The sequence below is a fragment of the Hydractinia symbiolongicarpus genome, chromosome 4 (genome assembly GCF_029227915.1).
Source record: "Hydractinia symbiolongicarpus strain clone_291-10 chromosome 4, HSymV2.1, whole genome shotgun sequence".
Classification (NCBI taxonomy): domain Eukaryota; kingdom Metazoa; phylum Cnidaria; class Hydrozoa; order Anthoathecata; family Hydractiniidae; genus Hydractinia; species Hydractinia symbiolongicarpus.
Window position 1 is genome coordinate 24,664,251 of NC_079878.1, and position 72,089 is coordinate 24,736,339.

The 72,089-nt window shown below is 35.4% G+C and overlaps 1 protein-coding gene and 1 long non-coding RNA gene across 2 annotated transcripts; both read left to right on the forward strand.

Annotated features, from left to right (window-relative positions):
* Nucleotides 1-30,345: 30,345 nt before the first annotated feature.
* On the forward strand, nucleotides 30,346-31,077 carry LOC130642370 (uncharacterized). Its single transcript, XM_057449456.1, has one exon. The coding sequence runs from the start codon at nucleotides 30,346-30,348 to the stop codon at nucleotides 31,075-31,077; it is 732 nt and encodes a 243-aa protein (XP_057305439.1).
* Nucleotides 31,078-50,072: 18,995 nt separating this feature from the next.
* LOC130641984 (uncharacterized) lies at nucleotides 50,073-52,656 on the forward strand. The gene is made up of 2 exons (XR_008982529.1): nucleotides 50,073-51,172; nucleotides 51,247-52,656. It is a non-coding gene; the product is annotated as an uncharacterized LOC130641984 (long non-coding RNA).
* The last annotated feature ends 19,433 nt before the right edge of the window (nucleotides 52,657-72,089 follow it).

The window sequence follows — 72,089 nt, forward strand, 5'->3', positions numbered from 1 at the left end:
TTCTGTCAACAACCGTTTAATTGAACAAATTGATGGTTGTCCTATGGGTGGCCCTATATCTGTTGTATTTTCTAATGCATACATGAATAAGATGGAAAAGGATTGTGTTGATCTTGTAAAACCAGCTCTCTACAAACGCTATGTAGACGACACTTGTGCGAAACGTAAAAAAGATGTACCCGATACTCTCTTTAAGTCTCTTAATAATTATCACCAAACATAAAGCTGACAATGGAGATAGACCCCCCTCGTTTCTTGGACACTGAAATTATTCACTTTGGCAACGGTTTCAAAACGAAAGTTCATATCAAAGAAAACAAACTACCTATACATTGGAAATCAGCTGTACTGAAAAACTACAAACGTAATTCGATTCTAGGTGACTTACACAGACCCTATAAAATTTCTGATTATTTTCAAGAAGTAATTGAATACATTAAATTTAAGTATAAGAAAGCTGGGTATCCTCATGATTTTGTCTATAGTGTGATAAGAGATTTCAACAAAGGAAAGGAAGAGTTTTTAATCGAAATGGTTATTTGAAGAAAGAAAAAAGAATTATTTCACCTTACCTTACTGCCAACGAAATGAAGAAGACGTGAAAAGTTTTATTAATAACTTAAATCGTTGGACAAATGAGAATTTCATTTTCTGCTCTGGAGCACTAAGAAAATCCAGTCTCTCTTTACGTTGAAAGACAAAATACAGCACTTAGCATGCGTTATCTACGAAGGTACATGCGGTGTGAACTACATCGGTGAAACAGTACGAAATGCGCAAACACGATGGTCTGAACATAACAAAATGTCTTCAAAGTCCGAATCAGCTAATCATGTTGTCGCGAATGATGGACACTCTTTTTGTGAAAATTTTGGAGGCATTCTATATAAAGTCATTAAGGCCTGTTCTTGAATCTAAAAGATTATTACTTTTCCATAACGGCGTGACGTAAAAATATAATTTCTTATTGCGACGTTAATGTATTTTATTTTCTATTCTACTGATCTCATTATTCACAGTCCTTTGAGAGTTTCAGCAAAAAATTTTATTAAATAGTGGCTTTATATTAGCAGTATTACTTACGAAAAGCTTTGTGTAAATCAATGGACAATATTTTTAAGAATACCATTAGAACAGACATCAAATCATTTATGGATTCAGAAAATACAAATAATGAAAGAAAAGAAAACACCAAAATTCGAGCAAAGTCATCTGAAAGTGGAAGTTCACAATATTCTAGTCGACCCTCCAAAAAGTACAAAAAGTTAAACTTAAGTATGAGAGATATGATAACCTAATTAACGAGTTCAAAGTGGTGAGGCTAAAAGATGGAGGAGGAAAACTTTTACTTTGATGATAACAACTGTAACAATTTTTCAGAAAACGTTGTTGGATGCGCAATTGATCTTGTAGCAATCACAGGTCAAAATACTGGTGAAGATGAAGACATGTGGGAATACCTTAAGAGAAAAGGCCTTGTTATTTCTAAAACATTCTTTGTCAAGGTCAACAACATATGTAGATTTAAGTGAGGACAATTTTCCTGCAGTTTTCAACAATTTTAATGAATTTAATGAATATCAATGAATGTTGAAAGTACACCCAAACGAAAATTGTGCCATACCTGCCACTGTACCTACACTGGAAATGAATGCTTCATCTGGTAACGAAATCAAGAGTACTTGAAAAGGACAAGGAAAAGACTGCATTAGAACTGAACTTGACAACAGCTACAGAACTAAACGATTGTTTTGACAATGAAATGCCAAGTAGTTCATTTGAAGGAAATCCTATTCCTGAGTTGCCATCAGTTGCCGAATTAAGGCAGATCAGATTAAATCTATTTACCACAGATGTACCTGAATGTTTAACTGCAGAAAAAGAAGTAAAAGTTAACAGGCACAATATAAGAAAATACTTGATTAAAGCTTTCCAAGATGAGGTAATTTTGCTGTTTGTATTGTGTATTATATTGTCTGTAAACAAAGAAATTTTGGTGGAAAAAAAATTGACAGATGATTAAAAATTTAAATTATGACAGGAATTGAAGTGACAGATTTTGGTCCAAACCGGCAAATGTTCTTGTCACCAAAAGTTTTGTATACTTCCAATGATATTAAGTAAAATTTATATTATTTACTAGATCAAGGTGAATGAGAAAATCACTTACACTGTTATTCGCATGGGCTCTCAGAAAATGGTGTAGGATCAGGTGTATCAAGAGATGTATATTCAATGTTTTGGAAAGACGTTGCAGATAGCTATTTAGTTGGTGCTGATGACACAGTCATTCAATGCAACTACGAAAGCGTACATTCAGACTGCGCATGCGTCAAAAATTGTAAACAAAATCCGTGATCTTTCTTCCCAAGCGATAAGAGTAGTTTATGCACAGACTGCAATAACTTAAAAGCTAGTGTGACTTAATAAAAAGCTTAGAACGTGTGTCCAGGACGTATGTCTTGGCCGCCCAGTTAAGTTGCTTCAACAAACAGAGCGATTTTGCGGGAATTTTTAAACTTTCAAAAAACATTTTAAACGCTGGTTTTTTTACGGTTGGGGTGAAAATTCAAGAGTTTTCCCACCAAAATCAGAACTTAAGTAATAAAGAGGAACCTTTTAGCATTTCTGTTATCAAAAATGGCTGACATACATGCTACCAGTTTGTCAAAACTATGCCGAATTTGTGGTTCAATACTGACTAAATACACATACAAAGTAGCAGGTCTTAGTGAAAGCATAAAGAGTTCCCATTTTATTGATGACACAGGACAATCCAGCGTTACACCCGGATAAAATATGCCAAAAATGTCACTCAACACTGAAAAATATACGAGATAGAGGCCCCACTCACTTCCATGGAAATGTTGTTTGGGAACCGCACAGCGACACATCGACCAGCCAGGAAAAAAAATCTGGGAGGCCTTCAAGCAACAACGTTATTTGGACCAGGGCGGTTATTTTAAATTTATTAGCAGATACTCCAAATCTTTGTGTATGTAAACTGTGCAATAAAATCTTACACAGGCCAGTGTTATTACCGTGCCTGCACAGTTTCTGCTTAATTTGCGTGGTAAGACGTTATGAGGGCAAAAAAGTGTCCGACACAACTTGTCCCCGCTGCCTCCGCCCAGTTAAAGTGGAATAGCTGCTTACAGCTAAGCTGTGAAAAGGAATGTGGCAGGTTATTCCCCATCAAAAACAGAAAGGAGAAAAGTGACATCGAAAGACAATGTTACGGTAAATTAGAACTAAACCAAACGTTTCCACTCAACGAAAGGGAAGAGATTTCAAGGGAGTTAGAAGACACTGGCCTTACTATCATAAAACACAAAATGGCACAATCAAACCTCCCAAATCAAAGTATTGAGTTCAAAACTGCTGAATCCAGGGTAATTTTATTATTTTTCGTTACAAATATTGTTCTAACATGATTTGAAAATTGGAGTACACGTTTTTTTTTAAGGAAACCTAAGCATTTGGTTGAGCCTGAAATGTTTCTTAATCTTTCTTATTCGCTAAAAGTTTTTATGAGAAAACGAATTAAAAAGGGAAGCCAAAAAGTTATTTCTTATAAAAACGTATACACGTGTTCTTATAATTGGATCAAATTATTTTTTATGGTCGAAAATTTTTTATTCCACAGCATAAAATTTTGAGGTATGTTTTTTCTTAAAAAAAATAAAGTAAAGTCAGGATATTCTTCTCTAGTCCTTGATATTAACATCCACGCCTAAAGCTGTGAAGATTGGACCAATCAGCACCAGACACCTAAGGAGAAGAACGCAATAATTGGTTGCACTTAAAGTCGATATGTGTATTCCCTGGGAAAAAATGAAAACAATGGCAAGGTATATCAAGACTTTTTTAATTGTACATACTTTATGGGAAGTTTACACCCTGTTAAAAGATTAAATTCCCAGGGTATTCCAAGGCATTTTATTTTATGATTTTAATAAGCTATTAAAATGTAAAGTTTTCTGTTACAGGGTTAAAACATTTGACATTGACACGGCGTCTCATAAATCCCAAATAATCCATGCAAAATTTTGTAAAAATTTACTTTTTAAAATATTTCTTTGCAGTCAACAGAAAAGAATTCAAAAATGAAATCCATGTGAAAATTGGCGGTGACCATGGTGGCTCATCCTTTAAAATGTCGTATCAAGTTTCTAACACCGATCGGCCTAATAGTAAAAACAACACTGTTGTTTTCAGCATTTTTGAAGCGAAAGACTATGGAGTTAACATGAAGATTGGTTTATGTCGTTTTAGTGCGCAAATAGATCACCTTCAAAATGCATCATGGAAGTAAGTAAAGAAATAACCCAAAAATTCTCCATTTGTTGATTTAATTATAATAATTGCCAGCCGCGGTTGTGTGTCTAAACGCACATTAGAATCCATAGCTAATGATTTGAAAGGGTTTCGCGAGGCAGGAGGAAACATAAAGAATGCTAAAAACTTCAATAATGTTATTGATGATGTGATCTTAAATGTGCCAATGGACCAGGTGAAAATGTGCTTACATAATCGATTATATCTAAGGAATCTTTGTAATAATGCCTATTTTTATGCAAATCATCGTAAGTGACAAATGTTGTAAAATTTCTTCCTACCTTATGGTTGCAGTTCCAGTGTTGCACATTTCACTAGGGACATATCTGAAATTTTTCAGAATGCTGGAAGATGACTGTCATCTTATAGTTATTAGAATTGCTGGATTCTTGGCCATCGAAAAGTGATTTTGACCCGTATGTTTCTGATCAACTAAAAATAAGAGAATTGGAATATCAATGTCTCGATTGTGAAAACAAGATCAGCCTTATACATGATGCAATTCATGATGCCATCTTGAAAGATCCAGATAACGAAACATACGTAAAATCCGTTTATAAACCAAGACTGGATAACTTTACGAACAGACTTACAGAAAAGGAAGTTTAAATAACTCAAATTGAGACCAGTTAATTTAAACTTTGAAAACTTCATCATGTTTATATTTTTAAACAACATGTATATCTGAATTGAAGCAAAAACGAAGTTTTGGCAAAAACGATGGCCCACTAGTCCTAAAGTTAGACGAAACATTACAGCAGTTAAACATGGAAAGGCAAGCATATCATGGAAAATCCTTCGTTGGAAATCATGTCCATAAAATGCTTAAGGTAAATATCATAACAAAAATTAACTTAACAAATTGTCTCTAAAAATGATGTTTTTGTGTATCATTTTAAAATTATAGAGAACAAATAATAATAGTGAAAATTTACCTGTTAATAGGTTGAGAATATAATCCAACTTTGCAATTCTATACCAAAACTTGTATTCGAGATTCCTAATATTAAGGAGATAGACATTAATGCATTTTTATGAAGAGAGAGTTTAAATCCTGGGTTTTCGGTAGCAAAGCATACAAAAAACAGAGAAAATAGAGGAGGTAATACTGATACGTATACGTAAATATTTGCTTAGGTCGACAATAAATCTCTTAAAAAGCCTCGCATTTTCTCACGAAACTTCTAGTAATGTTAAGGAAGTGTTGATTGAGTTTGCAAGACAAGAACTATACCAAAAACCTCATATAATGGCAACATGCTGGAGAACTAATTACGCCCCTCTACTAACACACCTATCAACACCGGAATCTCTTGTTGCCTTGTCACTCTCCAAAGACAAGACTACAAAAAAAATTAAAAAAATTAAAAAAAAAATTAAAAAATAAGAATAGTCAAACCCCCTTGCTGACGTAAGCCGGAAGTTGTGGTGCTGACTGCAATTTACCTGACCATGGTGACATTTTTTTGTAATTAGGGAAATACCAATCAGTTTATTTACATGCTGTTGTTTTATTTTTAACTTCTTTTGTGGTCTGTAGACATCCTTTTTTCTTTATATATTACTCGCAAAGCTTTACTACGGTTTACATTTGTTATATCCTAATATCAGTAAAAAAATGGGTACGAGAGTATAGTTATGTTGTAAAAAAAGGATTTCTTATTTTGTTAAGATCTATTTGTTTTTACGATTGCAGTGTTTGTTGTATATATATGACTCACATTTATTTTGGTTTACTAGAGATGTAAAAATTACTTATTGTATAAACTTTTTATGGAAAAAAAGCAATAAGAAAACAACAAATGTTCATATTTTGTGTACTATGAGAATTCATCAATCTTTTCAATAAGATAAAAATACAATTGTAGTGCCTCCTCTGGATTTTGTGGTTGAGCGATACCATCTCGATTCATAAAATGCTCTGCAAATTCATGAAACTCATACGAGAAATCACAATGCTCATTTTCAGTGACCGATTGGAATTCATTAACATCCTGGGGATGCACGTTTTGTAAACAATCCTCTGCGTCAAACAAATGAGGAAGGAAAAACATAGAATCGGAACGACCACTTGGTCCACCATTATTGCTTTTTGAGATGAAATGTCAGTTCCATTCCTCAAAAATTGAATTTAAATCACTTTGAATCAATGGCATAAAACAATATCGAAAACAGTCCAATATAACTGGATTGGAAGTAAAAAGCGTGTCTTAGTCAGCTAAATCCCAGAAAAAATGCCGCCACCACCCAATACGATCCCGTTGTAACATGGCCCAAAATGACTCAATTCTCTGGTTCTGTGGCGATGTTGTTATACTGAAAGATTCCCAAGTAAACGTGAACGGGCTCGATGAGTGCATGTTCAGTTCCATCATCTGCTTTAATTGTCAAAGGAAGTCCTTTCAAATTTAAAACGGCATCTAAATAGTATCCAGCGATAACTTCAGGCAGTTTATTAGTGGTCCCTACTTTAAGCCAAATTATTTTGCGTGAAAAGCCGTCAATACATCCATGAATGCTAAAACCATACGGCTTAAGCTTATCGTGGCCATCAATGTGCCAGAACTAATTTGGGCCTCGAGCTCGGTATGCTCTTCGACGAAGGCGCCGTCTCTTTCTCCTATTTACTCCATCTGGATCAAAATACCTTATTGCTAGCCTAACATCACCTCGTCTGCAGATTATGCCTTTTGACGTTAAACACCTATGAATGCGACGATAGCCCAGCTCAGCTCCACTACCATCCAGTTGCTCCTTCACAGCCTGCATCACATCTGTGTGTTGATTTCTAATACTTGCCAAGGGCCTTTTTCTCATACCATAAAGACGAAACCTTCTTTTTAATGTCGATAAACTAGTTTTATAGTTATGATGTATACGAAGGAATTCTAGTATCTCCAGGTATGTCAGTACTTGATTGAAATAAACCTTAATAGCATCCTTCACGCTTTCCATGACGGTGTAGTGAATTAGGAGATACTAGACAACTGATTAATAACGCTAAAAGTGAGTTAGAAAATTAAAAAAAAAATTGCAGAAGTGAAAAAAAATTGCAGAAGTGAAATACAAGTTAACAGAAGTAAAAAAATACTTTACAGAAGTGTGACCCCTCAGAGCCATCGTACCTTAAGCTTTTTTAAATTTTATATATTTATTTCATTGACATTTAACTTCAGGGAGTTTATTGACAGTACCGAGAAAGAAAGGCAATCACCTATAAAACGCACGACGTAACCACATCGACCACTAACCTTGACGTAGTTAAAATATTTTGAAATTATTCAATAAAGAGAATGTCTTACAGTAGACTCTCAATATAAGTCAAACCAGCAAATGTAGTTTAACGCCAATTTTAAACCTTTCATTGTTGATTTTTCTGCTGATGGAGCATCAGAATCACAGGAACAATCCATGAAAATTGGCACACTTACACTATGGCATTACGGAAGTAAAATTTGAAGTCGTGAATTTCATTACCCGCTTCATCTGGGCAGCTAGTGTTTTACCGTCATCTGCTTCATATCCATATGCCAATGTTTATAAAAGTGAAATGCAAAAGATTTACGGAACTATTGGCGAATTCTATTTGGCAAGTTCCAAATATGGATCAGAGAAGTTCCAAATATGGATCAGAGGAAAGAAAAAATCAGTGCCATTGATACATTTCGAAAGTCTTTAAATGTTAATGAAATGCTGCTACGATTCATCACAAGCTATTTTCATGGCAAATAATGGTTCCCATCAGTTGGGATATCCACGATTTGATCATTTCGGAGATCGAAACAGGCCGGAGCCGCTGCATCTCGAAATCAATAATTTGCGGCATGTGTTATTTGCCTTACAATGAATCAATTTGCGGAGGGTGGTTTAGCATGTTTATTGAAGTTTTGAAAAATTTTGAAAAGCATGTTGAAGAAGATAAAAAAGCTGAATGTGATCTAAAGTTTATTTCACCAAGAATTGAAGAACATTTTGCGAATGAAAGCGGGCGGATGAAAAAACTGGAAATCAGATTGATTGGTGCACAAGCAATGTAGCTACGGAATTGTAGATGTATTGAAGAAAAATCATGAGAGTGCCAATCAGATTGTAAAATGTTTTGCTATGGGAAAATTTTGTGAAACCTTGCGACACAGGATGCCTCATAAAAAGAGTAGAAGTAAAAAACAATGACTACTCAGAGGATGTTCAAATATACGATGTATATCGGGTTGGATATGGAATTGTGTCAATGCAAGGAAAACAATTAAAGCATTCAGCATTGTAGTAATCGCTCGAATGCTCAAGATGGTAATGAGAAATGGCATCAAATTATGCCATCTAGTTTCGTCAGAAATTTCTATTGCTATATCCTTTTCCAATCTCATCTGGGTATCACTCGCATTACCGTTCTTGGAAAACGTCTTGTGATAGCAACGAAGTAAATTACTACAGTTGTTAACGTATTTTGGAATCTCAATTATATGAAATTTGTAGCAATTGTATCAACATTATGGACTGCGCTAATGAAGGAAAGTTATTTTCTCACATAGAAGTCGAACCTAGACACGAAGTTGAATAGAATTTTCATGTGTTATTTTTGCAAGCTATAAAATGTTTTTTCATCAAATAATTCAACATGTTGTATAAAAACATGATATTGTTGTCACTTTTTACATGTCGTACATACTTTTTGTTTTTATCTGCTGTGCATTTGCCAAGCACTCAACTGTTAAAGTAAACGATTCTGTACTATGTTCTTAAGCCCTGCTGGTCAATGGCTATGACACATGAAAATGAGAAATCATTGACAGGGACGAAACTAAAGATACATGGCATGCAATCAATCACAGTTGAATTGCACAATTTAATTGCACCTATTCTATCAAATTTGGTATTTTCTATCAGAATTGATACATGATACAATTATAAGTAAAACGTTTTAATCTTTGTTGTCAACCTCTAGCTTTGTGTTTCGAGTAAAAGTTATATATATTAAAAATTTTAAGGAAATCAACCTGCAAACCATCTACCTTAAAAGAAATTAACATTTCACTTAACACAGGTTTTGCATTAAATTACACAGTGTTAACTTAATCATGTTTGGGCAAATTTTTTGAGAATGACCAAGTATAAACGAGCGAAGTAGCCCATTCACTAACAATAAATTGCCCACGATGCAAGACTTTTTTTCTCATCGCTTTAAAAGTTAAATCTAAGAAATAAATACTAATAAGTTGTTCTTTCAAATTAAGTATGTTTCTTTCTATTTGTCAATACATCAAGGGTTTCTTTTAATCTTGCGTAGTGAAGTTCTACTTTTTATTGAAAATTAGCTTATTTTGTGGCATGACATGCCATGGAATTATTATAGATGACTACGGGGAGATTAATATCAAATAATAAGTGTGGAAACTTAGGTAAAAAAATCTCTATTAAATATGTTTCGGCTAAACTAACATATTGCAGACTAATTATCTGTATGTGGATTTAGTAGATTGCAGTGGAACTCTTGTTTTACTTAGTGGAAGTGTACGCGGGTGAATGTTTAGTCTCTAATCGCGAACAAGCTAGTAAATTATATTTTATTTGATTATTTATTTTTTTTCTAGTTTGTGTCCCTGCGTCTGTTTCTTCATCCTTTGCACCCACTAGTGAGGCACACTAGAGGGTCGGAGGATCGCAGTAGGATTTAAACGATTTTTTATGTCCATTTTAGTTTGTTTGGATACTATATTTTTTCTATCTTGTTTAGCAAAAAATCCTCAACGTGTGTCGAAGTAAGCGTATCTTGATTGATTGCGCCCGCCCCAACACACCCTGACTGACAGATATATAGCTAGCTATGTCTACACTACGAGAAGAAAATAATTTACAAAGAGGTGGCAAGCCACCGCAATGATGAACTCAACCTGTTAGGTCTTTGGAAACAAGCTAGAGGTTGTACTCCTCTAGAGAAAATGTCTCTAAAAGCACAATTCTCCTTTTTTACAAGGAATTAAAATAAAAAGGACACAACACATTTGAAAAGATGAACAGAACTTTACCCAAGGGCAGGTAGGTTTCGACCCATATTTTTGAACCTAAGTTCCCTGGATGTCTAGCTGGGTCACCTCGAAGAGGTCCGCGGACGGTCATCAGCAGAAACTAGACATCCCTATCTTCCTAAAATTAACTTTGACCACTTTCTGTTCAACTGTGCTATTCTTTGTTTTTAACTCAGGTAATAAGTGAAGTCGTTACTCTCCAAAGACAAGATCATGTGTGATCAACCCCCCCTGCTAATATTTTTATTTATTTATTTGTTTTTTTATTTATTTATTTTTTTTGACTGGGGTAATAAGTGGAGTCGTCACTCTCCAAAGACAAGACCTAGTATGATCAAACCCCCTTGCTAACTTAATTTTTATTTGATTTTGTTTTATTTTTGACTGGTGTAATAAGTGGAGTCGTCACTCTCCAAAGACAAGACTGAGTGTAGTCAAGCCCCCTTGCTGACTCATTCCGGTTAAAATATTCTTATCTCAGCTCTTGTAAAACGAAAACATATGACTCGTGACTGTTAATGACTGTTAATAAGGCGGTCATCACAGAAAATTACTGCTCTATCGTTGCAATATATCCACCTGTGTACCATTTGGTCGAAGGCTATGGTTGTGTAGTGACCATTATTTAAGTTGCCGCAATGGTTGATAATAGCCCTTAATTGAAAATTTTTACGAAATTTCACTTCTCCATCTACGGTTAAAGGTATGGAAAGGGTACCAGAGTAAGCAGTAATACGAGAGGCAATTTTTGACACAAGGCCGTTGGCACTGGCAAAACGTTTTAGCTGTAAAATGAGATGGGAACCGCACGACACTACTTCTTTTTCAACTAGAGCAGTTTGATGAGCGTTGCAAACATGGCAGAAGTAGGCATTGGTGTCTGACAACTCCTCGCTTTCGAAGAAATTATATAAGGAAGATTGTAACGTAGGGTGCAGAGAAAGTTGGATGCATGGTGCTATAACTTCTGAGGAGCTGGTAATATGACATGAATTGCAAGTGGTTGATGTCTTGATGCCAATACTAAAAAGACTTCCAAGAAATGGAAAGTCTAATGACAGAGTAGGTAGGAGATACTCAAGAACCTCGGGGACGTCGTGCTGAGCAAAGATATTAAATGCACTTCCCTTCGCAGCTGAGATATGATGTTTCATAGCACGCAAAAAATGGGAGGGATCAACTGGACTTCTAGAAACAGCCAAACTTTGAAGAACACCTACAAATGCTTCGCCTAACTTTGAGGTTGTTTTGCTGACAGAAATGGCTTCTTTAACTTTTGGAATGTTATAAAAACATTGTAAGATGGAGTTTGCATAACATGTGTTTCCTAAGTTTTTTAGACCGCTATTCCTAAAATCAGGGTTAGATGCAATGCGACTGTTGTTTTGGAAGACCTTGTAGCAAGTTTTTCGGGTTTTTTGATTTTGAGGAAGATTTCTCAGGGGTTTTTGATTTCTTACATTCCATATTTGTAACAGAAGAAACTTCAGGAATGATTGGGGCCTTTTCAGGCTCAACCCAAGTGGTAGAATTTCGAGACATCCAGATGTAAAAAGAAGCACTCATGGAGGTAAAAGTTAGGGATTTTAATAGGGAACGTAAAGGCTTGTTAGGGAAACCAAGGCGACGAAAACAGGTCGTTACTGATTCTGAACAGAAACCCCTTGCACCTACCTCAATGGCAAAGAAATGCACGATCCATCCATTGTTTTTCATAGCATAACAAAGTGAAGAATATTTGTTAAGCTTTCATTTGTGCCAATATTCCGTGTTCTCTTCACATGGACAAGTCAGTTCTAACATAATTACAGTTTTGGAAGAACTGGATATTAATAACACGTCTGGGCGTAGTTGTGTTATTGCAATGTATGGTGGAACAACTAAAACGGAATCTAAATCTGACAGTATTTTCCAATCGGAAGCAAGGTGAAGAAGGCCTGGACACTTTGTATGCCTCTTCTTAGATGGTGATTGAGCGGCCGGAACGAAATTAATTTTGTTGCACTTGGAAAGCTTAAGAGGTTCATATGATACCAAAAACTCTTTTAATGCCTCAACCAAAACTATTAAAACCGAGTCATGACGGTATGTGTATCTACCCTGCGCAAGGGAGGTCCTACAGGCACCCAATATGTGAGAGACATTTGAGGATGGTTTCTTGCACAGAATGCAACTTTTGTCTTTCTCAATTCCCCATCTCACAAGATTGGTTGGAGAGGGAAGGGTGTCGTAGGTTGCCCCTATACAAAAGGAAGTTAGACATTGTGGCAGTGAAAGAATTGTTCTCCAAGATAAATCATTTTTCACATAAGAGCACCATTTCGTCCAATTGCCTTGCAATTGCAACTGTACAGCTCTGGCATGGTAAATATCTTCTTCATTTTCTTCAATGATATTGGAAACAAGCTTTCGGTAAGCATAAGTGCCTTTTGGTGGTATATTTTTGTGGTCTAAGAGCCCTAGCCAGCTCGACCAGTCTGATGCAAACCTAAAATCCTTTTGAAATTGAGCTGACTATCCGCCAAAAGAACTAACTTTCCAATTTCCAGCTTTCAAAACTGGTACGCACTTAGACACACAAGGGTCGACAGAATCTCTTAGTAACAGATGTCCACTGATTTTGGCAGATTTGAAAACAGATGCAAGACTTTTCAGGGGAAGAGGACAAGGCGATGTCGAGGAATATAAGGAAATGTTGGAAATTGAATGATGTAGTTCTAACCATTTCCTAATGAAGACAGAAAATCTTTGCTCTAGTTTTTTGATAGTAGATAGAGAAACTTCATAATGGTATGGGAAAAGAATTGGAAAATTAGAAATATACCTCATACAACAGAAAAGCTAGAAATAATACTACCAAAAGATTTGTCGGAAAAAATTGGTGAAGGAGCTTCTGCCAACATATTTAAACTCATGCTGAATGGTAGATATACTGCTGCTAAAGTTTTCAAGCAACATGTTTCCAGGGGGGAACTTGAAAAAAGTTATGGAGAAGTTGAGCAACATATCTCATAATAACATTGTATGCTTTTATTCATTTAGTTGCACACTAGCAGCTTTGATGTTTGAATACTGCCATATAATGTTGGATGGAGAAGAGGTATACAATGTGTCTGAAATAGTAACTATTCTTAATGAGAGATTAAAGAAAAAGGTTTACAAAACTCAGGCAAGTCATGGTCTGAAGGCCTGGCATGACTTGAATATTACCCATCGCGATTTTAAGCCGTCAAATCTTTTGTTGTGCGGAACTGTGACAGATTTTGTTATCAAGGTTGCAGATTTTGATGACATGCAAGGGATCAAAAAATACAATATTCTCCACAACCACAAATTTAAACCGCAATTTTGTTGATATGACCTTAGTTTACACTTCACCAAAAACTTGTCTACAAAACGTCCAAAATGCATCATCCCAAACTGATGTTAATTCATGGGCAATCTCAACTCATTCATGGGCAACTCAAGATAACAAGGATATTTTGATGATCAAAGCACTAAAAAGTGGCAAAAGATCACCATTTAATAATTTGAAAAATCTGTATTCAGCAAAAGAGTTACAGTGCACAACAGGATTAATATAATCTGCATGGGAGGCAGTTGTAAGCAACAGACCAACAATGGCACAGGTACGACAATGCTTCATTGCTTGATTGAGGGTATATTAAATTTTGCAATTTTGTGTTTTTTTCAAAAAAATCGGGAAGTTACATACCCCTGCAGTACAATAATTGAAAAAAGGCATATTTATAATTTACAATTTATCATTACCATATCTTTCCGAAAAACCAACTGCTTTGTTTGTTTTGGTCTTCAGTAAAAATGAAAGAGATGAAAATTAGAAAAAAAGAAAATGTTTCAGAATTTGTTTTAAAACAAAATGCTGTTGTTTAACCTATTGTTCTAAGAAAAGAACTGCGGTTAAGTATGCTTGTAAGTATATATGCTTATAAAAAGGAACGTATCTTTTTCCCCAGATTGTTCAAAAGATGGATAACAAAGAAATATAGTATCAGTTTTGTATGCTAATAGCTCATTTTTAATTTAACAAGGTGCTGTTGCGAGCAAGTTCGGAACCACTTGAAATTTTCTACCTGCAAATTTTTTTTATTTCAACACAAAAAATTGATTTCTGTTTTTGTCACCTGTAATCCTCTTCTGTGATTGTAGGATATGGCAGGTGTTGACTATCTGAGTTCATCACTAACATATTGCCGCACGTAGTGTAGTGGGTTCGTCTGCGGCTCCCAGTTCTGGGGACCGCGGATCGAATCCCGCTCGCTGCTTGGCAGTATGTTAGTAATGAACAAAGTAGTTCTTCTTCAATATATGGCAGGTGTTGACATTGACTTCACTTACGTTAGTAGCGGGTAATGTTACTTCTGTATTACAACTTTAAAGTTGCAGTACTCTGAAATTAAATTTTTTACACCATTTTTCACAAAAAAATCTTTTAATGAAAGTCATGTCAAAAATGTAAATACCGTATTTTATGTTAATTGAATTAATCCTTTCCTTTTGCTCTGTGAGGATACACATTTCGACTTGATTTTACATTTTAAATTGTCGATCGAAGTTGTTAGGAGAATCCACGCAACTTCTTTAGCTGTAAGATGAAGTACTCATTGAACTTTCAGGCAATTTGCGACGAGGCTTATTCATCAACGTGTAAACTCGTTGGCCTTGTAGTGGTCATGATGCAAGGGCATATGCAAATAGTAATGTAAATAGGATGTTGGTACCCCATGATGTGCCCCAACAACAGATCCGTTGTTTGGTTACAGAGTTCGCTACTAGCCTCATTTACCCGTGTGTGATGCTGGCGAGATTAATGTTGCCGACACAAATTCTAAAGCTATTCAAACACAACTACTAATCGAAAATCGTATCCAGCGTTGTGATCATGAAAATCATGTTGTCATCATGAAATGTGATCATGTTGTCATCATGAAAAGACCGATAAATTGCATTCTTCATTTTCCCCACGTGGTAAACGAATAAAAGATCTCGTGGCTCAGTGTTTATGTGGCAGACTGTAAATGAAAAATTACTAAAAATAAAAGAAGTGGCTCCAATATAATAACTGTATACAAAAATATTGTTTTCAATTATTTTTAGGCGTCAGTGGCAGAGATAACAAGTCACTGCACGTTGGTCTTATCCAAAGGGACACGATAAGAATGTGTCACGAGATTCATTTCTTCTGTCCATCATTGAAACTAGAAATGCCATACTTTTGATTTGTGTTGCACCTACAAATGAAACGGTAGGTTGCCATCAGCTAAGATAATTCTTAAAATATTTCATTTTTTTATAAAAACAACAAAGCTAGGATTGGTAGAAAAATGCAACGCAATGTTTAGAACAATCGAGTCCATACTTTTGTAGGTTAAAATACAGGGCCCATAAAAAGTAAAATATGACTGTTATTGATAAAACTTTCGTACCATTACTAAAATATCTATGTATAACGGAAGTAATTGAAAATCTGTAGTTACGTTTTATTAAATAATCTGTATGCACCCTCATCCCCAGTGTTTTTTGCCTTCTTGAAATGGGAGATGACGTTGAAAAATACCCTGGTATCGTTGATCGGGTTTTGTGATATGATTGACTTTCATATTTTTGCTTAATTATTACGAATTTTTCCTTAGTCAGCACTTTTTCAGGTCAAGATTAAAATGGCGCATTGAGCATTGGTTTTGTAAACAACAAAACTTTGTTATAAAGCTAGTTTTAGATCTATTGAAATATCACTGATAAATTCATGATGTCGCTTTGAACACTAGAAAAGAAGATAGCGGCATAATAAAGTAGGCTATTGACATAAAGAAAACAAGTGTTATTTAGCTAGTTGGTAAGCAAAAACCTAATGTAGACGTATTGATGACAACTAGCTTTATATAATTTAGCTTGGTATTTTGTTTACATTTAGCTATTAACTAGCCAGCTTAACTTTTCATGGTAAAATTTGCAGAGAGGATTATAAACTTGGTATTTTTGTTCCTTAATAAAATCAGATTTACAAAATAAATCCTAAAAATACGTATATTTCTTGGGACCCTATTTGCAAAAAATTATCAAATATTAACTTAAAATTGATGAATTTATTTAAGAAAAGGGAATGTAATTATTAAACGTATGGAAGTAAAGGGGGATCTAGTGTCTCTGAAAAATCCCTGATACCATGTATATAATCTAATATATTCTTTGTTTGTTGCCGCATTCTCAGTCTTTTGCGTTCATATCCTTTTTGCTGATATTGTGTTTTTTTTCTTCCAAATCCTCTTCTTTCAAATTACAAATAATAGCTTTTAAAACATAATTTTTACCACTTACATACATGAGATTTATGCCAAATTTGAATGAACTTTCTTGCGTTTTTACTTTTACCAGGATGACGCATATTTTTGCTACATTTTTTACTTTTCCCACACAACCTTAAAATTAAAATTGAAACTGTCAAGGTGAGTTTCACTTCGGCCTGATTTTCACTTCGCTTCATAATTCATCGTGTAAACAGTTGGTAGTAAAAAAAAGCCAATGCGCATGTTTAAATAAACCTTGAGCATGCGCAATTAAATGACAACAAATCTTCCGGCAAAACTTATTGTCTTTCACTCTCCTGCATTTATCTCATTCCAGAGAAAAAAAAGTAGTGAAAAAAACCATCAAAAAGCATGTCATCTGATTCGACTGACACTTTAAACGCTGTTAAAGATTTCAGCGTATGGCATTGGAATCTTGACCGCCTCGTTGTCTTTGCAGTGGCCATAGTGCTTGTCTCGCGATTCAATTGTGGGGAAAGCTTGCAAACAGTTCAGACAGAAGTGCATTTTTGACGTGTTCTTCAAGGTCTCACTTACCAAGAGCCTCGAGAGACTTTTGATGGCTGTATAGTGGAACTTTTTGTCATCCGTAAGGAGGAGCAGATTAGCCTGCTTGTTGCGTCCATTGTGTCGATCGACGTAGGATGTTGATTGTCTTCCCCGTCACGTACAGGACATTCACCGCGATGTCAGGGTTGTTCTTCTCAAACTTGGAGATGTCCTTGATACTCGTGGGAAACTCGATGCCATCCCAGTTGTAGGCCTCCGCTTAGGATCTCAGCTAACTGATCCTCCGTGGGTTGATCCCTATCTCCTCATGATGCAGGCTAGCGATGATACTCCATTTGACTCCAAAGAGTAAGACAGAAAGAAAATGAAACTTTAATAAAAGAAGCGATATAAATTAAAAAAAAACTTTGAAATGGCTTTAAATGTTCATCATTAGAAGTCGTTATTTAACTAAAATTGTTTTAAAAAATCTTCTTGGATGCTTAATAATGAAATGGCTATCGAATGTGTGTTTCCGACATCTTGCTGCAAAATGGGTTACCTTGTTTCCATTTATTGTTGTTATTTTTAAACGACAGGCGTTTTTGAATTTGAAAGACAAAACCAGATATACCCCACCAGTTTCACAGAACAATCAGAGAGCTGACAGTAAACGAAGAGAACTACCGGGGAACCGGCAGCAAATGAAATGGGAATTCTGTGCAGAATAGCGTAAACGCTCTGTGTTCTAAAAACTGATTTGAATGAAGAAAAAAACATATTTTTCCTTCTTTCCATTCATTTCAAACATTCCGAATGTGGCGCGACAGAAAGTCGATTTCCTTGATGCAGCGAACTGTGTCATCGCAAGGCGTTCACATAAAATGGTAAAATTCAATAAGATAAAAAAGAGAAAATAATTTACAAAGAGGTGGCTAGCCACCGCAATGATGAACTTAACCTGTTAGGTCTTTAGAAACAAGCTAGAGGTTTACTCCTCTAGAGAAAATGCTTCTAAAAGCATAATTCTCCCTTTTTCAAGGAATTAATTACAAAAAAAAAAAAAAACACGACAAAACACATTTTAAGAGATGAACAGAACTTCAACCATGGGCAGGTAGGTTTCGACCCATATTTCTGAATAGCTATTGTTCTAGCTAAATGCTGATATTTGACTTTAGGGGTAAAAATACCAGGAATGCTGTTACTGCTGTTATTGTACTAGACTAAAGGAGTCCCCCATGCCTTGGCGAGCGGGAAACATGGCGAAAATATTCTTGTTAGAAACCCGTATTTATTTACAGAATCGATACAGAGATTGTTTTTAGATTGTTCTAGCTTTTTCTCAGGTTGTTCTAGGCTGTTCTAGATCGTTCCAGGTTGGTCTAGCTTGTTCTAGGGTGTTACCCTTTTTAGTATATACGTCAAACTTCCGAAAATGTTAATTTTAACCTGCTTCAAACTAAATAAGAGCACTCAATTTGTCACCCGATCGAGCCGCTTTAAAATGCACATTTTTGCTTATTCCCTGATCGAGGACATCTAAAATTTCAATTTTGCAACTGTACCTCATTGCATTTTTATCATTGGTGGTTCGGGATTGTTGGGGATTGTTGTAGGGTTTAGAACAACCCCTCATATTTCATTCTATATAAGCTACGTCCATCTTGCCACCCTTCGCCTATGACTCGTAAGCCAATGGATATTTTTCTTTGTATCCTCAGCTGTAACAACTATTTTGTAAGTATGTATTCTAATTTTTAGTCAATCTACTGTATATATCCTACTTATTTAGCTGGAACTATATTCCATACATTTATTAAGCCACCCTCAAAAATAAAATTGGTTAGCGTCACCTGGCCGACTCACTTTGAAAAGGCGAAAGTCGAGTCGGGGAGTCGGTAAATTTGTAAAAAAATAAAGCAAACAATCCACGAACAATCTTCGACACCCAACAAAATCCACCATTTACCTTTTGCATTGGCATTTTTGCACGTTATTGAGCAAAGTGGTTTCGCACTTTGTTTATACAGCGTAAAATGAATAATTATTTGATGATGATCATACGGAAACCAGGTTTGTACCGAAGTTGGTTTCTTGAAATTGACCATGCCTCAAAAAAAGATTCTATTTTAAAAGATGTGCGGTCAAAAGACATATAAGAAAAGAACAACTATTTTTGTTTTTGTGTTTCATGGTTTAAAATAATGATTGAAAAAACAAAATTGGTCAAAGATGAATTTTTATAAGAAACCTAAGCATTTGGTTGAGCCCGGATTTCCTATTTTAGCCAGAAACCATCTTTATATGATCCTAAGTTTTCTTATGTCTAAAGGTTTGGTTTCTTATAAAAAATGTGTATATTAAAAGATTTTGTTTAGAACAACTCCCTTGCCAGAACCTTCGTTGAGTGCTCGTTAAGCGGTACGTTAAAGACTGGTGGGTAGTGACTGAAAAGGAGCTTTAAGTTGAAAACCAGTACAAGCTAATTAAATTATTTATTAAAGACACAAACAATAAAGAACCTGTATTAGCGCCAGTACGAATGCCAATCCAAGTGGTTAATGGTGGGGCAATCCACTTTGTTGTAGAAAAAAAACGTGACTATAAAACAAGTCAGAAACGAGAGTAATGCATTTGGTGTCTTGATGAATAGCGCCTATAAGCAAAAACTTGTAGAAAGTTTCTAAGAACAAAAAGAAAGAGCTTTGGAATGACGTTGCTGGCTTATTGCATGGTTAATCATTTCGAAAAGCGAGCTTTAATAATGTCCAGCATTTAATCAACAGTGTAACTAATGCTGTCTGGGCCATAGATTGCAATCAAAATTTGTGGAGAAGCAATGGAAAGGATTACCCAGCTACTAACTTTAACTTTAATGTCAGGCTAAATTTTGTTTAGCTGACATTGTTTTAATAATTTTCTTTGTATATATATATAGGTGACAAGTCAAATGACAAAAGCAATCCTAATTATGTACCATCTGTTTTTGTATACAAAAAACAGAAGAAAAGTCAGAACAGCTAATGGGGCGATATGAACAGTTCAAAAGAAGAAGGGAGAGCAGCACAACAACTGAAGATGAGCAAGGACCCTCAAAATGTGCTAATTGAGATAGTGAACATTTTGATTTTTTAAACAATCAGGTAGTTGATGAGACAACCCAAACAGAGCCAGATACCAGAGATTGTTTAATTTTGCAAATTAAAATAAAGTGACACAGATTACTGCAGAATTAAATTCAAAAGGTATCAACAAATTAAAAAAAAACTAAAAAAATGTTCTCATACTTTGATGTTAAGGATGATCCAAATCTTTTAAACTTTTATACTGGTTTGTCATCCAAGGAATTATTTCAATGGATTTTGTCGCTCATAAAAAATAAAAATATTACGCTATCACCAAAACTTGTTCCTGAGGAGCAATTGTTTCTAGTTCTGGTTAAATTACGACTTGGTCTCCTACATACCAATATAGCATACCGTGTCGGTTTAAAGATTTGCAATATTAGCACTATTTAGCGTCAATTGGTTGTGCTAAAGTGTTGGAGCCTTTAATTATATGACCAGAGAGAGAGGTTGTGCAAGAAAATATACCAACTGTTTTTAGAAAATTCAAAAATTGCAATTGCATAATTGACTGCACAGAGATATTTATTAAAATGTCGTTTAATCTGAATGCTACAGCTTAGACTTGGTCAAATTACAAGAATACAAACACCATAAAGTACTTAGTTGGAATATCACCTGCTGAAGCTATAACTTTTTTTATCCCAAGGCTGGGGTGGAAAAGTTTCAGATTAGGAAATAACAATAAAATCAGGATTTTTAGATAAATTGGAATATGGTGACTGCATACTTGCTGATAGAGGGTTTACAGTTGCAAAAGAAATTGCAAATAAAGGTGCCATTTTGAAAATTCCAAATTTCACCAGAGGAAAGTCTCAGATGACTGGAAAAGAAATCGATGAGTTACGTGAAATTGGTAATGTACGAATTCATGTTGAACGTGTAATTGGTCGTATGAGAATATTATACCGATAAATCAAGTAGATTTAACAAACAATGTCATGGTCTGTATTTATGGTCTTGTCAATCTAAACAGAAGTGCTGTTCCTAATAAATAATATTAGTTATAGTATTATATATACATTATATACGTTTTGCAACATTATGTTCATTAGTTTTTATATTTACATTCTGAACAATACCCTTTATGTTTTGGAGCTTTAACAACTTTCACACATGAATAGTGAAACCATTCTATCTTGCAATTTTTTCCATCACATGCAATCGTGGGTGGAAACGATGGTCTGCGACAAATGCAAAATACAAATGCAAAAAAAATTTCCGTTTCTTCATTATTTGGATCTGTTTTGTAAAATTACTCTGATGAACAATTTCTCAAAATTTTCATGTATAAATTTGCAAAAATCTTCATTAAAACCTACTTGTAGTAACAGTTAGTTGTTTGGATTCTGATTTTTTGAGATGGTTTACTCTATATAAAAAAGTAAAAATTCTTTGTGGCAGTGACAAGCATCTGCAACTGCATTTGATAGTAATTTGCATGTTTTTTTTATTTATAAATAAGTCCATCAGGTGAAACAGGAAAGTTTTTATCGCTTGACCATCCTTCAAGGCCATCCTTGTATTTGAATGGACTCTTAATTTCTAGGCAGCTTTTTCCGTGACACTTGCAACTTAAAGTTCCATCTGGGCTTGCCCAAAAAAATAGGAAATCCTTATTTATATTTAGACCAGTTGCTGTAAAAGTAGCATTTTCGTGTTTTTTGGAAAAACCTGGAAAAAATCTCTTTGTGCATTTTTTTTCCATTCTTTTTACACGCAGTTCCTCTAGATGATGAGGAAAGTGCTGAAATATTTTAGGAATTTGAGAGAATGGGTTGTCGCAAATAAAGAGCATTTAGCATGTTCTTCATTGATGATAAAGCTAAAATTCCAGTGGGTGAGCCTGGGTGTCCAAAAGCTACCACTAGTCACAACAGAAGAGCGTTAACAAAAAAAGATATTGTACTGCCTGCTTCAGATCACGATTATCACGTGGCAAACATCACCCTATCTGCGACATTCCAGATTCTGCAAGGAGTCCTTTTATGCAGTACAAATTTATGTGGTTAAATTGTTCCATTACTAAAAGAACATGATATATTACCACCCTACTTGTGCCTGTTTACTGATGGTGCTTTTGTATGTGCAACGTATACTACTTACATTATTTTAGTTGGAAAACTTTGACATTATAGACGTCGGCCGTTGCGCATCACATCAATCATACATAAGGAAAGAAAATAATTTACAGAGGTGACTAGCCACCGCAATGATGAACTCAACCTGTTAGGTGTTTGGAAATAGGCTAGAGGTTGTACTCGTCTAGGGAAAATGCCTCTAAAAGCACAATTCTCCCTTTTTTCAAAGAATTAATTAAAAATAAAAAGAATAACACATTAGAAAAGATGAACAAAACTTTAATCAAGGGCAGGTAGGTTACGAGCTATATTTCTGAACCTAAGTACCCTGGATGTCTAGCTGGATCACGTCGAAGAGGTCCGCGGGCGGTCATCAGCAGAAACTAGACATCCCTATCTTTCTAAAGTAAACTTTAACCGCTTTCTGTTTAACTGTGCTATTCCTTGTTTTTAACTCAGGTAATAAGTGGAGTCGTTACTCTCTAAAGACAAGATCTAGTATGATCAACCCCCCCCCCCCTTGCTAACTGAAATTTTATTTGATTTTGTTTTTATTTTTGACTGGGGTAATAAGTTGAGTCGTCACTCTCCAAAGACAAGACTGAGTGTAGTCAAGCCCGATTGCTGACTCATTCTGGTGAAAATATTTTTACCTCAGCTCTTCTAAAAAGAAAACATATGACTCGTGACTGGTAATAAGGCGGTTATCACAGAAAATTACTGCTCTATCGTTGCAATGTATCCACCTGTGAACCATTTGGTCGAAGGCTATGGTTGTGTAGTGACCATTATTTCAGTTGCCACAATGGTTGATAATAGCCTTTAATTGAAAATTTCACTTCTTCATCTACGGTAAAAAGTATGGAAATGGTACCACGGTATGAGGCAATTTGTGACACAAGGCCCTTGGCACTGGCAAAACGTTTTAGCTGTAAAATGAGATGGGAACCGCACGACACTACCTCTTTTTTAACTAGAGCAGTTTGATGAGCGTTGCAAACATGGCAGAAGTAGGCATTAGTGCCTGACGACTCCTCGCTTTCAAAGAAATTATATAAGGAATATTGTAACGTAGGGTGCAGAAAAAGTTGGATGCATTGGAAAAAATTGCGAAAGGAATTATAAACGAGACATTGGAAAGACATCTCCTACGTATAAGGAAACAGGAACGAAGTGACCTTTTGATGACTTTTTAAGAGATGGTAAAATACTAAGCAAAAACAGTAATTTTTGCGCTACCTGTCACGATGGCCTTGTGCAGGACCAGACTGTTGAGGGGTATCTGATGACTCACTTAGAAGAAAACTCCTAGCTAAGCCAAAATCTGAAGCTGAAGAAGGCAAAGGACATATGTCGCTCCAAAGAAAAAGCACAACAAGTAGCAGGCAAGCTAAAGGAAGAGAGGAGAACAGACATTAATGCAGATGCCATTATGCAAGGAAAGAGAAGTTGGAGCGGAGGAAGGAAATTCTACCGAGCACCAGCCAAACTACCTACAGAAAAACTGTCCAGCCTGGTGAAAACATGCATATCGTGTCAAATGCGACATCATTTCAAAGGAAGTGAAGTGTGTCGTGGCCAGATTGACAATCTGGAGGAAGAAGAAAAGCAACGAAAGGTCTAGGGTCGCTTTTCCTAGGCGCTGTAAACAGCCATGATGAACCATTGTCATGGGAAATAGCAATGCCGACTCCCAAGGGGGAAGGCATTAACTTTAAAATTGATACTGGAGCGGGTGTAATCGTGATATAAAGTAAGGATCTACAAAAGTTAAACTTAAACAAAAACTCGTTTAAAACAAGTAGAAAGAAACTAAAAGGTCCAGCAAATCAACCTCTGAAACACATACCTGAACTTTAGATGGGGGGAAGAAGAGAGCAAAGAAATTGTATATGTGTGTGACAACCTAACCCGTGCATTGTTAGGTAAACCAGCCATTAATCGATTAAAAGTTGCAACACTGCATGCAACAAAGACGGTGTCTTGTGGACACATAAAGACAGAAAAAGAGGATAAGGATAACAAGAACAATGTTTTCCTGACAGAATACCCAGAAGTTTTCACAGGATTGGGAGATGTCGAAGGCGACCCCATCCATATCAAGTTGAAAAAAGATGCAACACCGTACCGGGTTACTACTCCGCGACACATTCCTACACCACTTTTTAAAAAAGTCAAAGCAGAACTTATACGGATGGAATCATTAGGAGATATAAAAAAAGTGGACCAGCCTACAGATTGGTGTCACTCAATAGTGGCAGTAAGAATGAAAATTACAAAGTGCACGCACAATGATAAACTCGACCAGTTAAGTCTTAAAATTTAAATTCTAGAGGTTTTGCTCCTCTAAAGAATATGCTCATATAAAGGAACACAATTCTTCCTTTTACCAAGGAGGTAATTGGCACAAAAATTGAACAAACGAACAGACAGAGAGAGTAGGACAGGACTTCTGTAAAGGGTACAAGGGTTTCGACTCATATTCCTGAACCCAGGTACCCAAAATGTCTAGCTGAGTCACCTCCAAAGAGGTCTGCGAACAGTCTTCAGCAGGAACTAGACATTTCTTTCATCCATAACTTTTTATCTGTCCTACTCTGTACAATCTTGTGTGACTGGGGTAAGAAGTGGAGTCGTCACTCTCCAAAGATAAGACCAGTGCAGTCAAACCCCCTTGCTGACATAATTTTTATTTTGTTTTTTGTTTTTTCTTTTTGACTGGAGTAATAAGTGGAGTCGTCACTCTCCAAAGATAGGACCTGGTACAGTCAAAACCCCTTCTGGTGTATTTTTTTTTTGTTTTGATTTTCGCTTTTATTTTGCTGGGGTAATAAGTGGAGTCTTCACTCTCCAAAGACAAGATTAAAAAAAAAAAAAGAACAGTCAAACCCCCTTGCTGACATAAGCCGGAAGTTGTGGTGCTGACTGCAATTTACCTAAAAGGATGTAAGGTTGTACACCATTAAGCAAGCTTTGTTTGCAAGGGACCACTGCTCTGTCGTTGCAATGAAACCACTTACCCTGCACTGGGTTATAAGCAACAGTAGTGTAATGGCCATTGTTAATTACAGCCCTTAAGTTGTAGTGCTTGCGACAAGAGACTTCACTTTCTAAAGTAGAAACGGTGCCCGGGTAAGATGTGACAGGAGAACAAACCTTAGACTTTAATTGCAGAACCAAAATTGGACTGCACTCTGCGACCTCTTTTTTAACTGTTGCAGTTTGGTAACTATTGCAGTAGTGACAAAAGTAAGAGTTAACACCTGACAATTCTTCGCTCTCCAAAAAGTTATCTATTAAAGATTGTACAGTCGATGTCAAGGGCAGTTGAAGAAATGGACTTACTTGCTCAGAGGTGCTAATATTATTGCAAGCGCTGCAAGTAGTGCAGATTTTCACACGAGTTTTGAATAATCTACCAAAGAAAAGAAAGGCTAAGGACAACTCTGGTATGAGATACTCAAGAATCTCTAGGGCATCCTGCTGAGAGAACGGATTAAAAGCAGCAACCCTTGCATTAGAAACATGGCCTTTTAATGCATTTAGAAATGAAGAAGTGTTCACTGGAACCTTGGAGGAGGATAGTTTGCGTAGAATACTTACAAAACTTTTACCTTTTACCGCCTTATTGGAATCATTTGCAGAGATGGCTGTGGCGACTGCGGGTAACACATAAAAACATTGCAAGATGGAATTGATGTAACATGTGTTGCCCAAATTTAGCAAGCCGCTGTTTCTGCCTAGTGATTCTTGTACAGGCAAGGTAGTGGAGCTCTTTGTTACGCCCTGGGGATTCGTGTCCTTAAAGCTAGTGGTCGAAGTTGCTTGTGACTTGGATGATTTCTTTGAAACAGTTGGTATCAATTGAGCGGTATGCTGTGGATCCCTACCAGGATGAATCCAAAACAAAGAATCTCGAGATAAGCCCAACAATAAGGACATCCGTCCATGTATGACTTGACCAAACTCAACAGCTGTATTGATAGTGAACTGTATCAACTGGAGTCAGTAGATGAAACACTGGCACGCATTGGAGGAGACTGTAAGATAATTAGCAAACTGGACATTAACTCTGGATTTTGGCAACTCAGGTTAGATGAAGAATCACAACTATTAACCACGTTCATCACACCCATAGGATGATTCTGTTGCACCAGAGGCCCATTTGGACTTAGCATTATGCAGGAAATAATAAACAAGCGTATGGACCAGATAGTGGACGGGTTACCTGGTGTGGGAAAAAGCACAGATAATTTTCTTGTTCATGGTAAAGATGAGGAAAACCATGATGATTGAATGCACCAACTATTAAACACATTCCGCCAAAAGGGAGTGACACCTAACCCAGCAAAGTGCAAGTTCAAAACAAATGAATTTGAATTTTTAGGACATAAAATATCTCCAAGCGGAGTGGAACCATCAACATCCAAAATTGATGCAATCCCCAACTATCCAACTACGCAGATTTATGGGTATAGCCCAACAAATGTCGAAATACACGGACAGATTGGCACTGATAGCCGAAGCACTCAGAAACCTGTTGTCAACTTAAAATTTATGACTATGGAAATCGGTCCATGACCAAGCATTCCAGGAGATCAAGGAACTTTTAACATCACCCAAAATCTTAATGTCCCTACTCAACATTGGCTTGCAGGGACTTGCACTAGAAAGAGATTATGCAGGGCCTTGGAACCAGTTATCAAGTGATGGGTCGATGAAGGCTTTGCGCACAAAAGCTTGTGAGCAACAAGGATTTGAAGACTCATTCCAGTCTTCATTATCAAGCACGAAGCACATCTTAGAGGACGAATCCCAGATGTTAAAGTTGAAAGGGAAGCAGGTCAAGATATTTCAATCGGACGCAAGCGATGAGGAATTCTGTAAGGCACTCCAAAAATTTTCCTGAACGTCATTTTACCGATGGATTTAATATGCTACAGTATCGCAAATGCGAAGATTCTACATGCTGAAATCGCACAAACAGGGAGTTGCTGTCTCCTGTTCCTGCTCCTAAATGGGGTATCGACAAAAACCACTACATGATATCTGCAGATAGTATAAGAAAATAGCTTACAAAGAGGTGGCAAGCCACCGCAATGATGAACTCAACCTGTTAGGTCTTTGGAAATAAGCTAGAGGTTGTACTCCTCTAGAAAAATGCCTCTAAAAGCACAATTCTCCCTTTTTACAAGGAATTAATTAAAAAATGTATAAAAAAATAAAAAGGACACAACACATTTGAAAAGATGAACAGAACTTTAACCAAGGGCAGGAAGGTTTTGACCCATATTTCTGAACCTAAGTACCCTGGATGATGTCTAGCTGGGTCACCTTGAAGAGGTCCGCGGATGGTCATCAGCAGAAAATAAACATCCCTATCTTCCTAAAGTAAACTTTGACCACTTTCTGTTCAACTGTGCTATTCTTTGTTTTTAACTCATGTAATAAGTGGAGTCGTTACTCTCCAAAGACAAGATCATGTGGGATCAAACCCCCCCTGCTAATATTATTTTATTTAACTGGGGTAATAAGTGGAGTCGTCACTCTCCAAAGACAAGACCTAGTATGATCAAACCCCCTTGCTAACTTAATTTTTATTTGATTTTGTTTTATTTCTGACTGGGGTAATAAATGGAGTCGTCACTCTCCAAAGACAAGACTGAGTGTAGTCAAGCCCCCCTTGCTGATTCATTCTGGTAAAAATATTCTTACTTCAGCTCTTCTAAAAAGAAAACATATGACTCGTGACTGTAAATAAGGTGGTCATCACAGAAAATACTGCTCTATCGTTGCAATGTATCCACCTGTGAACCATTTGGTCGAAGGCTATGGTTGTGTAGTGACCATTATTTAAGTTGCCACAATGGTTGATAATAGCCCTTTAATTGAAAATTTTTACGAAATTCCACTTCTTTATCTACAGTAAAAAGTATGGAAATGGTACCAGGGTAAGAGGCAATTTTTGACACAAGGCCCTTGGCACTAGCAAAATGTTTTAGCTGTAAAATGAGATGGGAACCGCACGACGCTACCTCTTTTTCAACTAGAGCAGTTTGATGAGCGTTGTAAACATGGCAGAAGTAGGCATTGGTGTCTGACAACTCCTCGCTTTCAAAGAAATTATCTAAGGAAGATTGTAACGTAGGGTGCAGAGAAAGTTGGATGCATGGTGCTATAACGTCTGAGGAGCTGGTAATATGACATAAATTGCAAGTGGTTGATGTCTTGATGCCAATACTAAATAGACTTCCAAGAAATGAAAAGTCTAATGACAGACGAGGTAGGAGATATTCAAGAACCTTGGGGACGTCGTGCTGAGCAAAGATATTAAATGCACTTTCCTTCGCAGCTGATATATGATGTTTCATAGCAAGCAAAAAATGGGAGGGATCAACTGGACTTCTAGAAACAGCCAAACTTTGAAGAACACCTACAAATGCTTCGCTTAACTTTGAGGTTGTTTTGCTGACAGAAATGGCTTCTTTAACTTTCGGAATGTTATAAAAACATTGTAAGATTGAGTTTGCATAACATGTGTTTCCTAAGTTTTTTAGACCACTATTCCTAAAATCAGGGTTAGATGGCAATGCGACTGTTGTTTTGGAAGACCTTGTAGCAAGTTTTTCGGGTTTTTTGATTATACAAAATTTTGTGTGACTTGCGGAAGATTTCTCAGGGGTTTTTGATTTCTTTCATTCCATATTTGTAACAGAAGAAACTTCAGGAATGATTGGGGCCTTTTCAGGCTCAACCCAAGTGGTAGAATTTCGAGACATCTAGATGTAAGAAGAAGCACTCATGGAGGTAAAAGTTAGGGTTTTTAATAGGGAACGTAAAGGCTTGTTAGGGAAACCAAGGCGACGAAAACAGGTCCTTACTGATTCTGAACAGAAACCCCTTGCACCCACCTCAATGGCAAAGAAATGCACGATCCATCCATTGTTTTTCATAGCATAAGAAAGTGAAGAATATTTGTTAAGCTTTTGTTTGTGCCAATATTCCATGTTCTCTTCACATGAGCAAGTCAGTTCTACCATAATTACAGTTTTGAAAGAACTGAATATTGATAACACGTCTGGGCGTAGTTGTGTTATTGCAATGCATGGTGGAACAACTAAAACGGAATCTAAATCTGACAGTATTTTCCAATGGGAAGCAAGGTGAAGAAGGCCTGGACACTTTGTATGCCTCTTCTTAGATGTTGATTGACCGGCCGGAATGAAATTAATTTTGTTGCACTTGGAAACCTTAAGAGTTTCATATGATACCAAAAACTCCTTTAATGCCTTAACCAAAACTATTAAAACCGAGTTATGACGGTATGTGTATCTACCTTGCGTAAGGGAGGTCCTACAGGCACCCAATATGTGAGAGACATTTGAGAATGGTTTCTTGCACAGAATGCAACTTTTGTCTTTCTCAATTCCCCATCTCACAAGATTGGTTGGAGAGGGAAGGGTGTCGTAGGTTAGACATAGTGGCAGTGAAAGAATTTTTCTCCAAGATAAATCATTTTTCACATAAGAGCACCATTTTGTCCAACTGCCTTGCAAGTGCAACTGTACAGCTCTGGCATGGTAAATATCTTCTTCATTTTCATACAGGAAAGTTTAAACAACGGAAAATAATTGCACCTCACTTAACAGCAAAGAAATCAAACTGAAGACATCTTCCAGTCACAGGTATTTAAACAGTCGAGTTGTAACCACCATGACTTGCGCAGTCTGTGGTGAGGATAGTTGTATCTTTTCCTTGGATGGAAAGCAACATAATGAAGATGAAAGAACATTTGGGAGATATGATGATATCAGCTAGCATTGAAGGGCCGTTGAGTGCGGTCACGTTTCAACCGCGCTCCAAATGAAGCTGTAGCCGCAGGCACGAAAAGGGGAGTATGTCTCACATCCAACTTAGAGACTTTGTTGGTAAAAGTAAAACTGATATAAACAAAATGAATAAAGAATCTTTGGTAAACTTGTTATTCAATAATAAAGAAATTGAGCAGTTGGACGATCTCAAGTCCATACGAGACAGCATAGAAGAGCTGAAAAATAATGTCATCAATCGCCTTCTCTATGAAAACAAACGACTCAAAAAACATATCGAGGAAATTGAAACCCAAAACTACGAACAGATGGATGAATTGGAGGACAACATGCGAAGTTTGATGGCTCAACAAGACAGATATTCACGCCGTAATAATACTGAAATCTTTGGTATTCCGTCTGAAATCGACAATGAATGCCTAGAAGAAACCTCAATAAATATTCTAAACAGGTTAGATCTTTCTATTAACGTAAACGATGTTGAAGCTTGTCATCGACTTCCATTGACAAAAAACGAGCGCAAACATAACAAACCAAAGCGAACAATAATTCGATTTGTAAACCGGAAGTTCTGCGAGACTGCTCTGGAACGTAAAAAAAAGTTAAAGGATACTGATCTTACGTCAATTTCTCCTAAACTGAATAGTTCTGATATTTTTATTTCTGATAACCTGTGCCAATATGACTTCATGTTATTTGGAATGTGTCGTCAACTGTATACAAAAGCTAAAATACATGCATGCTGGTCCTGGAAAGGATCTATTTCAATGAAAATTAATGAAAATGATCGCCCGACGAAAATAAACAATGTATATGAATTAGTAGGAATGTTTCCTGATTTTGATTTCTATAACTGAATTTGTATTAACCTAACTTATTATCTGTTTATTTATGATACTTTTTTACTGTCTCTACCATTATGAATTTAACGGCGCGCTTTTGGTCTAGTATATTCATGTGAACCGTCATTTTTAAATTTCCATAATGACAAACCTTGTGCTGAGTAAACTTTCAGACTGCATTTTTGTTGATTTTGTTTTTCTCCCTTTCTTTGCATCTATATATATAGTATATACTTCTAGAATTATCCAATTCATTATTTTAGCTAATAATCTGAAAGCTATCCAACTTATTTACTCCCCTGTGTGTGTTTTGTGTCCACTCAACCACCAGTTTAATTCTCGTGAGAATAACATTTACTAAGTAGCTTCCCTTTGGTGTTTTGTGTGATTTATTTATTTATTTATATATATATATTTTTTTTTTAATTTTTATATTTATTTATTTTTTTTTTGTTGATTCTTTATTTTTTATTTCTATTTTTTTGATTATTAATATTTATTTATTTATTTTCCTGTAGCACTTACTTACTTTTATACAAATTAACAACCTATGACCAATTTTCCCTGTAAAATCTGCAAAAAAATGTTAATAATAACCACCGAGCAATTCAATGCGATATTTGTAACCACTGGATTTATATAAAATGTAACAACTTAGATAATACCAGTTATAATTTACTAAAACAGTCCACAACACCATGGTTTTGTATTGATTGCACAGCTAAAACACTACCTTTTCAAAATCTAAATAATGATCAATTTTTTTTCAATTCAAAAAACATAAATCTTAAATGTAACACATCTTCTCAACTTAATATGAAACCTTCAGAAAATATCGAGGCTCTTCTAAAAGAATTTAACAATTTGTCATTCAACGTGAATAAAGCTAATGATGATGATAATCCAACCATTAATTGTCAATATTATGATATCAATGACTTCTGTTCGTCAAAATTTAAATCTGAAAATTTCTTCTCTATTTTCCATCTGAATATAGCTTCTTTATCTAGACATAAACACTATCTTGAGACCTTATTAAATATCTTAAATTTTGATTTTAGCATTTTAGCTATTACTGAAACAAAAATTATGAAAAATTTGAATCCAAACTACGATATTAATCTAGAAGGCTATCAACTATTCCACACTCCTACTGAATCCAGTGCAGGAGGGACATTATTATATGTACGCAATCACTTTAATTGTAAGATTCGAGATGATCTGAATATATACAAATCTAAAGAATTAGAATCTATATTTATTGAAATAATTAGTCCTCGTAAAAAAATACAATTGTAGGCTGTGTGTACAAACATCCAGAAATGTCAATTGATGATTTTAACTCTAACTATTTTCAACCAATAATTAACAAAACTATGAATGAAGACAAAAGTGTTTTTATATCCGGTGATTTTAATATAAATTTACTCAACATCAGTAAAGACGACCAAAGTTCAGATTTCATTAATAATTTGTTTTCAAATCTCTGTATACCACATATTACACTACCAACAAGAATAACACCAAGATCTAAAACGCTAATTGATAACATATTTTCGAACTGCCTTGAATTTTCCAAGGAAACCTAACTTCATCCATATCTGATCATTTTTTGGTTCCAAATTTTAACATAAAATCCAATTCTAAAAAACAAAATATTTATAAAAGAAACTATTCAAAATTCAACGAAGAAGCATTTCTACTTGACCTAACTAAAATTAATTGGGATAATGAAATTTCTCTGAGTAAAAATGATCCTAATTATTCATTTGATAAATTTAATCATGCAATAAACCAATTATTAGATAAGCATATACCTTTAAAGAAGATGTCAAAAAAACAATACAAGCAACAATCTAAACCATGGATTACAAAAGGAATATGTAAATCTATCACTATAAGAGATAAACTACTAAAAACATTCATAAATTACAGAAAGAATGATAATTATAAAAATATGTTACAAAATAATTATAAACAATACAGAAATTTAATTGTTGATTTGATCAGAAAAAGTAAAAAACAACATTATCAAAAATATTTTATTGAAAACTCGAATAATATTAGAAAAACTTGGGACGGAATCAAAACCATTATTAGCATATCCAAAATGAAATCCACTGTTCCTACTAGCCTAAAAATTAACAATAAAATTAACAATAATCCTGTTGATATTGCTAACTGCTTTAATAACTATTTTTCCACAGTAGGAGTAAAACTTCAAAATAAAATTTCACCTTCTAATAAACCATTCCATAATTACCCTAATGACGCAAATCACAATTCTTTTTTATCAATCCTACTACTGAAAATGAAATAATACCACTGATATCTTCTTTAAATGAAAATAAAACAAACGGACCTTTTAGTATACCCAGCAATATTTTTAAACTTATTAAATTCAATGTATCAACACCCCTATGCGAGATAATAAATCTATCATTTTCGACTGGCATCTATCCAGATAACTTAAAAATTGCAAAAATTATACCTATATATAAAAATAAAGGATCTAGTCTAGAATGTAACAATTACCGCCCAATATCACTCCTCTCTAATATTAATAAAATTTTTGAAAAACTCATGCACTCAAGATTATACAATTTTTTACACTATCACAATTGTATTTATGATCTACAATTTGGTTTTCGACAAAATCATCTCTTATAATAATACGCTAAGTGTGTCTGTCTGTCACTTTTGCAAAGTGGATTACATTCTTCAAAATTTTCTTTAACAAATTCTATAAAACATCGCCTATAAAATTGTTCTGTAATTTACCAAACTTTACCGATAAAATAGTATTGACGTCAAAGGAAAGTTAATTAAGATTAGTGAAGCCATTACAATGCACTTAAAACTTTGAGGCCAAATAACTTGGAAACGAGGTGGTGACGTCAATGTTTTTTCACCGCGGGGGTAACTAGGGACCCCCTGGGACCAATTTGGGTAATTTTCCAAACCTGGGTCCCCAAATCCGTTTTGGAATGAACGGGTTTATGACGTCATCAAAAAACCTTTAAACCACAATATTTCCGTAACCGTTGGTCAAAAGTACATGATCCTATACATTTTCTTGATCAGCGTTTCAAGATCTATACGAGGGAGGCAACAGGTACATGAATTTCTGAAAAAAAAATTTTTGTGTTTTCACGGGCCTTTGCTGACGTCAGCACAATTTTTAAACACTTATATCTCTTTTTGCGTTCCTCGAAAACATATCATCCTACACATTATTTTGATCAGCGTGATTCAACCTCTACACATTACAATAAAATAATAAAATAAATTTCTCTAACTTTTTTGGGATCTTCACTGCTGACGTCAGCAAAACATCTAAAACAACCTATTTTTCTATTGCCCATCTACCTAAGTGAATTTCTCCACGGGCCTTATCGACTAGTTCCACTAATAATGCACTCTTCAGTATTACAGAGAAAATAAGAGAAACTTTAGATTTCAACAACTTTGCATGTGGCACATTCATTGACCTGCAAAAGGCATTTGACACTGTTGATCATACAATCCTTTTAAAAAAACTTGAAAATTATGGAATTAGAGGACTATCTAACTCCTGGTTCAGATCATAGCTTAGTAACAGAAAACAATATGTTTCAATAAATGGTTTTGATTCAAATGTCCAAAATATAACAATAGGAGTACCCCAAGGGTCTGTACTTGGACCTTTACTATTTCTAATTTATATTAATGATCTAAACAATGCAATTAAATACTCAACAGTCCACCATTTTGCAGATGATACTAACTTACTGACAATTAGTGATAATTTAAAATCAATAAGGAAGCAATTAAACCTTGATCTAAGATTCCTTTGCAACTGGCTCCGGGCCAACAAAATATCCCTAAATGCTAGTAAAACAGAAATCATCCTTTTTACCCATCCAAACAAATCTATTGACTATGATATCAAAATAAAAATCAACGGCCATAAAATTTTACCTTCTGAATCTATTAAATATTTAGGGATCACTCTGGACAAACATTTAAAATGGCATATACACATAGATAATCTTAAAGTAAAACTATCCAGATCCATTGGGATGTTATCTAAAATAAGACACTATGTTTCCTATAATATTTTAACTAATATATATCATGCTATCTTCTCATCACATCTAACTTATGGATGTCAAATATGGGGACATAACAAAAGCACCTACCTGAATAGAATTATCTCCCTTCAAAATAAAGCAATTAAAATTATGAACTTCAAACCTGCAAACAGCCCTACTTCTTTATTATTTAATAAATCCAAAATACTTACTTTTCCTAACACAATTAAGCTGAAAGACTTTTTATTTGCGTATGATCATTATCATAAAAATTTGCCTAAACCTCTGCAAGGCATTTTCACTCTGGTTGCAAATACTCATACCCATAATACTAGAAATGCATCAAACAATAACCTAATACTTCCAAATGTTAGTACCACTCGGTATGGAATTTATAGTATAAAATATCAATCAATCCGTTGCTGGAATACAATTAATAACCAACACAGTGATAAAAAGCTGTCATCACTATCCAAAAACCAGTGCAAAAAAATAATTACAAATCAATTGTTAAGTAAATACTTATAAGGAATATATATAAACTAATAATTTATTTGCTACACTTAAATTTAAATTTAAGTTTAATTAGTTATTCATTTTTTGTATATATATAGCTATATTTTTTTTTATTTAATTTTGTTTAATTTTTGTTTATCTTATTTCATTTATTGATTTTTTGTTTGTTTTTCTTGTTTTTTTGTTTGTTTTGTCTTTGTCTTCTAATTTATTTCTACCACGTATATATATATATATATATATATATATATATATATATATATATATATATATATATATATATATATATATATATATATATATATATATATATATATATATATATATATATATATATATATATATATATATATATATATATATATATATATATATATATATATATATATATATATATATATATATATATATATATATATATATATATATATATATATATATATATATATATATATATATATATATATATATATATATATATATATATATATATATATATATATATATATATATATATATATATATATATATATATATATATATATATATATATATATATATATATATATATATATATATATTGCTAAATCGCCCTAATGTGGACAACTAAAGCAAAAAAAACTATCGTAAAGTGGACACGATCGTAATGTGGACATTTTTCGTGTCCACGTAACGTTTGCGCTAATTTCTAACCCTCTTTTGTTAACGCAGTCATAATGACATCTAATTGTCATTCTTAAGGGCCTAACAGAGTACTAATTAAGGTACTGTATGCATATTTTTACGCAGCGCAATTATTAAAAAATAGGCATATTGGATTTGGGGTATATATCTCTCTTTTGTAATTTTCGTACATTAGGTGGACACGATATATATCTTGCAATTCTGAAGCAGCGGGAGGCTATATCTCGGTCGTTTTGATGACGTGGTCTGTAACACAAAGGAGGCTCCTAATTATATTGTTTTTATGCAAAATTATGTCGGTATAAAAGATATATTGCAATTTTATTGGTTTGGCCTGCAAAAATACCGCGAAAATTTTCAGCACATATTCTCACCAGCCGGCATGCCGTACATCCATAATGGCACCTTTGTTTATCATGTGGATTGTCCTGTGGGAACGATAAAGTGTTAATTATTTTGTTTTTATGGAATTTCTCTGCCTTGTTTATGTGAATAAAGTAGATGAGGTAAACCCTATGTTATATTTCACCTCAATGTGCAGAAACAAGTAATATAATTTATCTGATTGCCAAGTTTCGCTCAGCTACTTTGCTAACTAGCCAGAAAAGAGTGGTTAGCTAGCTAATGTACGTTTCTATTTATGTAGTCAAACAAGTAGCCACCAATGTTAGTTATCGAAAAATCAAAAAAATATATAAGTGGCTAAGCTTTAGCTAAGTATCTGGCTACCTTTAGATGGATATATATTGCTATATTTCCTATGTTTTAGGGTTGTGTGAGCACTGAGAGTGGATTTAAGCTATCCATTTTGTTAAAAAAATGGCCAAGGTAGCTCAAGTTCAATACAATACTGTAAGTAGGAATTTAAATTTTGTTGTTGGACTATGTGTTCAGCATTTCTAATTCTTGCCACTTAGTGAAAGCTCTTTAGGAAACTGCTGTGTGTCACCTGAACATTTTAATTCTGTGATTTCATTTTTCTTGGTAACTTTCTCTTTCACCAGGCAACACAGAATAGCTATATATGACATGATATCCGGAGCTTTACATCTAGGATACAAAACTTTTTGGTGGCCACTAATCAACAGGATTGAATTTTCAGTTTTGCATGACTTAATTGAAAACATGTTAGTAGTGTTTTATTCTACGAGGGTGCCGATAAGCCGCATACGCCGTAAAAAGTGCGGGCGTTTTCCGGCTAGTTCGGCGTTTTGTAAGAAATTCGGTATTCGCCCGAAAAAACCCGCATAGGCCCGAACAATGCCCGAAAAACAAAAGGAAACAGACACTGATATGATTCATAAAAACTATAAAAATTAAAATAAACTTACTATGTGGTAGCGAAGTTCTTAAAAGAACTGTTTTTGATGGTTCTTATCGGCACCCTCTTTTTATTCTACAGACCAAGTAATTATATACCCTTCTTTGCCTCTGATTTTTTTAACATGAACTCAGGTATATATATATATATATATATACTTTAAATTTAATCAGAAATTAAATGCTTATATATTATTCATGCTTAGTAAGTGAGTGCGAGTGAGTGCAAACCATCCCGTAAGATTCACATTCAAATGAGGCTATTATATAGCTATTAGATTCAAATGTACGACTTTCTAATCTTGTGCAAAGTGATAAACATGTCACAACTATACATTCAAAACGAAAAGTAAATTTATTTTTTTCTTAATTGGGTGTAAAATTATTTCTGTTAAGTGAAATAAGTACTTTTATATGCCAGTATATTTACAAATGTACATGCTTCGAATATGAAAACTTGCTACCCATGTTGTTGTTTTCCAATTATCTCATGCTTTATGTTGAGCATTGACACCTTTGTGCTGTGGGGTGATGGTAGCAGTTTTAAAAATGGGTGGAATTTTGCTTGTTTCAAGGCACATTTTCCAGATTGTTGTGTGTGAAGTTGTAATTGTTGACTCGCATTTGGGATGAAAATTTCAACATATTAGTTTTAAGTATTTAAGGATATGTAAAGGAAATCTCTATATATGTGTCCACCTTGATTTTTAATATTTATATTTTTGATATGTCCACTTTAGGATGATATTTTCAATACATAAGTTTTAAGTATTCAAGAACATATAAACGAAATATTTATGCATATATATGTTCACTTTGAGTTTTACAATGATAATTTCGACATAACAGTTCTAAAATTTTTAGGGATATGTAAGAGAAATGTCTGCGTGTCCACTGACTCAACTTTTACAATGTGTGCACTTTATGATGTTTATCATTACTTATGTTACTTATGTTAACTTTTGAAGTTGTGGACGACGGACGTCAGTCACTTTTTTCTTTGTTGTTTTGTTTGCTCCATTCGTAGACTAAGTTTAGGTCTGCTTGCACATTTTCAATGTCACTTTCAGAGCTAACCTTCATTGTAAGTCTTGTATCATCTGCAAAGCTTGAGAGAGATGCGTCCTTTACAGAAAGATCAGGAAGATGAGCGGTCCAAGCGCACTTCCTTGTGGTACGCCAGAGATGACTTTTGTGGTGTGTGAGTGGTGACCGTTTACTGAGACGTACCCTTATTTTGACTTTCCCAAATTGAACTAGTTGAATGCTTTTATTTATGTATTTTATTGAAGACATTTTTAAGAAAAAAAAGATTTATTTTGTTACTTTTAGGATAAAACTTTATTAGGATGTATATTTGACTAAAAGAAAGAAACTTGATTGTATTTTTTTGAAACTGTGGTGATTTGGTAACTGTAAGTGGTCTAAAAAATTGCATCTTGACACGTGGAGGACGGGGATTTTCTTAAAACTTTCCTAAGATTTTAAGGTTGTTGAGGCTCATTTTCTTATCAAAAAAGACATGTAATATCAAAAGAGATGCCTATGTATATGGTCATTTTAAGTTTTACGAGTTATGACTTTGACATATCTACTTTAATATATAGTTTTGGCATATAAATTTAACTTTCTTTAAGAATATCTAAAAAGAAATATGAATGTCCACTTTGAGTTTTAAAATTTATGTTTTTGATATGTCCATGTTAGGATGATAATTGGGACATATTAGTTCAAGAATATGTATAAAGGAAACGTTTATGTATATGTCCACTTTGAGTTTTAAAACTTATGTTTTTGATATGTCCACTTTAGGATGAAAATGTCGACATATTAGTTTTAACTATTTCAAATATGTAAAAAGAAAATGTATATGTCCACCTTAAGTTTTAAAATTTATGTTTTTGATATGTCCACTTTAGCATGATAATTTCGAGATAAAATTATTTTAAATATTCAAGAATATGTAAAGGAATTTCTATGTATGTGTCCACTTTAAGTTTAAAAATTTATGTATTTGGTATGTCCACTTTAGGATGATAATTTTGAGATAAAATTATTTTAAATATTCAAGAATATGTAAAGGAAATGTCTATGTATATGTCCACTTTAAGTTTTAAAATTTATTTTTTTGACATGTCCACTTTAGGATGATAATTTCGACATATTAGTTTCAACTATTCAAAAATATTTAAAAAGGAAATGTCTATGTATATGTCCACTTTGAGTTTTAAAATTTATGTTTTTGATATGTCCACTTTGGATGATAATTTCGACATATTAGTTTTAACTATTCAAAAATATGTAAAAAGGAAATGTTTATGTATATGTCCACTTTGAGTTTTAAAATTTATTTTTTTGACATGTCCACTTTAGGATGATAATTTCGACTAGTTTTAACTATTCGAAAATATTTAAAAAAGAAATGTGTATGTATATGTCCACTTTGAGTTTTAAAATTTATGTTTTCGATATGTCCACTTTAGCATGATAATTTTGAGATAAAATTATTTTAACTATTCAAAAATATGTAAAAAGGAAATGTCTATGTATATGTCCACTTTGAGTTTTAAAATTTATGTTTTTGATATGTCCACTTTAGGATGATAATTTCGACATATTAGTTTTAACTATCAAAAATATGTAAAAAGGAAATGTTTATGTATATGGCCACTTTGAGTTTTAAAATTTATGTTTTTGATATGTCCACTTTGGATGATAATTTCGACATATTAGTTTTAACTATTCAAAAATATGTAAAAAGGAAATGTTTATGTATATGTCCACTTTGAGTTTTAAAATTTATTTTTTTGACATGTCCACTTTAGGATGATAATTTCGACTAGTTTTAACTATTCGAAAATATTTAAAAAAGAAATGTCTATGTATATGTCCACTTTGAGTTTTAAAATTTATGTTTTTGATATGTCCACTTTGGATGATAATTTCGACATATTAGTTTCAACTATTCAAAAATATGTAAAAAGGAAATGTCTATGTATATGTCCACTTTGAGTTTTAAAATTTATGTTTTTGATATGTCCACTTTAGGATGATAATTTCGACATATTAGTTTCAACTATTCAAAAATATGTAAAAAGGAAATGTCTATGTATATTTCCACTTTGAGTTTTAAAATTTATGTTTTTGACATGTCCACTTTAGGATGATAATTTCGACATATTAGTTTCAACTATTCAAAAATATGTAAAAAGGAAATGTCTATGTATATGTCCACTTTGTGTTTTAAAATTTATGTTTTTGATATGTCCACTTTAGGATGATAATTTCGACATATTAGTTTTAACTATTCAAAAATATGTAAAAAGGAAATGTTTATGTATATGTCCACTTTGAGTTTTAAAATTTATGTTTTTGATATGTCCACTTTGGATGATAATTTCGACATATTAGTTTTAACTATTCAAAAATATGTAAAAAGGAAATGTCTATGTATATGTCCACTTTGAGTTTTAAAATTTATGTTTTTGATATGTCCACTTTGGATGATAATTTCGACATATTAGTTTTAACTATTCAAAAATATGTAAAAAGGAAATGTTTATGTATATGTCCACTTTGAGTTTTAAAATTTATGTTTTTGATATGTCCACTTTAGGATGACAATTTCGACATATTAGTTTCAACTATTCAAAAATATGTAAAAAGGAAATGTCTATGTATATGTCCACTTTGAGTTTTAAAATTTATGTTTTCGATATGTCCATTTAGCATGATAATTTCGAGATAAAATTATTTTAAATATTCAAGAATATGTAAAGAAAAATTTCGACTAGTTTTAACTATTCAAAAATATTTAAAAAAGAAATGTGTATGTATATTTCCACTTTGAGTTTTAAAATTTATGTTTTTGATATGTCCACTTTAGGATGATAATTTCGACATATTAGTTTTAACTATTCAAAAATATGTAAAAAGGAAATGTTTATGTATATGTCCACTTTGAGTTTTAAAATTTATGTTTTTGACATGTCCACTTTAGGATGATAATTTCGACATATTAGTTTTAACTATTTAAAATATGTAAAAAGAAAATGTATATGTCCACTTTAAGTTTTAAAATTTATGTTTTCGATATGTCCACTTTAGCATGATAATTTCGAGATAAAATTATTTTTAATATTCAAGAATATGTAAAGAAAAATTTCGACTAGTTTTAACTATTCAAAAATATTTAAAAAAGAAATGTGTATGTATATTTCCACTTTGAGTTTTAAAATTTATGTTTTTGTTATGTCCACTTTAGGATGATAATTTCGACATATTAGTTTCAACTATTCAAAAATATTTAAAAAGGAAATGTCTATGTATATGTCCACTTTGAGTTTTAAAATTTATGTTTTTGTTATGTCCACTTTAGGATGATAATTTCGACATATTAGTTTTAACTATTCAAAAATATGTAAAAAGGAAATGTTTATGTATATGTCCACTTTGAGTTTTAAAATTTATGTTTTTGATATGTCCACTGTAGGATGATAATTTTGACATATTAGTTTTAACTATTCAAAAATATGTAAAAAGGAAATGTTTATGTATATCTCCACTTTGAGTTTTAAAATTTATGTTTTTGACATGTCCACTTTAGCATGATAATTTTGAGATAAAATTATTTTAACTATTCAAAAATATTTAAAAAAGAAATGTGTATGTATATTTCCACTTTGAGTTTTAAAATTTATGTTTTTGTTATGTCCACTTTAGGATGATAATTTCGACATATTAGTTTCAACTATTCAAAAATATTTAAAAAGGAAATGTTTATGTATATGTCCACTTTGAGTTTTAAAATTTATGTTTTTGATATGTCCACTTTAGGATGACAATTTCGACATATTAGTTTCAACTATTCAAAAATATGTATAAAGGAAATATCCATGTATATGTCCACTTTAAGTTTTAAAATTTATGTTTTTGATATGTCCAATTTCAAATGATAATTTCGGCATTATTTTACTGACTCACTTGTATTACTTAATTCTCTTTAGAGAACGAAAAGAAGTAGAGCTAATGATGTTAAATCGCCAAGACAAACTGCACTATATTATTGTAAAAGGGGAACTGATCCAAAATCATTTGTAAAGAAATGGATTAATGATCACATTGGTAAATTTGTTATTTTTTTGAATAACTGTTATAACTTAACTTCTTAATGATTACAGAATAGATGTGTGGTAAACATATATTTGTAGGATATGGTGTGTTTACAACATTGCCCCTGAAACATCACCAGTTTGTCCTGCAATATCCTGGAAAAGTTCTCACAAGAAAGGAAGGAGAGAGATTAGAGCTAGAGTATCCAACTTCCTGTGGATCATTTATTTTCTTTATGGACAAAAAGTGGTATGTCGAATTGAGAATGCCTTTTGTTTTCAGTTTCATTTGGGGAGGCACTTGAAGTTGGATCACATTCACCTAATAGCTAAGGTGAAAATAGAAGGTCTTATTTAGGAATTGGAGTGTAGATGTGTTTTATGTAAGCTTGACGTACCAAAGTAGCACCAGGAAGTTAAGACTACTTAGCTTTTACATCAAATTACATATAGACATAAACAATTTCTGTTTTGGATTTTTTGCAATTTGATTTAAAACATCTTATGGTAAAGATAAAAACGAAACTACAAACAGTTCCCTTCTATAGTTCTCTATGTCTTAATATATTTTTTAAATTTTTAGTGTTGATGCTACAAATGAGACCAGGCTGGGAAAATATGTGAACCATTCAAGTCATCGGAAATATTTGAATTGTTATCCAAAATTGATCGAGGAGGGTGGAAATGCATTCATATGTTTGTTTGCTTCCTATGACATTCCTTTAGGAACTGAACTGCGATACAATTATGGAATTTCAGGGCTAGAATGGCAAAAGGTAGCACACAATTAACAAAATTTATATTTTCCTCTTTTGAGTATGCCTAAGCTTGTTGTCTGCAAGTATGTTGTATGTCAAACAGCTTTTATTTTGAACACAGCTTTCGGACATGTTTTAAAAAAAACTTCTAGGATAAAAGATATATACATATATGAAAGAACAGTCAAATAAAACTGTTTGTTTCTTGTAGGATCCAACACATAATATACCATTCAATTTAGAAGACCTAGTTTCAGATAGGCTAGTAAGTTTTTATATTACATGTAATAAATAGTAAGTGTGCATATAATAAGGTCGTCCATTAGCAATATGTTTTATCCATTTTCTAGTTTCTTGGGATCTTCCTTTTCTATGATATTTGTTGTTTCAGGTGTTGAGTAAGAACTTGACCTTGGTCCAAGGCAAGAATAACTTGACCTCTGATGTCATTGCAAAAAAGGTAAACGTGATAAAAAATAAGACACAGTTGATATAGCAAAACGAATGTTGTTTTTTGAAATGTGAACACTGATAATATCTTCTTAGAAGGAGGATAATGACGAAAATGTGGGTATCATTACAGATATTCTCAAAAAATTGCTTGATGATGTGGTGGCAACTCAGGTGATAAACTTGTTATATTTTCTAATTTTATAAAAAATTCAATGTAAATTGAAGTATGTAAAGTGGTAAAGCTACTACATTTTGCTGTTTAAGGAAAAGCATCACCTTATTATTTTTTAAAGGCCAGGTACAAAATCCCAGTTGAGCCATGGGCTGCCAAGTAAAAATGATTTTTTTTATTAGAGAATTGAATCTTTACATACCTGGTTCTTTTAAAATTGTTATTTTTGATTCAAAGCTTCTAAGACTCGTTTTCAGAGTGGCTGCTAAGAAATACAAGCTTTATGAAACATAGCACACAATCTGTTCTAGCATAGGAATAAGACAAACTTTTTTAAAAAATGTTGTAAATTGAGTGTGCCAAATCTTAAACTAGTTCTTGTTAAATTTAACATTCTTTATTTTTAAGATGGAAAATATGGTGCCAGATTTTTCAGACAGTGAAGATGAGGGACTAAAATCAAGTGGCAACATGTATAATTTTTGTTTCTTTTTTCTTAATGTCACAGTGCTGGCAATGGAGAGTCTTGGTGTTATAAAGTTTAATATTATTTAAATTCTTTACGTCTTTATTTACTAGGTTAATAAATTTACTTCCCTTTATGGTAAGCCTATTTGAGTTTGGTGCACTATTCATGGACTTTTTAGTTTTGCTTTATTATTGTTGTGGTCATATATATTTCTATGATTACATTGACGGTTTACATAACAGAAATTACGGCACTAATGTTAAATTAATTTAAATCATAATTTGTTTGTGTTAGCATAATTGCTGATAACAATAAAAATGTTTGTTCTCCTTTTAGTCCATGGTTGAAGATTCTGAAGAGGCAGAAGATATTTCAGAGTTGGATACTTTGAATCATATTTCGTCTGTAAGTAATTTATAATTTTGCGTATTCAAGAAATTAAACCTAAACCTTTGTCCATATGAGGAAATCGGACTGGTATAGGCTTTTGTAATACATACTTTGTTGAATGTCATGCTTCTTAGACATAATTGCATTTAAAATTACTATCAATTATATAAATTTAAATGCTCTTAGGTCACAGTTTCAACTCCGATACAGACTAGAAAACTATCAGTTCAGTATAAGGTATGATAGGAACTTCAAAACAACTTCCACAATTTTAATTCATTAAAATTGTGAAAATGAACGCTGTAAAATTTTCATGGTGTAACATTTTTCATTATAAATCATAACGCCATAAATAGATTGAGTGATTTGTTCATTGCCGTCAAAGATACCAAACAACTGCTATTTTATAATTCAGTGGTCAATTCTCTAAGTTTATAATCTCGCGTGTTCGTTTTTAAATTGAAAGTCTCTAGACGCTTGTTTGCCATAATCTAGGAAGTATAAAGATAGCATAAATATTAATTGTATGCCATGAAAAAATTCTGCTAACTAAATTTATTCTCTTCCCTTCTTTAATTTAATTTAACTTAAAAGTAAAAGTCACATTTGTCTTGTTCATAGGCTTCAGGTGTGCAAACAAGTATTGATAAAGGTAAAGCTGCCATCTACATTAAATTAATTTTCTATTAAGCTCCAATGTGACTGATTCTTTTTGCATTTAGTGCAATGATTTTAAGTTGTTATTCGAATTCTGGGCCTTCAAAAAATCCTTCTGAATAAAGCATGTTCTCATATGATATATAACTGGATTTCCAAAAAGGACTCTGTTGTTGTAACTTAGAACTCATAACCTGCTCGCTTTTATTCGTAAATACTAACCCGCTCACCTTTATCAAGTCCCATTTTATAAACTGTTTTTATCTGTTTTAAAAAAGCCATACTGTGTCTGTTTTAAGTATTTATTTTAATTGGTCCATTGGCTAAAAAGTGTCCTTTGTTATTTTGGTTTCAAATAGGTTTAATTTTTTTAGACAATCTTGAGGTTGATTTTACTACGGACAGTCCATCCATATGTGAGGTAACTTGATAGCAGCTTAGTGTATGATATTCCGAAATTCCATACAATACTTTGTTATGCAAACGAGGAAAGTGTAAATGGATACGTAAAAATCAAAAGGTTTTTATCTTAATTGATCATAAGTATTTAAAGAAGATTTATGGTAAATAACACGTTATGCTATAAAATTACCCTACTAAAATAAATTGTTTAATGCCGATTCTTTCAGATTTCTGTGAAAAATGATTCCGGATTAAATGTTGAAGACGATATGGAAATCATTGATACAGACGAGGAAGGAAAAGTGGAGAACAGTATTGCTATAGAGGTAATGTTCCGTGGTCCTATAAGGAGAATGTTCGGTTTGCATAACTACAATCTTTGACGTTATCATTTTTTTACGCATAGTGTCATTTCTCTTTCTTAATCCCTGACTTTTTTTACGCAATCTTTAAAATCCAAAGTTAAAGTTAGGTTCCTTCTAATTATAGGGTTTATTGGTATTTTATGTCGAAAGTATTAATCATATTTTTAAGTATGTACCTCTTTAGCCTTCTAAAATACCCGATGTTGTGTAACTATTAGTTTGTTCTAGTTATAAAAAGCGACTCTATTTTATATATTATAATAAGGCCTAGAATTTACATCAAACGAACTAAAGGCGGCGTTTCATTTGACATTGGAAGGATATGACATGCCGTAGCAATCGAATCAAATAAGAATTGAACATAATGTATGTACATAATGTTGCGATTGACATCTTTCCTATAGCCTGATTTGTATCTTTATTAGAAGAAAGAAACATCTGTAAAGAAAAGCGCCAACGAGGTAGTGTTTATTTTTTGTTTATTTTAAAAGATCTTGACAAGATAATCCATAACTTCACTGGATGCTAAAAATGTATTCTTATGTTTTGCACTTGATATATTAACTTTTATAACCTTTTGCTTTTTTTACTAGAAAGTGGGAAAATCTGAGGAAAAAGAAGCCAAACAGGTAATTTTATTTTTTGTGTGTTTCGTTGACGCCGTTAAGTCACTGCATTTAAAAGTTGAATCCAGACTCTTTGCTGAAACAAGAATAACTGATGCTCAAGAGCTTCTTTTTGTAATATTGGCTTCTTTCCTAAATTGCTTATTTGAACCCCTTTGTCTCCGACAAATCTGATAAATCTGATGCTAAACATTTTGTAAGAATAAACGGTTAAGTAGCTTAGGCGTGATGTTTATTCGTAGATAAACTCAAGACCATTGAGACCCTGTTTTGTTTGCGATAAAAAGATCAAGCATTCGAAATTAAATAGACACATCACTTTATGTCATAAGCATCATCCAGATGTAAAGGATGCTTTGAACATGCCTCGAAAAGAAAGACTGAGAGCCTTCGCTAACTTTCGAAAAATTGGCATATATAATCATAATGTTAAAGAAATTGAGGAGGGCGGTAGAAATTTGTTGCGTGAAAAGCAAAACGATTCAGATGACCCACTTGTTATGTGCACCACCTGCAAAGGATTTTATGCCAAAACCTTTAAAGCTAGGCACAAGGCAGACTGCTCAAAGAACTCCTGTCAATTTCCTGTTACAATTGCTCTGGATTGTACTAGTGATGAGTCATGGAAGCTATCGGATGATCAATTTAAGCAGAGAATTTTGAACATCATCAGAGACGATGCCGTTGGTACTCTTGCCAAATCGGATCCCGTTATTTTGATGGTTGGTCATCGCCTCTATGGCAAAATAAAAAGAAGACTAAACAAAAAGATGGAAGTTGAACGGTCTGTTCGAAGCGACATGCGTCGTCTGGCACATGTTTATTCCAGATTTAAAGATAGGGTGTTGGAAGTACCAAGAGATTGTTGTAATGACAAAAACAATGCTGGTGACATGTTTCTGAGGGAAAATTTTGAGGTGCTGAAATATTCTATTGAATCCTACACTCATTCTGATTTGGAAGTTCAAAAGTCAGGACTTAAGGCAGCCTTGTACTACGTGTTGAAAGACGCCGCCGAAAAACTAATTGGTTATTACCTTGGTAAAAATAATGATGTTGATGCAGAAAAAATTAAAAACTTTTTGGTATTGCTGAAATTACGCAAAGATGAAATATTCGCTGACGCAACGTATGATTTAAACATGAGAAGGAATGTAAAAACTAAAAAACCTGCACAACTTCCAAACGAAGGCGATGTCCAACTAATTCGAGATTATGTGATTGAAAGGATACGCCACTTATCATCAGATCCATTTATCATCATGGACAGACATACGTTTGTTGAACTACGTGATTGTGCTTGCACTCGTCTTGTGCTGTATAATGGCCGAAGAGGTGGAGAACCATCGCGTCTAACCGTTACGCAGTGGATTGAAGCTGAAAAGGATGAATGGTTAGACAAACAGCGGATACAGGATATTGCAAAAGAAACTAACTTAAGCAGTGGGACAAAGATCACATTTCAATCGGGAAAAGGAGTCAACCATTTAGTTCCTGTTTTTATTCCTAAAGATACTGTTGCTGCAATGAAGTTGTTGGCTAACGAGCAAGTAAGGAAAGATGCTGGTGTCCTTGAAGAAAACTCATACATATTTCCCAGTACCCAAGGTTCTGATAATCATTGCTCTGGATGGCATAGCTTAGATAATGTTTGTGCAAAACTTCCAATTGCCAACAGAGAAAGAATTAGTGGTACAAGTAACCGACATCGCCTTAGTACCTTAATTGCTGGTTTAGGTCTATCAGAGTCCGATATGAGTTTGGCCTATGATCATTTTGGGCACAGTGAGAGAATTAACAAAACGATATACCAAGCACCAGCTGCTCATCGACAACTATTGTCAACTGGGAAACATCTATCTGTCCTTGATAATGGTGAGCTGTTTTTCTGTAGTCTATTCTTGTGTATCAATTTTTTAAAAGTGAAACAAACGCATATCTTCTTATAGCGCAAAGTATAAAGAATGACAATAACTTCGAGAAAAAGGGTCCTAACTTAGTTGAAGAAAATGAAAAAAAATTTAGAGGTAAAACTTAGAATTATGGCTGTTCATATTGGCATACTTCTTTTCCTTGTGAGCAGTCAAACAAGAAATTTAATTTTGAAATTCTTCCAAAGTAAGTTCTTTTGACTCTTCATTCTATTCAGGTCTAACTTGTTCGTAATTACCTACATACAGGCTTGAATTACGTTGTAAATGTATTTTGTAGATGAAAATGCTGAAAAAGACACAAGTAAAGCGAACACTGTAAAATTACCGAATAAAAAGAAAATGAAGAAAAGTGTACAAGTGGGAGAAAAAAGACAAACTCATCGAAACGATACATTTAAAAAAGAGAAAACTTGCGGTTAGTTCATTGCGTAACAATAAGATTTTATTCACAAAATATTATGTATTATTGGAAACATTTTCGTTTTTGAATCATTAGAGCCTTACGTTGCAAATAAAATGTTTGTTTTCAGAACAGGGCTTCGAATAAAAGCCCCTATGTAAACAAAATTTACGTGAAAAACCAACCTATTCGACTTAGATGGTCAATAGCGAAAACACGATCTCAGATTTATAGTGACGTCATAAAACATCACACATAATATTTGTTACTAGGGAAGGACAGTATAAATAGTCAATTTTTTTAGTATTTCTGTTGTGTAAGTTAACTTTGTTACAATACCTGATTGCAAAATGACTGAAAGCCGTTTTCCTTTTAGCACCCACGAGAAAGTATGCACTTAGAAAAGAAAAGAACGTTTCTCAAAGTATGTCTTGATTTCCATGATTTTGTGTTTTCAAAATGATATCCTGTGTTGTTTGTTTTTTGTCAGCATTTAACTTCTTTATAAACAAGTTACTGGTTGTTTGCAAAGTGATGCTTTATATTCTGATTTTCCCTAATTTTTTCCTGATTTTTCAATAAAGTTACAATGTTTTTAACGGTTTAGAAACATCTGAAGAATCCAAACATTTTACAAATGTGAACGATGATGAACCTTCTGAATGGTCTGAATCAAATGGTCTGAATCAAGTGAAGATAGCGAACTCGAGAATTCTGTAAAATGCACTGGTGAGGTTTTGTTAATCAACAATACTGTATAACTCCTTACTAAGAAAAATCAAAAAGTACCATATTTTTTAATTTCTTGGTCTGTCTATATATAGTATATGAAATTGCAAAAATTAGTTGATTGTACTTACCGGTGATAAACAACAGCTAAAAAGAATAATATCTTAAAAATTGCTGCGTAATTGCCGAAAATGAAAATATTGCTAAAGTGGAATATTTTGCGTCAAATAAATGAAATTATTGTACTTGAACACGAAAGTTTATTTGATACAACTCGCAGACAGCTTAGATCCGAAATCATCGTATCCGTTTTCACAATATTTATTTCCATATTCTTGAAATTGGAGTCCGAAAATATACAGAAACTAATAAAAAGAAATAGATTATCTTAATCCCTATAATACTTAATAATTATTAATTCGCTATTCGTCGTTAGCCCGTGGAAAATCCACGGGTTCGCCCGTCCTTTTTATACCGCATTGCGTGCTTCTCGCTATTGCGCAGCTAAGCTACCATTTTGCGTGACAGACAGACAGACAGACGTAAACGGGTATTATAATATAGATAATTAACCTTTTTAAAATATGGAAAAAAATTCATTAAAGAAATACTGAAATAAAGAAATGAAAATGATAATAAAGATGGCGGAATTAATGTTTGCGAATTTGTTTTCACAAACCAAAATTCCACAAATTACCAGACAAGGGCGGACATCCGCAAAGTTGAGATTCCAACAATCTGATTAAAGATTTTCAATTGCAACTAAATGAGACTATTCGTAACTTTTTTATTTCGCATATTTCATACAATTTTTGAAAGCATCCATCCGCAAAAATTGCTTCCGCGACAATTTCTTCTCTTCTATTGGAGGACGAAATAAGAATGAAATCATTGAAATTTGTATGCCCTTTTCGTGTATAAATTAATCTTGTAATGTTTTCTTTTACAGGTCAACAAGAAAGAAAATACATTCAATGGTCGTCAGAGCAAGAGGATAAACTATACAAAAAATTTGCAAGACATATAAAAAATAAAAAAAATGGATGGCCTTGTATGTATGACATGTATGTTTTGCACTAATTATGAAAACATGTTTTTGAATATCTAATATTTGTGTATGTGTAGGCTCTGATGATCTGAAAACATTCGCCAACGAGGAAGGAATTACTGTTGGAACTGTTCGAAATAAAATTAACAATGAAAGAGGAAAAATAGCACGACAAGCGGAAGCGAAAAAAAAGAAAATGAACATTGTTTAATTGTGATAGAGCTTTGGTTTCTTTTATTTTTATTATTTTTACGTTACCATAAAAGTACATGTTTATAATTATTTATTATGTTTACAAAAGTACATTTATAAAAACATGTACACTATACATGTTTTTATAAATAATGTGACAGCTTTTATCATCATCAAATTTTCTTGAGTATACTCTAAAAAATTCAAGTCTAAACAACACATCACTCCGTCACCCCTTAGACGGGGAGAAAGGCAAGAAAAAGTGTTAAAGTCACGAGGATAATTTCTATACAGGTTTCAATCATGTTTTAACAATCAAAATGTATGATCAACGATAATTTAATTCAACTCTCCCCCCTCTCCCATGAAAAATATTTTGAACTGTGTGGTTTTCATAACTGTATGTGATAAGAAAACTGGCTCTCATAAGTGAAGTATATCTTTTAAGGGGATTAATTTTCGCGGGTATTAAGTTTCGCGGTTTTTTCGGAGTTTTTCCAAAAACGCGAAAATACGTCGCCGCGAAAAGTTTAAATATCCCTGATCTGGGAAATTTCCAAATCGGCCTGATACAAAAGACAATGATGTATAACTTTCTCTGGGACATTTTCCTTTCTCTTCTGTATGTTGTTTCGAAATAACTCACCGGAATAGTTGTTTTTCCAAATTTGCATAATTCGCAAAAATAAGTTACCGCGAAATTTTCTTCAACACTAAATTTGTGAAAATAAATTCCCTTTTTTCCCGCCAAATTCTAGTAAAAAAAAATTCTGCGAAAATAAGTCCCCGCGAAAATTAATTCCCTGAAGGTATCTTGTTTACACAGTTATTTCTCGTTTATTCGTGATATAGTTCGTACAAGGTGATACATTTAGGAAGGTTTAAGGCGTTAAACAGATTATCATTTAGCGTACGTTTCTTGATTTCTCAGTCCTTCCTTACGCAGCCCCATTATATAACTAGTGTCAAATGAGAAAAAGGAAAAGGAAGTTAATTTCTGTGGAATTAGTAAGATATAACTGCTTGGTTATCCAGGTTCGTTTATTTAAATTCGAAGAAGCAGCAAATGATTAATCGTTTTTTGTTTTTTTGTTTGCATATAAAAATGTATGAAAATACTGAATTTTATGTGTTTACCCTTTTTTTTCATTTTTACCCTTGTTCTGTTGTTTTTAATAACGCATATTATAGATTTAGGTGTTCTTCTTTCTTTTTTGATTTTTGTTATGTTCAAAGGAGTCTATTACTACGCATGTCATGTGTTTGGAAGTTTCAGGAATACACTTTTATTTTGACACTCTTAGTTTTGTATCTTTTTAAACAAACCCAGCAGCCTTAAAAACCTCAAAATCTTAAAAAAATTTAAGGAAAATTTATAACCCGTAGTTACTACATCATAGCAAAAACAGTATAAGTTGTGTTCGTTTGCAAACTACAAAATGTCTTGAAAGGGTTTTTTTTTACTGATTGTATGCTGGGAAATCATGGCCTTTCCACTCAGTGACTCAGGGCAAAGAATATAGAATTCAATGAAAAGTCAGGGAAAAATTTGGTTTAAAAGCTGTATGTGAACCCTGTAAAAAACGTATCGGATCGAATACATGCAAAAGCAACAGTTTTAATGCCCTTAATGTTGCTTAAGATCCTCTTTACAAAGCGCAATTGTTGCATTCGTTGTTTGTTGGTTTTGTACCCACATAAACCACTTCCACGCATTTTGCTGCTTCATTAAGCTAGTTCTTAAATTGTAACCAAACTTTTGGTACAAATTCACATACTCTTAAATACATGTTAAGGATGCTATAATTTGTGTTTTTTCCTTTATATTTTTTCTCCGAACTGGACAGCTGCTAACGTGTGCTTCTTTTTTGTTTTCATACAGATTATAAAAAATATCACTTACAACAATGAGACAAATGTCTTTAAAAAGACAATATTGCAGTTCAATATTAATAATTATCAGATGATCGGGTTTAACGCTCATGTATATAAAATATATATCTGTCTACATTTAGTCGATCTAATGTAAAAATTTTCTTAAAGTAGACACAAATCATATGGAATCGTTATGTAGACACAAAAATTTCAAATTTTTTTTAAGAGGCAAAAAGGCATACAGGGCGCATACGCAGACAAAAAGAATACTCCTTATACAAAAATAAAGGTTATAGGGGGTAAGGGTTTGCGAAAAAACATGGTTTTTATATGTCCACTTTTAGTTCGAATTTTCAGAGTGTCCACCTAAGGTTGATATAGCGTTATATATATATATATATATATATATATATATATCTTTTTTTTTTGTTGACAGGGGGGCTAGTTCTTGATTAGATTTATCTATTTGACTAGCTCTCCTGTTGGGTTAGATTATTGCATCATTTATACTCTAGACAATTTATTTTTTTTAAAAAGTTTATTTTTTGTAATTTAACTTAACAAAATGTATTTACTACTTACTACTACTTACTGATAATTTCGTGTGGAATGCACTTAGAGTGTGGAAAATATTACACAGCTACTCAGCTGAAGTGTTCATCCTTGATTGAATCAGCGTACTATGGATCCAGATCTCTGACAAGCCTCCTCTGTGTGCATTGTGGTGCCAAAGAAATTGACCAGGTCTCTTCTCAAAGGAAAAAAGAGACGTATGTAACTGTTTATCCTATGTGTAGTAAGTGCATTGAACTGAACTTGAACGAGGTTTGCAATGGCGTCAAATCAAAAGCACCAGCTAAAAAATCCCGAAGTTGTTTATGAGGAAAATAACATACCAGAAATTTCAACAAGCAGAAACCAGACAAGCTTAATTGACTTTTTTCGTCACTTTTCCACGATCAAAAGAAAACGATGCAATGAAGAAACAAGAAAATTGACATCAAAGACAAGGATGGTGTTAGAAGCCGTGACAGAGAACAAGGACGTGGAAGAGGAAACCTATATAAAGAAAAAGGACATTGACGTAATTGCTGTAGCATTTGTGATAGTGAGGATCCGCCCGGGCGTAAAAAAATTGCGAAGTGGGTTGATTGCGATATATGAAAACTCTGGTCACATTTGGTTTGCGCATAAAATAGTGAATGGAGAAATGTACGACGAAGTAGCTGGTTGTGTAAAGAACATGTTTAACAACTATTCATAAGATTGATATTTGTTTTTATTCTCTTATTCTTACGACATGGATATTTTTGTTTTGTTGCCGCAATCCATGTGTTTATTATTAGATAATTCCCCAATCAAATCATTGCTCTCCTTTTCAGCAGTCCTCTTAATTATGGTTGTTACGTCCAAATGTTATTTTGATTTCATTAGATATTTCATCTATGCGTAGCGAAATTGGCGAGGGTTGTTGCCTAGCACTCCCTGCTATCCATTGTTTCACAGGAAACGACTACACTAGCGCTTTGCACGGAATTGGTAAAAAAATCGTTTTAACTGCTGACAAATAACGAGAGTACCAACGTCATTTCAGTTGCTGGGTGATTTTCTTTCACATTTGATGCAAACGTGTTTCGTACGTTACAGCGATAATTAAGAAATCTCTCGACGCCACTGCCTCAATTCCCAACGCAACCGAGTATGGTTGGATCCTTAAGATGGTATTTTGGAAATTGAGTGGATGATTCGTCCTCCAGCTCCAGAAGGAGTTCTGCAACTTATATCTTGCAACCGTAAAAAATCAAAGTGCAAAACAAGTAGTTGTATTTGCAAATCGCATAGTTTAATCTGCACCGACTTGTGTCATTTCGTTGATTGTGATAACATTGACGTAAATTAAGAATAAAGTTCTGCTTCTTCTGACAAAGGATCCGATTTTTCTAAATAAAATTAATTTTAGCCATGTAATTATTTCTTACCGTAGGTATAGTAGTGCTTTTAAGACATGTGACGTCATTTACTAAGCTTTACAGGGTGTTTGTTCGTTTTGTGTAGCGAATTACCATTCACTTTTTTTAACTTTTGCTCTCCAACACAAAATTTATCGTTTCATGTACTTGAAAAATTAAATTGATGATTTTCATTTATTTTCTATGGTGTGACGTCATCATTATAAATTAAAGTCTCAATAGGCCACAATAAATATAAGTTTTTAATGCCGGTAACTTTTTTCAACATCACACGTCCATACTCGTCACGATAAACAGCATTTCACATTGTCCTAAAGTTTTCAAGTAAATCGATGCTCCCAGCTACCTGACTAAACCAAAAATAATGAAAACGACGTTGATTGACAAAAATGGAACAAAGGCTGACGTACATTTGAAACGAATAACAAAATATGGCCGCGAAATATAGTATTTTTGTAATTTTTTAGGAAATTTTTTTATCTGACCGACCGACCGACTCACTTTTGTAACTAAAAATGACGCTAACCAAACATATTTTTGACGATGGCCTTACTTGAGTAAAGCATCGCCTCTCCTTCTATATTGATTCCTAATACACAAAATCGTGTAGCAAAACTGCAAAAGAAGCTTCCGAAATTCCCGTGAGTAACAAAATGGTTCTGACCTACCCCAGCATTTGTACTACATTGACACAATACCAGATAGCGTCTTATGCCCAATGATGTAAATAAAAAACTAGATGTCTAACTCCGCAAAAATTACGCAAGAGACTTGAGGAAAATCTGATAACCGGTAGCCATTATGAATTGAGACAAAACAATCAAAAGGAGTGTCGTGTAAGCTGGCTAACTAGCAATAAAAGTGAAAGATAAATTAATGGTGTACATATAAATGCATGTTTGACTTCAAACACCTTTAAAAATCAACAATTTGGTTGATTGTTGTCGCAGTCCAATATTATTTTTATGTAGTTTTTCTTTGTTGAACTCCTTTTCGTATGCATATAAGCGGATATTTATGTACAAGTTGATGATGACTTTTGCCAATTGAGTTGAGTGTAGGTCCTCAGCGAATGGTTAACTTTCTTTGTCATGTTCATTTAATTGTGGGAAAGGATTGATAAGTGATTGGTTGGCAGAATTCAAAATAACTTTTTTGTCTAATTTAGATGGATGATAAATTAATGACTTAATACAACTTTCAGTAGCACCAACAATCTGACAAACTGATGAAGATGGTCTGATAACTCCACCTCTATCTTTTAAAGAAATCAAAGAGAGTGATGGGTTTACACACTTTGGATAATGATGCTCAATTTCCATTACAGATGGTGAATATTGGATTGCATTGGCACAAGGGATACATGACACTTTTCTGACCATTTTCCGAACTATAAAACCAGATATGTATCCCAGTATTGTCTCCTTATAGAATGAGAACTGGTTTGTTTCAAATGGCACCACAGGAAGTTCTTCATCATCACTTTCATCTTCAACAACTTCAAGTGAAGAGGTTCGTTTGTTCCATTTAAGCGAAAAAACAGAACCAATTGATTGAGGCTCAAATATCATACAATTTGCATGTTTTGAGCCAACAATAGCATTGCGAGGCAAAATTCTTCTCAAGCTGGACTTAAATTGTCGAACGTCTGGGTTGGTGTTGAAGTCATTCTTGCCCCTAATGCAAGCAAAGAGAAGCTCAAGATGATCTTGTGATGTTTTGTAGGTTAACATGTAATGAAATGGGCTTTCAGGATGATTTAAGAGATTGTAACTCAGAGTACATATACTTTGAGCATTAATGATCATACCAAGGACAAATGTTCTTCTACGATGTTGCAACAAAGGCATACTGCTTACATCAGTCAATGTTGACAAGTAATGAATCGATTCAGTCACAACAGATTTCCAGACAGTGTAATTTTTTGCAAATACAGGCTTTTTAAAACCTGTACCAAAGGGACTTCTGACATTTAACATGTCAAACAAGCGATCCACCACTCTGATGAATTTTATAGTGCCAGCTGAGTCAAGGCAATCTGGATGACCAGACTCCATAAGGAATTGAAGAGCATCTGCAACAGAGCTACTCAATGTTTGAGCAGCAATACGAACATTCATCTTGTGTCGTTGGAATAAAACATGTGATTTTGTCAATTTGTTACCGAATTTGAGTCCTTCTTTTTCTTGAATAGAATGAAGCAGCTTAATGTGTTCCCATTTAATTATTTGTCCATCTTTATCCTTGAATTCTTTCACATCTGCTAATGCGTTTCTTGCTAATTTAAGCATATGACAGGCATCTGGGGTAAAAAATAATAGATGGTTATTGAACTCAAACATTCCATTCAGATCTTCCACTTTGGTTCCAATTTTGCAGCCAAACTTTCGCATGCAGTCCAGGTTTGCTGATGTACCATCACATGTCACTGCATGAACTGTCAAATTATGATCAAAAGCTAGTTGAAGTGCATTTTTGGTCAGAGTGTGTAAATTTGTTGAGTTAAGGCCATTTTCCAATACATACCCAATGGGACATTTCCAATGACCTCTCAGACCAACAAGTGTTACAAGGTAACGCCCAAACTGAATTGGTACACCTCGTACCCATACCTCCTAATCCATACAAATATGTCCAGATCCCTGGATATTTCACCAATGGCGTCAGCTCCCCAAACCTAAATAAAGCAAACCCCCATTCAAACCCGTTCAATGATATCTTAAACGCAGCACCAAACGAAACATGTATAGTAGAAATGGCATCCCGTTTGTTTGAAATTACACGCGCCAGTGCACAACGTTTGCACAAGTTTGTGCAGTATACTGCACGAAACAGGAGATGTACAACACCACGGAGACAGGACGTACGGATCACCCGAAGCATCTCGGTCGGTAGGGTCGGTGATCGTAGCTATATTTTATATTTAACATTAGGACATTTGTATTCATTTATTGACAATTAAGAACATGTATTTAATCTTTAATTCGAGTGTTTTGTGAATGCTTTTATGCCCCCACTGCTTGAAGTGTTTAGCACTTCTAGGCCTTTCAATTTACCGGAGTAAGGTCGTACCATTGGAAATTGAGCTTACATTTAAGTAGTGGACCTGGGCGGTGTAGGGAGTTTGCGCAGTTTGTTGTCGTCGTATCGGCTGACAATAAACACAACTCCCGCCGGAGCATTCTGGGGGCTTTTGATTCCTTAGAACGGAGATCTCTGGATTCATTAAAATAAGAATTCTTAGGATTTCACAAAGTACATTTTTTTTAGGGAAACATAATAAATACATTATTGCTGGTAATTTGTGGTGTAGTGTTGTTGTTGGTACAGAAAAGTCAGGGAGGCAAAAACAAAAACCACCAGGTAAGTGGGTTTGTTGTTTGTTGTTCTTCGAGTTACTGTGGTTGTCCCTAAACGAAGAGAAAAACACAGGTTTTACCATATATTACAGCTGGATATATTTCTTAGGAAAAACAAAAAAAAGGACATACGATAAGAGAAATTATAGGTCTGTTTGTAAGATTTTGTTTTGCTTAAGCAGAGAACGCTGCTTGCGCGAAAGAGTATATTGTTTAGAGATTTTGTTTTGCTTGAGCAGAGAACACTGCTTGCGCGAAAAAGTATATTGTTTGGAGATTTTGTTTTGCTTGAGCAGAGAAAGCTGCTTACGCGAAAAGGTATATTGTTTAGAGATTTCGTTTTGCTTGAGCAGAGAACGCTGCTTGCGCGAGGAAGTATATTGTTTAGAGTTTTTGGTTACGCTTGGGCAGAGAAAGCTGCTTGCGCGAGAAAGTACATTGTTAAGAAATTTGTTTAGATTTGAGCAGAGAACGCTGCTCGAAATTAGGTATATAAAAAAGAAATATACAGGAATATAGAATAAAATTTAGGACGAATTTGCTGCAGAATTGGGCAGCCGAGATTTTAGTAAAAGTATACATACTTCAGGTTCGTTTGGATCACGTGGAGTATCTAAAAGATAAAAAGAAAATAGGATTGTCATTGAGAACGTGGGGTTTTTTCATTGGGAAAATTTTGGGGGGGAATTTAGGAATTTTCATAGGGCTAGGGAAATTAGTTTTTTAAATTTTATTAGTAGGATATTTTTGAAATTTTTATAAGAAATGTATGCATTACGGTCACGAGACCGCATGTTTGACGACGAGAGAGAGGCGAGCGAGCATTGTGCGGAACAGTGTCGCACCCGGTCGCCCGATTTTAGGGTCACTGATAAAAGAGTGACCTCTCCGACTCATTCTTCGTCAGACCAACGGGAGGCCGAGGAGGAAATGGATAATATCCATATAAGAGGGGATGGTCCCCCACCCTTAACGTATCTTAACAAACGATTTGATATAAAGGAAAATAGCTCCTTCGTGGAAAAAGGCGACCGATTTCGCGATTTGGTGACTGCCCTGGTACAAAAACCGCAGAAATGACACCAAATTCGTTCTCAGGGAGTGATAGTGATAACGTGGTAGACTATCTGGAAAATTTTGAGATGGTGGCTCAGTATATGGCTGGGATCCCGAAAAGAGAGTGCAAGCGTTACCCCTCTTTTTAAGAAGCTCCGCGCGGATATTTTATAACGGATTGCCCGCGCGTACCAAGGCAGATTGGGAGGAGCTGGTTATAGCGCTTAAAAAACAATACAACTCAAAGGACAAGCAATGGACCACTGGGTCCAGACTATATAGCTTGCGGCAGGAAGGACCCCTAGCGGACTATATTGATGAGTTGGAGAGACTAAGTCATCAAATGGGAGTCTCGGAGAACACAAAGCTCCATCTTTCTATAAACGGTCTAAAACCGAGACTCCGAAATAGCCTTAGGCTTAAGCAACCGCGACAGTACAATGCGGCGGTCAGCTTTGCAAAATTAAAGGAGGCCACGTCCGAGAATACATCCCACTTGGAAGGTAATTTACAACAGTTAGAAGAAAGGCTGTTAGCGCGTTTGGACCCGCTTCTCAAAGCTGCGAGACCCGCGCCCCAACAAACCGTAAATGCGGTTGATGCTATCGACCCGGTAGGCACCTCCCAAGAAATAGCGCGTCTGCGTGAGGAGGTAAAGAGGCTAAAGAAAGTTAGGATGGAACCTCCCTTCCCAACTCGTAACACCAACACCCGTACTACGGACGGACAACCGGTTTGCTACCAATGTGGACGAGTAGGTCACATGCAGCGGGTTTGTCCCGACAGGCGAGGATATCCTGCAAGAGGTAGCCCACCACAACATTTCGGGAATTCTTATTTTGGAAACCATGGGAATTCGTCCCAATACCAACACCGTTATGAAGGGCCACCCTTTGAGCATAGTCAATTTCAGTCAATTCATAACAATGCAATGGTTCCATACGACAGTCGTGGGAACCAAACACAAGATTACGAACCTTACCCTCCACCACCACACCATAGATCGATTGAGAGAGAACCTAGGGAAGAAAGAAGGCTTCACCCACCTGCTACCCCACATAAACCGCATAGCTCGCACTACTATGCTAGGAGGTCCAACATTCCACAGAACCGTCAAACTAGACCCGTGAATCTTGATCCATTCTCCGAGGATCCTTTTATTCAGGGTAAAGTAAACGACATGGAGTCGCCTATGCTGATAGATTCGGGAGCATCTGTCACACTAATGGACTTGGATTTTTATCGAGACAATGGCTTTCCACAATGGAAGGTCACTTGTTACGTGGGATCCGCGTTGATAAGTGCTAACGGATCTCCATTATCGGTTCATGGCGACGTACTTGTCGACTTTAACCTGAAGGGATTACCCTGTACCCACAGTGTGACCACACAGATCCAGTTGACTGCCAGGAAAGACTGGTTGACACTGGGAAAGACTAGTGACTGTGGGAAAGACCACTGACGGTGGGAAAGACCATAGATCGTGAAGACTTTTATGTTTTGGTGACTGAAGAGTGTGTGTTCTTCATTGGTTAGGATGGGTCTTCAATTGCAATCTCGAGACGATTGATAACTCCTTCCAAAGAATTTAGTGTGGCGGATTTCGAAGCATAAAAGTTGACTGGGTGGTGAAGTGAATTACTTGTTTAAGCTCGAGACGATATGTAATGGTTTTCTGGGTTGCCGCCGCTGGTTTCCAAGTCTACCTTTCTAAGGGGCGGTTTCTTGGTCAGCCCAAGCATTACGATACGATTTCTCAAGTGTTCATGTCTAAGGTCAGAAAGCTTTTCTGTTTCCAGGTTTGCTGCTTTTTATTCTTTGTCACAACCTCTCTAAGGGCTGGGTTCCAAGTCTACCTCTCTTAGCCCTGGGCTCTGTGTCAGTAGGTAAAAGCAACAACGATACGATTTGCAGCTGTCGACTTTTCTTTTTCCAAAGTTTAACAAAAGTTATTGGTTTTGGCGGACGGTGTCAATGAATGTGGCTGGTGTCTTGCAGGAGGCAGGGGATGCTTACTCAAGGGCCCGCACCAGATCCCAAGCATGAGTGAATTTCACCAATCCTCGTGTTTCCACATTCATAGGTGTTTGTTTCAGTACAGTCGAAATCCATAAACTTTCCGATTATCCCTGTAAAGGGGAGAATGCAGAAGTTCTCCAGCAGCTTCTTATTCTTTGGAGAGAAACCTCCTTTTTTTAATTAAACTTTCCGTCTTAAAAGACTAGTTTTATCTGCATTGCGATGTAGTTACTCCTATTCTCTTGGTGGAAGACCTTAGCACTAGGGTCATTCTGGGCACGGATATTCTCAGGAAAATGGAGGCGAGGATTGACCTGGGACGATGGGAGGTAGCAATGGCAAAGGAGGAAAATAAAGTCCTTATTCCCCTTTTGGGAAGGAAGCCTTTAAAAAAGACATCAGGCCGAGGCGGTAAAGTGCCCCCTTTACAGACTAGGTCATCAGCTAGTCCACAAAAATCTCCCACGCTGACCAACGCGCACCGGTTAAGCAAAGAAAATATACCGGAGTATAGCGACGTGCTGTTGCCCGTCTCTATAGTTTGTACCCAGGAGATCATCTTGGAACCATTGTCAGAGTCAGTACAGAAGATTTCCTGCGAGGTACCATTCTCGGAGGTAATCTTTAGTCCATCGGAGACGATAGATGACAATCAGCTCTTGACAACACCTACATTGTTGCAAAAAGGCCAGAAAGGAGTCTATCTACACGTGGTAAACCCCACGGAAGACAGAGTGATTATACCAGCTCGAGCAGTAATAGGTCAAGCGGAGTCTCTTCCCAGGGTGTGCACCCCTAACCTTCCTAGCACAGAAACCAACATACAATTTGATGAACATGTCCTAGGCGACAAGTGGTCTCCGCATCAGCTTCTCCAGTTAAAGCGGCTCTTAGAGGCGAATAGGGATCTGTTCGGACAGACCACGGCAGATTTGAGTACCACAACAAGCATTCAGCATGATATTGACGTTGGAGACTCGGCTCCTATGAGGCAACGGCCTTATAGGTTGACTATGTCACAAAAGGAGACTCTTGACCACGAGTTAGATGACATGTTGGACAATGGGATTATTGAGGAGAGTGTGTCCCCATGGAGTAGCCCGTGTATTATGGTACCAAAGAAGGACGGCTCTGTAAGGCTATGTGTTGACTTCCGAAAGTTGAATGAAAAGACGGTAAAAGATAGTTACCCCCTGCCAAGGATCGATGAAGTTATTGATTCTCTGCACGGTGCAGAAGTATTCTCGACTTTAGATTTATTAAAAGGCTATTGGCAAATTGAACTAGAAAAAGGCTCAAAGGAAAAAACGGCTTTTGCTACTCACCGCGGCTTATACCAGTTTCGCGTGCTACCATTTGGTCTTACGAACGCGCCGGGTTCTTTTCAACGTTTTCAACACGTATTACGCGACCTTATCGGGAAGATTGTTTATATCGACGACATAGTAATTTTCTCACGGAATTTTGATGAGCATCTACGTCATTTACAGATGGTGTTTGATGCATTACGACGAGCGAAATTGCGGTTCAAATTAAAAAAGTGCAAGTTTGCCTCTACACACGTCGAATATCTAGGATATACTCTTTCTGCCGAAGGCGTTGGCCCGGATCCAAGAAACATCGAAGCAGTTGCCACATATCCTGTACCTAAGAGAACGAAGGACGTTCGCGCGTTTTTGGGCTTATGCCTATACTATAGGAAGTTTGTCGACAATTTTTCAAAGCTGGCAAAACCACTACATTATTTGCTAAAACAGGATATAAATTTCATGTGGGGAGAACAACAACAAAAATGCTTTGATGAACTGAAGACAAAATTGACCAGTGCACCTATTTTGGCATTCCCCGATTTCACAAAATCTTTTGTCTTATATACTGATGCCAGTAACGAAGGATGCGGTTTCACGTTGTCACAAGAACAAGAAGGGTCGGAACGCGTCATCCTATATGGTGGACGGGATTTTTCAGACACCGAACGTAGGTATAGTACCACCGAAAGGGAAGCATTAACAGTCGTGGTAGCAATTACTAAGTGCCGACCATACCTTTGGGGAACAAAATTCCGAATTGTGACGGATCACCAATCCTTGCGATGGCTGATGGAAATTAAGGAGCCTACAGGCAGGCTAGCACGATGGGCATTGCTTTTGCAGTCGTACGACTTTTCCATTGACTATAGACCGGGTAAGAATCATGGTAATGCAGATGCACTGTCCCGCAGGGTCTATGGCACAGTGGCCGCAGTAAAACCCGCACTTTCTTTACCGAACGTCAAGGAAGCACAGAAAAAAGAAACGGACTTAATTGATCTCATTACCTATCTGGACACAGGAGAACTACCGGCTGATGCAGTACGCGAGTGGTGTAAGAAAGAATCCCAATATTATCTGGATTCAGAAGGCATCTTATATCATATTGGTTTACGTCGAGGTGAAGAGGTTGGCCAGCTCGTAGTGCCTACTTCATTTCGTCAAAACAGGAATGATACAGCAAGACAAAACAATAGAAGGTAAAAAAACAAAACTCATCGTTGAACTTTTGTTTCCATTGTTTGAGCATTTGAACTTCTTTCATTTTACAATTGTGAATTTTCAACTAAATATCAAAGAAAACATTTATCATCATATTGAAGATCATACTGGTCATACAATTTCATACAAGATAACAGCAGCAATATCATCAAAAGACTGAAATGATAGATTAATTTTTATACACATAAAGTTTACAATCGAATGAAAATAGGTATTTACAACACTGTGTACACCATGTTTAACCTATAATTTAACCTATAATTTAGTGACATATAAAAAAGGTGTACTAAAACTATAAAAACAATACTTAAACTCAGTCACTAAAAATATTAGAAAACGTCATTCTACGTTTGTTAGCAGCTGCAAATTCATCTACAACTTGATCTAAATCAACAGTCACATCTCGATTGAACATTATAACACAGAGACTGTTCAATCTTTCCTCTGTCATTGTATTCCTCATCCATGTCTTCACACGACGTAAACCTGAAATACTCCTCTCACAGGTGCAAGTAGTGACAGGTATAGTAGCTAGAATTCGTATCGCTTCATGTAATGATGGAAATAAAAGTTTGTCAGTGTGTTTTAACAGACCTTGCAATGTGGTAGGTAACACTCCTGTGAATGTTCTCCACTTAACTTTCCACATATCTAACTGTGGGTACAAGTTACTTAGAGCAGGAATATCATCACGATATCTCTGAATAAATTTAGAAAATTCAACTTTCCATGTTGGTTGGTCTCCCACAAGAACACGACCCTCATCTGAAAGAATGGTAGTTGGCATGATGCTGAAACCAGAGTAGACACTGAGATTGTCAATAGAAAATCTAGTGTCCAGTTCTTGCAATATATGATCGATGAAGGGAATAGCAACAGCCAATTTGTAGTACTCTTTCACTCCATTGGCAACATAGTTCTCTCGATACAACTGGATGCTGCATCGACGTTTCATTGATTCCACAACATCAAGCTAAGTAGCTAAAGATCGAACTTTTTCATACCACTTATTAAAATGGGTGTCAATATCTGATCTGATCACTTGCAGTGTTCGTTTCAACAAAAGCACGTTACTTGATGTTTTAACAAGATCAGATTCAATACTCTGTAATTTCACAGTGAGACCACGAGTGTAACCCAAAACCTTTTAAACAATTACCAACACAGCAATGAATTCAAACTGAAAACACATTATTGAAAAGTGAATCCAACTTTGAATCTCCCAGTGGCTGATATACAAGCTGAATAGGGAACTAATATAAACAAAAATATTGTATATCTCTATGAACTAATTCAATTACATAAGCTATGATAACTAGCAACTATTTCAGGTGTATTTCAAAAAGTTTTATAGAAATATGGAACACATTAGGACCATGACTATCTTGACTATTCCCCACCAAGTGAAGAAATTTCCCAGATATATATCCACAGTAGATTCTACATTTTGTCTAATCTGTATATACTGTCGTATGGAAGTTAGTTACCTCAATAACATTACATAATGCCATAATACAGACAAATGATGACCAACTATAATTCCGTGATGTATATGAAGCCTCCTCTTTTAAAGCAGTGATGCGACACTTCGTTTCGGTATAAACTTTGCAACCATGATCTGTTAAAGCTTGTGTAAACAGATTTTTTGAATTTTTGCACTGCAATTGATTTGCAATAATTTCAAAGTGTGGATGATCAGCATAAAATTCAGCATTTTGGAACAACTCAATTGACATCAAAACTCTAAAATCATATGCTAATGACTGGTTACCAACCAAACCAACTGACACTGCACTGTACAAACAATTACCATCACCAGATATTCTAGAAGAACATGCATCCAGTCATTGACAATGAAAATATCTTGCCATTTGAACATATTCCCGTTATAATTAATCGTGGTTTATCGTACTGTGTTTCACATAAATATACTGTTGCAACTGACAAGTAAAAAAAAACTTTTAACAGAAACAAAACAAAACTTTATTTTTGCTGTATAGCTATATACATGTTTACTGGTCTAGGTATGTTTTCTTCTATATTGAAACTATACATACAGAATAAGTGCTCACTTTCTTCGAGAATGTGTAAATAAACAAAAAGAACTTGATACCTAACTGGCTTGAGAGCAGGATTAACATTTTTTTTGAATTTTTCAACAGTAGAGATGAATAGTTTGTGCAAGTTCATCTGTCTTCAAAATAGATGGTGACGACGGTGAAAACAACTTTTTAGTTCTCCAGTTGCCTTCGAAACGAGTTTTGATGTCTTTTTGTTGTTGTAGAATAAGTTCAAAGTCCATGTTTCTTCAAGATGCTAGCTATACATTACTAAAAATAATAAGATCTATTCTCGATGCACAACTGGACTGACTATTTTTCAATCTTTCTCGACACTCTGTTCATACTACTCTAGCTACATGCAGACATAAATAAGTTGGCAGTGTGGGGGGGGGGAGATGATGTCTTCCACAGGCCAGGTAGTATAAACTCAAACAAGACTAACAAGTTCCTACCTAGCTGGACATATGATTCATGCATGACATTATTCCGGTGTTTTATAAAATATGAAACCAACAAAAACTCTGAAAACTCACCTGAAACACAAATCTCACGAAACACACATATCTGAGCAGTATCTAGAAGCCATGTTTGATCATCTATTCTCTGGCTCACTGAACTTTGACCCAAATTTGAGTTTTGTCACCAGTCCTCTGAGCTTACTTGCGAGTTGAATTTCAGCCTACTTGCGAGTGAAAAGTAGTAGGCAACTAGACTGTGTTTTCGCGAATTTGAAATCCCCGTTTAAATAACTGTGTGCCATCGGTTACTAAAAGCAGCTGTCCAGACTTTAGCCTACTTGCGAGTTTTAGGACAAGTGATTTTCTAAGGCAGATTGGCGTGTCTCGATTGGAAAGACAAAAATTGTTAGATTATCGAGACAACGTAAACAAACGGGATTCAAAGCGCCACTGGCTATAACATTTTCACGTACACGATGACCGCGCGCAATCTATGAATATTTCTTGTCGATTCTTTCACGAGCTGCTTCTCCATAGAATTATCATATGCAGGATTTTATTAGCTCCATCTTAATGTAGGCTTTAGCCTACCTCGCCTATAGCTGGATCCGACCCTGTACTCATCCCACGCACGCACCGCTTTTACCTATACCAGTTTCTGGACCGTGGGAAGTTGTGGCAGCGGATTGCCTAGGACCTTCCCCACCTCTTTTTGGAAATAGGTACATTATCGTGATGGGTGATTTGTTCACAAAAATATGTTGAGGCTATAGCAGTAGCAACGATCGATACGGCAGTTACAGCGCAAGTGTTTATCGATAACGTGATTTTTAGGCACGGACCCCCGCGAAGATTCTTGTCTGATTGAGGCACAAATTTTACATCCAAACTGATGCAGAAAGTCTACCAACTCATTAATGTAACGAAGGTCTGCACATCGAGCTATCATCCTCAATGTAATGGGTTTGTCGAGCGCGTGAACGGCATCATTAGCCAAACATTGTCTATGTATGTTAGCTCAATGCAAAAAGATTGGGATGTACACCTCCCTGCGGCTATCTATGCTTATAATAGCAGCGTGTCCGAAACGACTGGTGAAAGCCCCTTTTTTCTCACATATGGTCGTGAGACACAATTAATTCCAAACGTGGCATTATTGCCGCAGAAAGATTTGTCAATTTCGGTTGATGTTCATCGCCAGAGGTTTATTTCGCTACTCCGCACGGCTCGCGATTTAGCGAAACAACATATACAACAAGCACAGGTAAAAATGAAATTAAACTATGACACAACAGCTAATGATCATTCTTTTATGGTGGGACAAAAGGTTTGGATCTATAACCCTGCTGTAAAAACGGGTTTGGTGAAGAAGCTTAGTTGTTTATGGCACGGTCCGTTTTGCTTAACGTGTAACCCCAGTTTCTTTCCGAGTCACCAACGCAGTTGGGAAAACGTTAAAAAGGACAGTCCATGTCTCTCGCATAAAGAAGTACTATACTCCTGACATGCGACCCACTGCAACCCTTGACTATGAGATTGATCCGATGGACACTACGGAAGTACCCCTGGAAACTGAGGAAGCCACGGAAGAACAGTTCTTACCGGATAGTGAGGATGAGGCTAATGCCGAAGTAGAACTGCGTGAATTGGTGGACCAGGATGTGATGCCAGCCGACCAAACTGACGTTCCTGCAAGGGACCCAGATGGTATGCTGGATAACGGCGAAATTCGAAAGAACAGTGAGTTGGTTGACAACGCCGCAACCAACAACACTGCCTTCGAGACTGAAGGAGGATTAGGGCCAGATATGTATCTAGTGGAGTGCATACGACAGATGAAAACCAAGTACAAGAAACGGTTCTTTTTGATCAAATGGAAGGATTTCGACGAAGACGAGAACACGTGGAGCCGGAAAAGAACGTAGACCCCCTACTGATAGAACATTTTCTTGCCCAAGGAATCTCTACCAACTCTGTCTCCCGTGCCAATGTTAAAGCACCTCTGTGGATGTGGTCGGTCTTCCAAATGCCGTCTTTTCTAATGTGGTTACTGGTAATGCTACTTGTAGGCATTAGCCAGGTCGTAAGTAATCAAATAGGACCGGATTTAGGAACCTTGTATGACTGTGCCAAAACTACGCCGCTAGAAATTTTCCAATTTCCAGCACTTAAGGATTGCGGATCCCGTCACCACGTACTCCGCGAAGGTTTTCAGATACGCGCCTAACGTAACGTCCTTCTTTATATATCATTGCTCTAAGGAAACAGTTACACTAGATTGTAACTATAACAATTTCCTGTCTTCTACCACTACCTCACTACCACAAAATGTTCCTCGGAAATCGACCCTGAATTAGACATCGGCGTATGTATCCAAGCGTCTCAGCCAAAACAGGTTATAGTGTGGCCCAACCCTTATCATGACACCACGGAAATGCGCTCTCTCGGAATCCACGAGGTTGAACGACAGGGAGAATTCGTTTTAATTCCCTCACTCCATGCTGGTGGCGCGGTTCAACAAGAATTTAAACAGCAAGGCACTATACAATTAGACAATGGCCTGGTTTTACGTGACACGCGGGTTAAGACACATTTTTACGACAACTTAAGACAAGTGGTCCAAACGTACGCAAAAAAGGTGGCCGATGACGTTGTGGCTCCAATGCTGGAAGCCCACATTGCAAAAGCTATAATGATCCAGAAAAACACAATGGCGCGCGAATGGGAACGCTTGTGCTTTACGCAACGGGAAATCACCCAAATACAACGGTGGATGTTATCAAACTTCCCATCTACGGGAGCTCGATGGGTTCATCAAGAATCAGGGGTTGTAGTTAAGCCTGTTGGAGATGCCCTAGCAATTTCTAAATGTTGGCATGTCTCTCGTTATCAAATTATTCTAAGCCGTCAGATAGGAAAAACATGTTTCCGTAATTTTCCAGTAAGATTCCCTTATAGTAATGACACATTATTCCTTCGACTTACTGATAGGCAACTAGTAACGCATAGTCCTACTCTAAAATGTAAGCCAATGACATATCTTCGAGATAAAGACGGCCAATATTATTTGGTTAAGGCGTCAGGTGAGTTTCAGAAAATAAAGTTGCTAATGGATACGGTGGACGAGCCAAGTGAGTTAAACCTTCCCAAAATAGTAGGTTATGATAGTCGCCTACTAGAAAAACGACCTCCGCCACTGGAACCGTACGTCATGATGGACATTTTCACTTATGTCCATGACGCTATGGAAGAAATTAAGGAATTGCAAGCTGAACAAGGAGACGGTAATGTATTATTGGGTATAGGTAGGGCTTTGGGCGCCTCTATTGAAGGATTAGCACAGGGCGGTAGTTCCATTATTAAAGCTGTAGGTGGTGCCATAAAGGGTGTCCTTGATGGAGTAGGAGATCTGGATAAGGCAATTGTTGGTAGTCTAGGGGACGCAGCCTCTGAAGTAATCTCAGCCACAGGTGGAGCGGTTAAGGACGCCACTTCGGGTGTGGGTAATATGTTTCATGGTATTCTGGGAGGCATAGGGGGGACAATCAAATGGGTTTTAATTTTGCTAGTTGTAGGTGCACTTGTCATAATGAATAGAACTAGTATTCTTAGATTTCTATCCAGAGGTACAGTTTTAAAACAAAGGAACCAGAACCCGATGGTCGATCATGTCGCACAACCCATGCTGACGCCCGATACACGTGATGCAGAAGACTTACAACGTAACACACGACCTACACGCACGATGAGAACACGTCGACGACCAACGGAGTTTCAGACCGTATCGCTGGATCCGCTTATGTGTCGTGGATGCCCATCGGAATATTAACAGACCGGCATCACTGTAATTATCACCATCGTACATGAAAATCTCACATTTCCCGTTACGGTCCTGTTGGATACTGGGTCGCCTGTCAGCGTAATTAGTACAGGGTTACAACGTCGTCTGGAATTACCAGCCACATCACATGTCTCGAACGCGCAATTGATTACGGCTAACGACACGGAGATTCCTATACATGGACAGGTAGATCTAGAGTTAGCACTGGAACACGAACACTTCACGACGTCCGCACATGTGCTTACCTTGACTCATCACGAATTAATTCTCGGGCCCGACTTTCTTTATACGACAAACTTATCGATTGACCTAGCCACAAACAATATTTTTCTTGGCCGCGAAGCGATCACACGCACTGACCAACGTCAAAATGAGGTAGAATACGAGCAAGCATATCACTTCGTCGTACGTTGGTGGGGTATAATATTGACAAGAAGGACCCTCATCGCCGCATTGGGTGCGCATACCCATTGCCATTTGGCTCCGTTTTTACCCGCGGCCGACACTGAAAACGACAGGTTTGTGCAACAAGCATCAAATTGAACCTGGGACTGGAATGCCACTTCTTCATTTACCACGAAGGTCAAGACTGGGCTTCGCACCGCATTGCATAAAACGTATCCGAATCATCAGATCTTAGTTTTAACCTTCTCGCTGCCGGGTTCGTTGGCTCAACACCTCGATATCGATGGTCCGGTGGTCTTTGGTTTCCTTCATAAAGCCACAGTTACTTCAGCCACGTCCATAAAACATGCAAAACTGACGCGTTGTCGCGTGATGCTACGCCCTAACCGAACGCTGCGGCACTAGAGAACGCTGGATATTACGGATAGCGACTGAGTGATCTTACGGACTCACTTAGATAGGAAGAGTAAGGCACTTCTTTTCCGTCGCCGCCTTAGGAGGTTTCATTTGGAACGAGTGAATAGTACCTCCATGATTCGTTCCACAAGCATATCAACCCCTCCTGCCAGTTCCTTTACCACCCGCCCCTACTCTTATAAAACAAAAGGCACTCTTACAATTTTTGGCCGATTGGAACATCTGTCCCATTTCTTGTTTGAGCACGTCTGTCGCCTCCTCAAACGCCTCCAGGAATATGCTCTTCAAATCCCCTGTCAGGGTTAAGGAGCCCGTGAACCCCTTCATGTGGACGGTGCAGGTTTCCCCCTGCACCTCCACCTTCTTCACGGATATCGCCAGGAAGTTACTCGGTACGTATTCTACAAACGAAACACCCAGTTATATACTACATATCGGCTATATCCTTCCCGATATCTATATATATATATATCTATATAAAAAAAAAAGGAAAGCAATTATATTTTATACAAAGAATATTGTGAAGAACATATTTAACGTTTATAGAACATATTTTACGTTACGGAAATTTTTAGTTTTTTTTTACAGTTGGATATTTATGGTAACCTTTATGGAGCCTGTTTTAGATTTTAGGAAATTTATATTTTATTGATCCGACCCATACAAAGCCGACGAAACCTACGAACGATTACGACACACCTTAGAAAAAATATTGCAGTTAACATGAACATTTC

Excerpts from the sequence above, each read along its gene's own strand:
- LOC130642370 (XM_057449456.1), top strand. The coding sequence starts at position 30,346 with ATGAATAAAGAATCTTTGGTAAACTTGTTATTCAATAATAAAGAAATT.